At 36.5% G+C, this 62,442-nt stretch overlaps 2 protein-coding genes and 1 long non-coding RNA gene across 6 annotated transcripts; 1 reads left to right on the top strand and 2 right to left on the bottom strand.

Moving 5' to 3' along the window:
* Positions 1-25,462: 25,462 nt before the first annotated feature.
* LOC127794760 (uncharacterized) lies at positions 25,463-27,434 on the bottom strand. The gene is made up of 3 exons (XM_052326005.1): positions 27,225-27,434; positions 25,533-27,017; positions 25,463-25,471 (listed from the first exon to the last, which is right to left on the bottom strand). The coding sequence occupies exons 1-3, from the start codon at positions 27,432-27,434 to the stop codon at positions 25,463-25,465; spliced, it is 1,704 nt and encodes a 567-aa protein (XP_052181965.1).
* Positions 27,435-32,516: 5,082 nt separating this feature from the next.
* LOC127795705 (uncharacterized) lies at positions 32,517-34,802 on the bottom strand. The gene is made up of 3 exons (XR_008021850.1): positions 34,609-34,802; positions 33,092-33,141; positions 32,517-32,579 (listed from the first exon to the last, which is right to left on the bottom strand). It is a non-coding gene; the product is annotated as an uncharacterized LOC127795705 (long non-coding RNA).
* A 12,243-nt stretch (positions 34,803-47,045) lies between these two features.
* On the top strand, positions 47,046-51,777 carry LOC127795967 (heterogeneous nuclear ribonucleoprotein 1-like). 4 transcript variants are annotated; one of them, XM_052327962.1, is made up of 5 exons: positions 47,048-47,362; positions 47,460-47,602; positions 47,930-48,152; positions 49,163-50,336; positions 51,322-51,777. In XM_052327962.1, the coding sequence occupies exons 3-5, from the start codon at positions 47,931-47,933 to the stop codon at positions 51,333-51,335; spliced, it is 1,410 nt and encodes a 469-aa protein (XP_052183922.1). In that variant the 5' UTR covers positions 47,048-47,362; positions 47,460-47,602; position 47,930; the 3' UTR covers positions 51,336-51,777. The 4 variants fall into 4 exon arrangements, with proteins under 4 accessions (XP_052183923.1, XP_052183922.1, XP_052183921.1 ...); XM_052327963.1 differs by having other exon boundaries at positions 47,046-47,602; positions 47,909-48,152; XM_052327961.1 differs by having other exon boundaries at positions 47,048-47,602.
* Positions 51,778-62,442: the final 10,665 nt, after the last annotated feature.

The raw sequence follows: 62,442 nt of genomic DNA, 5'->3' as shown, positions 1-62,442 counted from the left end.
ACAAATATTTAAATATATATATGTGTAGAATTATTTAGACAAGTGTCTAGAAATATCTAAGCAAATTATCTAGACAAGTGTCTAAAAATGTCTAGGAAAAATATCTAGTAAATCCACACTCAAATCTATAAATAGGCATCAATCCACGCATTTTGTATCAAAGCAATCAAAGCAAAAATCCTCCAACTTTCATAGCCTTTCAATTGAGTCGGTCCGTCCCATTCTTCTAGCTTCTCAAAATTAATCCCTACTAAATTCACTAAACCATTCCCAACAAATTAACCATTCCAATCAACCAAATATTATCAGTGGTATCAGAGCATCATTCGATCATATATCAAGCGTAGTAAAAACTCTATAAAATCATGGTTGAAACTAGTCGTTCATTCGTTCTGCTTCCAATATTCAATGGAGAAAACTACGATTTTTGGTCCATCAAAATGAGGACCTATTTTCGTTCACTAAATTTGCAAAAAGTGGTTGAAGAGGGATTTTATAACCCCAAAGACACTTCCACGTTAACAGTTGTTCAAAAGAAGGTGTTTGAAGAGAATCTATAAAAAGATTCCCAAGCACTATTTTTTTTTCAACAAGCTATGATGGATGAGATTTTTTCACGAATCATGGGAGCATCAACAACTAAAGAAATGTGAGATATGTTGGAGGAGGAGTTTCAAGGATCAGAACAGGTACGCATCGTCAAACTATAATCTTTTAGAAAATATTTTGAAAATCTTAAAATGAAAGATAATGAGATTTCTAAAGAGTATTATTTTAGAATAAAATAATTGGTAAATCAAATGAGTGTTTATGGAAAAAAAAAATAGATGATTAAAAAATGATAGAAAAAAATACTCATAGGTTGCACTAAAAAGTATGATTCAGTAATTTTTGCTATTGAAGAATCTAAAGATATCGAACAATTGTCACCTACTGAATTAATGGGCTCTCTTGAAGCACACGAAAAATGATTAAGTAGGTGAAACAAAAATCTTACGAAAAAAGCGTTTTCATGTAAGATAAACACACTGTCTCAAAAATCAAAAAACGGTGATAGTGTTGTTACCAAGATACAATAATTGAAATTTGTTGTGAGGGAGAATGCTGGAGCTGGAGCTGAGGCAGAGCGAGGTGGACAGTTGGCAGGGTCTACTGGTGGAGATGCGCATTGGGTAGCTCCGGTCCTCGATATCTTGACTGGAGTTGTAAATGGGCCTCTGAGGGCATTTCCGATAGCAAGTTACTCCATCAAACAATGGTCTCTTGGGCACTCAAGGCATAACTACGCTCACAAGAACAAGTTAGAAGGCACGCGGGGATTCCTCACTTACGTATGCCCTCCGATGCTTAAGTTAGTACAGGTAGGAAATAAATGCAATGGAGAAGTAAAGCATACTATCATTGAATATAGACAGTTATACCTTTCCTTACCAGAGAGGATCAATCTCGATACTGTTAAAGGGAGCCAAGGATGGACCTGCACATTAGTAGCATTCGGATGGGCTTAAGAGGGATTCTCCCCCGGAGGACTAGATAGCCTAGGGGGTCTTTTGGGGAGAAGGTAGGCCTTACAGAAGGCTATCGAGGCAGGTTCTTGGCCTTTAGGTGGCCTATCGGGCAAAGCCTCGAGTTAGCAATGGATGCCTCTAGACATTGCCAATTGCATGCCCAATGTGTAACTAACCACTTATGTTCATACAATGCAAGTGTGTTTAAGGTGAAGAGCAATTGAAAGATGCATGGGCCAAGCCCAAGATGTGGGCCTACTGGGCACCTAAGATGGCTTGATAGCCATATGCATAGCCCATGGGCACCTAAGAGGAACCATATATATGCATGACATACGCATAAAGGATACTGCCTGGGGAAAATGATGAAGGGACAAGCTAGTGCATGAGGAGCCCATTAAGCACTTGGTGATGAGGGAAGGGCTTGGCTGCCCATTATGGAATACATACATTATGTATTCATTATAAAAGAATTGCAAGGAATGCATATGGCTGGAAATACCCCAAGACAAAGCAACATGGATGGTTGGAAACAGGTCTTCCCAAGATACCTCGGAGAGAACCTCGCCGAAAGGCCTCAGCCGGAGGCCTTGCAGGAGCTCTTAGGAAGAAGCCTTCTTGAGAGATGGCTTACTACGGGGGCACGACCAAGAGGGAGAGAGGGCTGCCAAGAGGCTTATTGCGGTGAGGAGCAGCTTACCGAGATAGAGGTTCCATGCTGAAAGAAAGCACAACCTAAGTAGAGGGCTTGCTAAGAGATCATTGCCAAAAGGGGGAATCGCCTCCAAAAGGGACAATTGGGTTGTCGCTGGGAGGGCTTGCAACCCTTTTCGAGATAGATTACCAAGAGAGGGAACCCTTTCTGACTCTTGGAAAAAGGTTGCCGAGATGAGGCTACCCTTCCCTAAAAGATGCAGGTCCTCTCCGAGATGACTATTTTCTTGTCGAGAGAAAGATAGAGAGAGAGCTTGGGCTTTCTAGCAGTAGCCCCCTATGTGACCCATTGACTTGGCCTTTTATACTCCCTTTGCCCTTAGACCATTTTACCCCTCAAATTTAATATATTAACTCTTTTGCCATTATCTTGGTTCTTTGGTTATTTAACCACGATTTCTTCTTGGGAAATATGTCCCGACTCAAGACCACTTTTGGGATTTGCCCACCTTGGGTCTATTGACCAAAATACCCATAGGCATATAATGACCAAAATACCCCTAGGTGGACGCTTGGGAATTCTATGGCACAATAGATAGAAAATCACAAGAAAATTTTAAGAATAAACTAAATCAAGACAAACAATTTGAAAATAAAAATAATCATCCTTCATGTGAAATTTATAAAAGGAAAAATCACTTAGAGAAAGATAGTTGATATAAAGATAAACAATGAGGAAATTGTAAAAGAATTGGGCATAATGAAAGATATTCTTGTCTAAAATGAAATCATCAAGCTAATTTTACAGAAGGTGTTACGGGTATTTCCTACTCTACTCCTTATGGGTTGGGCTCAACCCAGTAGGCTGACCCAATCACATAAGGCCTAGTAGACCCCGAGCTGAATTCGTCGAAGCAAGTTCGCACATTGCTGGAGCCCGAGCTCAGATCGCAGGACCAAGCGGGCTTTATACTAGCGAGCTCCCAACTACATTTCGAGCGAGCTCCCAGCAACTCTTGTAGTTCTCCAGCCTAACCGATTAGCAAGCATAACAAGAAAGCCATATGCCATAGAATATTAATGGGCTAGGGGCTATCCCAACTAGGCCATTTAGGCCCGAGCTGGCCCCGTTCTCCTGGCCCATGTCGATTCTATCCTGGCCCCTTGCAACAACATCATTACAACCACCTTAGATCTCGTCCTCATTAATGACGGATCCTATCCACATTAATGAGAGTCTCGTTGGCACCTTGCCGTTGTATGGACACTTCCGCTGGTGCCGGATATTCTATCCCATCACCTGCAGACATACAACACATGCGGGAAGACATCTCATTCTCCTATATATCAGTCAGCTCTCCCCAGAGCCATGGTATGTTTTTTCCTGCCAACTTGCTGATACTCTATATTTACTTACTCACTGACTTACTTGAGCATCAGAGTATTTTGCAGGGGGCCGACTGGCCGGCAGATCAATAAACCAAACCAGATAATCCCTTTCTCTCTCTCGATTCATTACACTAGTGCCGGCCAACGAATCACGATCGACCAATTTCGAATGTCGACAGAAGGAAATGAAGAAAATTATCTCTTTCACATCTCTCAAAATATAAATGAAGATAAAACTAATATATGGTTTATTGAAAGTGGATGTAGTAATCATATAACAAAAGATACAACTATTTTTCGTAACATTGATAAAATAAAAACAAAAGTAAAAATTGGACATGGTGAATATGTAGAAGCAATAGGAAAAGGTACTATTGCTATTGATACTAAAAAGGGAAAAAGATATATAAGTGAAGTTCTCTTAGTTCAAAATGTTAAGCTCAAGAGTAAGTAAATACGATTTTGATGATAACAAAAATATTTTTATGATATAAATGTATTTCTTTTTCATACAAAAAATAAATTTATTTTGAATTAAAAGTGGATACAAAGAGTAAATTTATTTTGAATTAAAGAAAGATTATCTTTAGATATGTTTCCTTATTTTGATTATTTATGTCTCAGAAGTTTATGTTTGAATTTTTTATTTTTGATAAATGCATTTTTTATTTATGCAAAAAATATATTTATTTTGAATTAAAGAAAAATTGCTTTTAAATATGTTTTCTCTTTTTCACACAAAAAGTAAATTTATTTTGAATTAAAGAGAATTAGTTTTAGACATGTTTTCTCTTACTCATGCAAAAAGTACATTTATTTTGAATTAAAAAAGAATTATTTTTAAACATATTTTCTTGTTTTAATCATTTATGTCTCAAAAGCTTATATTTGAATTTTTAAATTTTGAATTAAAGGAGAATTATTTTTAGACATGTTTTCTCTTACTCATGCAAAAAGTAAATTTATTTTGAATTAAAAGATAATTGCTTTTAGACATGTTTTCTTATTTTAATCATTTATGTCTAAAAAGCTTATATTTGAATTTTCAAATCTTGATATTTCATGTAAAAGTAAATTTATTTTGAATTAAATGTGAGACATGTTTTCTTATTGTTTGAGAAAGTCTAAACATTTTTTGAATTTCAAATTTCATATTAATCTTTTCTTTAATGGCTAGTGTGTTTGGAAGATATATATATAAGTATGGAGGTTCAAGGTAGAACAAACTCGATAAAGCATTCAAACAAGAGTGAGAATATTTGAAGTACTAAAAGTGTGCTAGTTGGTGGAATTCTCAACCGTTAGTGACTTGTTTGTAATTGTCTCTGATTGTAAGTTTGTTATTTTTTACTCACTTGTTGTGTGAGGGAATTGTATTTGCTAGTAGTGTGTTAGTGGTTCTTACTTAGGTAAGGGATTATATGTTAGTTCTAACTCCAATTAAAAAGTAGTATTGTTTGTCCCTAGTGGAACCTCAAGCTAAGTCTTGAGAGAGATTATTAGACTCTTTAAAGCCTAACCTCTATAAATTTCTCTTGTTCTGTGTGGTTGTGTGATTTTACTGATTTCAATTCTACTGCAATCACCACATATTAAGATCACAAATTTAAGAGTTTTCAAAAGAGTTAAAATTATTAATTTTTGAAAAACCCAATTCACCTCCCTCTTGAGTATTTTTCTGGGCAACGCCAAACATAGCTTAAAATTTATTGAGTGTTGGCCAAATGATAAAGTAAGAGCCTTGCATTTTAAGGGAAATTCTTGCACAATATATGATAATGGGATAAATCCCTCGAAAATGCAAAGGTGAAGGTGAAAGAAAATAGGTGTTTTCCAATCCAATAAAGGCATTTTCCAATCCAACGGAGATATGTAATTGACACTGCAATGAAGGCACAAATAGAAGAATCATGGTTATGGCACAGAAGGTTCGGACACTTCAACTTCCTCGGGTTAATGATACTTCAACAGAAGAACGTGATAAGAAATCTGCCAACAATAAAAAAGATGAATGGCACCTGCGAATGATGTATGCTCGGAAAACAACATCACCAGCTCTTCCCGTCTAGAAATGCTTGGAGAGCCAAGAAACCACTAGAGCTGGTCCACACATATGTCCACAGCCTAATGCATACTCCATCAAATGACCAATGCAGATACTTCATCCTCTTCATCGATGATTACTAGAATGATGTGGGTATATTTCCTACGCAATAGATCATAATTAGTATTTGAAATACGTAGAAAAAGTAGTCACCACAGGAAGCTAAGGAGTAATAGAGGCACATAATACAACTTTAAACAATTCAACAAGCTCTGCAAATATGAAGGTATACAACGCCAACTCATAGTTGGCTGTAATACCTGTATTACATGGTATTGGAAAATAAATAATTTTCAATGATTTTGAAAGGACATCGAGTGGTCCGGGAAGCTCGAAAGTTAGTTTCAAGAAATTAAGTAATAAAATTGTCGAATCAACGGTAGGGAATGCCCTGGGACTTGGATGTCCAGGGAAAAGGCATGAGATTGGTAATATCCCGTAGTGCAATTTGGCTGCAGGCTAAAGTGGCATCGGTTGATGAATGTCCTTGAGAGTTAGAGGACTCAAGACCAAGGCAAAACCTCGAGGTGGGGATAGCCCGAGGAAAGATGAGCAATAGGTAAGCTTTGAGATTCTCGAGTATAGGAGTTCGATGATTTGCTTGAGAATGTGGTTGTCTTGAGCAGATGTGTATGGTAAAGTGAATTTCGAGGACAAAATTCTTTTAAGGGAGGTGAAATGTAATACCTCGTATTACGAGGTATTGGAAAGTAAATAATTTCTAGTGATTTTGAAAGGATCTCGAGTGGTCCGGGAAGTCCGAAAGTCAGTTTTAAGAAATTAAGTAATAAAATTGTCGAATCAACGATAAGGAATGTCCAAGGACTTGGATGTCCAGGGAAGAGGCATGAGATTGGTAAGCATCTCGAGGCGAGTCTAATGACGTTGTAAGCAGTTAGACTAGGAATAAATTTTGGAATATTTTCTATATAAGCCTGAATGAGTGCTGATACCGAATGATAGTAGGGGGCCTTCGGGAAGCCGATGGGACCCTAGGAGTGGTCTGATTTTGCGAATAAAGCAACCCTGAGGCATTTTTGGGTGGAATAAAGGTCCTATGCAGGTGTAGGGACAAAATCAACTTTATCGAGTAAAGTCAGCTATTAATTTTGGAGAAATTAAGATTTTTAGTGGTTTGAAGGTAATTTAATTAAGGCCTTGGAGGCCCCAGAGCAAATAATAAATTTCTTAAGTGGAATTAAGCAAGTCCTCAAGTGGAATTATGAGAAAATAGGGGATCAAATATGTAATTTGTGATATATATATATATAGAGAGAGAGGCATACCCGCGAGCTTGTTGCCCAAGCCTTCTACAGTGCCATTGCTCTCTAAAATTTAAATTTGAGAGAAGTAGAGAACTCGTGAAGGAGAGAAGCAGAGAAAGAGAGTGTGACAACCCGATTTCTAAATAGTCATGACCGACACTAATCCCTAGGCCCAACGACCCTACCGTAGACTAGTAAGCCTCTTTTCTAGCTTGATTTGCTAAAAGCATTAATACTACTGAAAAAATATAGAAACATGGAGTAAAATACCATATCAACTTTCCACAAAAATATTTCAATGAGTTATATACAACAACTGCACAAAAATATGAATATCCATCATCCCACTGTCATAAGTACATATATAGTCCCATATCTCGGGCCTTTGGCATAATTATGTACCACAAAAATAAAAGACAACAGAACAGACTCAACAGTACGTGTACGTCTCCACAGAGCATCCTATATCACATCAGGAATCAAAAGGGGTCTGACATCATATCAGAAGATCTGTTGGACCAATATTCAAAGGAGAATCTCTTGAAAATATTTTTTTTAAAAAAGGGTGAGTCTTGTGGACTCGCGAGTATCAGGTATGTCATGCCCACTAGGAGAGTATGCAATAAAAATGCTAGGATGAACATCATGGATACAATAACATAATAATAATATGAACAATGAGAATATGTACTGTATGTTTAAATAATTGAGGTTTAAAGGAAAATATAGTGTAGAAAAAATAAGTGCCTAGAGACAACCCCCATAAATTGCTCACCTAATCACCTAAGTCTCCTATACTTTTATATGCGATGCGTGCATTGAATCTGAGGACACACTAGTAGAATCTGGCCTAACGCCTATACACACATGCACACAAGTGCATATACTGGCACATACATCATCATCACACTATAATATCATCATAGTCCACGTGATAGCAGTGCTGAAACATACTATCTGTGTCTCTCATGGCCTTGGCATGCCAAGCCTCATAGTACCATGATCTTTTCCTGCTGTGAGTTACTAGGAAATCTACTAGATAGTCCTCTAATAGTAATGCAAATGATACCCCACTTAATGCACAAATCATAACCATTTATCAATTCATGCGGTGCCTAAAATACACCATATCATTCAATATTTCACATTCTCAAGACAAGAAATCATTTAGGGTATCTTTCTGCTTATGTCTCTTCCAATAGGATGAAAATATTTCATGTAATTTAGAAATATTTAAAAGTGTTTTTCTGTGATTCGCATATAAAAATCATATACAAGTTATGCATGGAATGATATATATATATATAGATATGTGTGTGCATAAAATAAGGTAAACATAACATATCATGTCTACTCGCCTGGGAAATGATAACTCAAGTCCAAGTCTAGGGAGAAGATCGAGCAAAATCCTGGGAATCCAAGTCTATAATAAATAGAATGGGGCGATCACATTTGGGTAATAAAAGTAGTGACGTAATAAAAATTACCGAAAATCCTTACCATTGCCTAACACCCTGAATCAATTATTTTATACCTTAGCCTGCACAATATTTGAATTTAGCACCATGGAATTCGTCGAGCTTAGCCATTAACTACATCATCATGCCCCGTCTTGCATGCTACGGGTAAGTGTATAGTGGAACTACACACCCACTTATAGGCTGCAATAAAAATAATATATATATATTTCTATATTCACCCATAAACTAGTTTTCTTTTAATATAGATAATATTTTTAAAGTTTCTCTTTTTCAAAATACATATATATTTATATTTATAACTCAATTGGCATATTTTTAAAACATAATAATTAATTAATTAATTAATGATTTAATAAATGACTTAAAAAAATGATTTGCAATGTACCAGCCTTAGAATAAAATGAATCCATCAAAAATCAGGATTCGGGATAAACCCAAGTTATCATCATAAGCTAGCCTAGAACGCACTTAGGGTTAGTTTTGCTCGGTCTCGAGTCATCTAATGGGGCTTCGTCCTTAGAACTCCGATCAACAAAGTGACTCGCCAGTCACATCTCCAATTCCAAGAGACCTAAGAAAAACCCAAATTAGATTGATGTCCATATCCTGAGTAGAACCAACCTAACCAAGTCATCCTAGGTCCACGGACAAGCGACAAGAAGGGAAAACAAGTCGAGTAGGCCAGCCCAAGGGTGCCACAATTGGGTCAAACCATGCCCAACACATTGGGTCATTCTATAACCCAATCGGGCCCTGCCATCCTAGGCCAAACCTTACTCGACCTACCCAACCCCAAAAGCCCTCTTTTTCTTTTCTTTTATTTACTTTTCTTTTTTTTTTCTTTTCTTTTCCTTTTTTTTTCCTTTCTTTTCTTTCTTCCCAATAATCTGCCACCGCCTGTAACCACCGTCGGCCGGCGAAACATGGTTGACCAGTATACCAAAAATAACAAAGATCGAACGGCTAGATTTTCATAGATCTAAGATTTAGTTTTCAGCCAAAAAGAACAAAACCCACTGCCAATGCCGCCAGTGACCGTGGCCGGCGATTTCTGGCGATTTGAGACCGCCATCCGACATCCTTAAGTAATTCAACCAACATATCCCAAAACCAACGAAATCCAATGGTTAGATCTCTGTAGATCTGACCTTAAACAACAGGCCAAAACCCACATCGCTCCTTAATACACACACCATCGAAACAACAAGAAAAACCATCAACATAAAACCAAAACGCTTACCTTCTTGTAAATTGGGGGCTCTTAAACGGTGAAAATGGAGTCGAATCGAAAATCGAACAGCAGGATCGTTCAAAATCAACAGAAATCCGAGAGTGAGCGAGAGAGAAAACGCACGCGCGCGAGATAGAGAACCAATTTTCTGAGAGGGGGCTGCCCGCATGCCTCCCCCTTTTCTTTTTATATTTTCTTCTTTTTTTAATATATAAATTATTTTATTTATTATTATTATTATTGTTTTTATTTATTTTATTTTATTTTTTAGAATTAAATTATTAATACTATTATTATTATTATTATTATTATTTATTATTATTATTTTTCCAAATCTTTACAGAGAGAAAAGAAGAGATTGCGCGAAAAAGAGGGCCGATCATGGAGTGGCGGTGGTGGTCGACCGTCGAGCAGTAGGTGGAAAAGGCGGTGACAGCTATGGAAGCAGCAGTAGCAGCGATTGCTGTGGCTTAAAGCAACGAGCTTGGCCGGCTATGGAGGCTGATCGAGGTTGCGGCAAGCGGTGGCAAAGGCCGGCGATGGCGGATGCTGCAGCTGAGGTCGGCCATGGCATTGGTTGGTGCACGCTCGGGAGCTGTTAGCCGCTATGGAGGCGACGCAAGTCGGTGATGGCGTGGCCTTTGGGTGCGATCAACAATGATCGTAGGAGAGCGGCGGCTGTCGGGGGGGCCAGGCAGCGGGTGAACGACGACATGCATAAGGGGTCGCTGGTGCGCACAAGAGTGGCCGGACGCGGGAGGAAGAAGGTGAGGAAAAAGAAAAAAAAAGAAAAGAAAAAAAAAGAAATATAAAATAAGGAAAAATAGTAGAAAATGTCAAAAATAATTCTAGAATTAATTTGGGGCTCGAGGAGCGTGTCTAAGGCTCCAAAATGGGATTTTGGGCACAAATGGCTTCTCGAGAGGCAAGGCCGGTGTGGGGGTTTGGCCAATTTTCTCCCTAGATGAGTCGAGGTAAATTAATATTTTCTTCTCAAATTATTTGCATTCAGCGAGTTAATGTAGAATAATTATTCGTTGGATTAAACCCTGGGTTGGGGTAGTTTGGAAAGTTGTTGATGGGTGGTTTTGCGGTGTATGGAGAAGTTGAGGGAATTGGTTTAATGTTTGATGTTAATGGTGTTGGGTTTTATGTGGTTGCATCTAGGGTCAACTAGGGAGATGGTGGTCCTAGAAGAGTTCGAGGCTCAGGCTGGAGTTCGTGCCGATGCAGAGATGAAGCTTCGAGCTAGGTAAGGGATGACCCTAAGGATTGTGGTTTCACATGCTTTTGTAAATGTTTTCTTATGAGTTGTATGTAGTGGTTGGCACTTGCATGATATGAGTTCTAGTGTACATATAGCCATATGAAGGACTAGTGTTGTGGGAAGAGTTGGTTGATGCCTTAACTTATAGAGGTTATGAGGGCATGGAAGACTATCTATTTGCATTGTATTATTGCATTACGTGCTCTCTCATGCCTTAACTTATCTATTTGCATTGTATTATTTGCATTGTATTATTGCACCCTTATTGAGTCTTTATGACTCATGAGGTTTTACCTCATGTTGTAGATGATGCAAGTAGGGATGGTGCCGGGAGGCTGTTGTGGCAACTAGCGGTGTTGCCCGAGTTGTATATTATGCATTTATCATGTATGTATTCATGTGGTTGAATGTAAATGTTGTTGAGTGCTTGATGTATCTAGTTGTTGTAATCATCATAGTGTGATAGATGGGTGTGAGATTGCTTGATGTATATGGCTTTAGTTGGTGGAGCCAAGTTTCGGATCAGGTAAGGATCAAAAAGGTATGTTCCCATAAATTCCCAGTACTCAGTGGATGTTTGTTGTGCTAGTTTTGTGCCTGGGTTACCTTTAGCTTGCTGTGAGGCGAGTTGAAGAAAGGTGAAGGTCACTCGGGTTTCAGGTCTTGGTCCGCTGTGTTTTCTTGTCTTTGTTGGAACCGATTCCTTGAGTGGAGTGAAGGGAAGGACGAAGCCTAGTGCCCACATAGGGCGTTTCCTATTGAAACATAGTCAAACCCTTCAGTTATTGGCCTAATGTGTGAGTAATCTGGTTGATTATTCATTAGTGACACTCGTAGGTGGGAGCGGGGCGTTACATCGGCTATGCTCTAGAACAAAATGGCATATCAAAAAGGAAGAATATAATCGTGATGGAGACAACAAGAGCCATGCTAATGGAAAAGGGACTTCCAAAATATTCTGGGCAGAAGCTGTATACATTGCAATCTACCTACTCAACAAGTGTCCAACTAGAGTTGTCAGAGATAAGATGCTAATAGAAGCTTTGGAGTGGACAGAAACCTTCAGGAAAGCATCTCAAAGTCTTTGGCTATATCTGCTATGCTCACATTCCATAAGAGAAACGGAGCTAACTATAAGAGAAGACAGAAAAAAGAATCTTCCTAGGCTATAGTACTACATCAAAAGGATATCGAATCGACAGCTTAAGAACATGACTGCAACACTCACTCAATAATTAGTACGCTATTTATTGAAAATAAGAGTGAGGTGTTTATACTCGTCAGTGTACGAGTGAACGTGTAGTACAAATTTAATTTCTAGATGAGTTCAAGTCGATTCACTGGGAGATTGTCGTTGGAAGTAAATAATTATACCAGAATTTTTGGATTTAAAAAGTAGTGTGTTTGACTAAGTTAAGGATTACAAAATGCAGTAAACTGTAACTAAGTGTAGAAACCCTTGCGTCAAAGCAAATTCAATACTAATCCCATGACTTCCCAATAGCTAGATAACTGAAACACAAATATGGATAAATTTTAAGGTTCTGCTATTAAAATGTATTCCAAGATGATGATAGCTCTAGATTTAGTAACTTCTATACATGATATGAGAAATTCTATATTAAATAACTACCATAAATTAAGATGCTTTCAATATGCAGAATGAATAGCAAATAATTCATTTGAATCTGGGAATAATGGCATCTCCAGTTCTAATAACCTCCATACATGATATGGAAACTCCAAGCTAGGCTCATGCTTATAATTTAGATCCAAAGATTCAATGCACACACAACACTTAAGTTAACCAGATTTCTACTCATGCATATGGGGTTTGATTATTTTGGGCAGTCTATGGCACTGGACTGTTTAGCCAAAATTCTTTATTATTATATGTAAGAGGTCACAGGGTAGGAAAGAAACATAAAATTTGATAGAGTTGTAACTTGGGAGCCAATCATAAGAGTTGTGAGTTGGTTGCATTTCTAATTAATCTTGGACATATTTTGATTAATATCAGTATTTCTCTTATAATACGTGGCAATACGTTCATCTTTATATTTTACTATTTAGATGAGTCCCAAAGAGTGTAGTAATGTCAATCGAGTTATGATGAGATCATACTATTGAGATCGAATGACTGATACTTCATTCTTTAACTATTCCTGGTCATAGGACTATAGAGTGGGGCCTCTATAGTATCGTCAAGACCAGTACACACTATGCATGCTCGTAAAGAGGGTAGTTGATCTCATTGACTACTTGTGTGGTGACACTAATGCAAGTGTGTAGGTGCTCATTAGAGAATGAGTTCACTGAATGACCTAACTTGAGAACACCCAAATGGTAATTCTTACTAAATGTCAATTGGGAGTTCTATGTGGCGACAGGTGCTAGTAATTTCTTTTCCTGAGGTACCATAGTTATCTTGTATGAGGAGTGTCATGTTTTGATGCCATTATATGGGGTCCAATAAGATGGGTCCCTAATAGGGTGGTTATTGAATATGATCCGAATCATACGAAGGTTGGTGAGTACGCAAGATGGAATCTATCGACCTTAGTAAGATTTAAAAGGTACATGCCCTATGTGAATGATGAAGTCACAACTCGAGGAGTCGTTGGCCAACGCAGATAGTTGAGAATTAATAAGAGTTATTAATTCGACTATATGAGTTGTGGACTTAACATTCGTACACATAGTGTTGGTTATTAGAAGTTTGACATTTTACCATACTTCTAGACTATACCGGGGCATTATGATAGAGGGATCGAATAGTATTGAAACTTGTCACAGAAAGGTTCATTAGAAGTGTCATTTGCATTTCATTATGATATGGGGGCCATGATACGTTGCTAGACGTCAATCTTGGTCTAAGGGCAAGATAATAATTTTACTCATGTGATGAAATAAATTAAAGATCATAATCAAAGAGTTTTATTAGAAGTAGGATTCTATAAATTGCCCTTTGCCATTTTCATAATGAACCTATAAGGTCACACACAAACAAAGAGGAGTTTCATGAAAATTTTAGTGGGACCGAAAAATGTTTTTTTGGGGGCCCATAAGAATTCATGGATTTTTGGGGCAAGCTAGCACTCACGGAAAAGTCCATAAGATGTCGACAAAATGAGCAAAAAGTAAAACAAGGTAAGAAATCCACAATTGGGTTTGGGCCTTGGTCCAACATGTTTATAACATGTTTGGATTTTCTTTAAATCCCTAGTTTGACTAGGTTTTGGGTTGGGCCTTGGCCCAACATGTTTATAATATGTTGGACCAACTATAAATACCTAGTTTGACTAGGGTTTGGCTATGACTCTCCATTTTGTCTCATAACCCCTTTGGTTTCCTAGAGAGAGAAACTTGGTTTTTGAGAAAAACCAACCATATCTCTAAGTGTTGGATTAGATCTTGCATACTTGATGCAAGGAGATCGAAGGGGTGTGCTCGTAGACATCGATTGAAGCATCTCTTTGGTGTGGATCACTTATAGAGGGTGGGTAACACCTCGTGGCACAAAGATTCATCAATTCTTCATCGGACAATCAAAAGGTTTGATTTTCGTTATATGTTTATATTCTTGAAGTGATTATATATTTGCAAACTAGATCCCTTTATTTTGGGTTTCAAGATTAGCCAAAGAGTTTGGTTGATCTAAATAATTTTTAAATTTTCGCTGCGTTTGGATCCAAGAAACCCAACAAAATTACCAAATGTAAACTTTCAGTGTGTAATTTGCAGTGTTTAATAGTGCCAAAAACTTAACTTTGAAAATCAAAGGTGCAAATGAACTTACATAACTGAAAGTGCTTGAGATGGAGTTTCTTGAAGAAAGACAAGATTAAAATGGGAGAAAGGAACATTGCAAGAAAATAAAGAAAATAAAGCAACCAAAAAAATTGATAATAGTTGCATCTCTGCTTCAAAGTAACTGGTAAGAAGACTTTGATGATAGCCACGATCTGGAAAAACCCTCAGAAAAGTATCATAATCCCCCCCTCACAAAGGAGCATTAGTCCCTTTATGAAAATTTTTTGTTATCCTTCCACTAACGGAACTCTCAATTTTCAAATCTCCCAACACTACAAAAAAATTGATTTTTTGCGGCGGTTTTAAAAATCGCCGCAAAACATGGTATTTTGCAGCGGTTTCGAAACCGTCGCAAAATATGATTTTTGCAGCGGTTTTCTTAAAATTTTGCGGTGGTTTCATAAAACCGCTACAAAATTCAGTAAAACATGTTTTTTTGCCGCAGTTTCCAAAAAATCGTCGCTAAATTTAAAAAATAATTAAATAATAAAAAAATTAAATTCTCTTTCGCGGTAGTTTTTAGAAACCACTGCTAAATTCAAAAAAAAAATTAAAATTAAAATTAAATTAACATTTGCGGCGGTTTTCAAAAACCGTCACAAAATTCAAAAAAAAATTAAATAATTCAAAATTAAAATTAAATTAACATTTGCGACGTTTTTTGAAAACTGTCGCAAAATTCAAAAAAAATTAAATTTAGCGGCGATTTTTGAAAAACTGCCGCTAAAATTAAAAAATTAAATAATTCAAAATTAAAATTCAATTAACATTTGCGACGGTTATTTAAAACTGTCGCAAAATTCATTAAAAAATTTAATTTAGTGACGATTTTTGAAAAATCGCTGCTAAATTCAAAAAATTAAATAATTAAAAATTAAAAATAAAATAATATTTGCGACGGTTTTCAAAAATCGCCGTAAAATTGATTAAAAAATTAAATTTAGCGGCGGTTTTTGAAAATTGCCGCTAAATTAAAAATATATATATAATTAAAATTAAATAAAAATCTTAAATATTAAAATTCATTATTTTCATTAAAAAAATTAAATTTTTCTTAAGAAAATAATTGAAAAGTAAATTAATAAAATAAATATAAAATCTTAAAAATAAATTTAAAATTACATTTAAATTTACAGCAAAATTTATTAAAAATCTAATTTAAAAAATATAAAAATAAATTTAGCAAAATTTTAATAATTTTTAAAAAATATATAAAATCTTCTTTTTTTTATTTTTAATCAATTAATTTATTCTATTATTCTTTTAAAAAATAATCAATTAATAATTTTTTTTAATATATATTAAAAAATATAAAATATAATTCTGAAAATTAGTTGTTAGATTAGTATATAATATATATATATATGCATATATGTTAAGGGGTTCTTCGTAGATCAAGCGGTTCGCGTGTGCGCGCACGCACAAGGGGTCCTGGGTTCGAAACTTGGGGAGGGGAAAGTGCGTTGGGATTTAATTTCCAGCATCGCCATGTGGCGAGCAAGGGCTGGGCAAGCAAGTCGACCAGGCACGGGTCGGGCTGGCCTGCGCGAGCAATAAAAAAATTAAATTTTTAATTTTACTAGAGGTTCAATTCGGCAGGGCGCGGGTCAGGCTGGCCTACGCGAGCAATAAAAAAAATTAAATTTTTAATTTTAGCGGCGGTTTTGAAACAGCCGCTAAAATTAAAAATTTAATTTTTTTTATTAATTTTCGCAGTGGTTTTGAAATCGCCGCTAAAATTAATTTTTTTTTTTTAAATTTTTAGCAGCGGTTTTGTAACCGCAGCTAAATATTATAGAAACCGTTGCTAAATCACTTATTTAGAGGTGATTTTTAAAACCGCCGCAAAATTTAAAATTAGCGGCGGTTATTCCAGCGATTGCTGAAAACCGCCGCTAAACGCTCCGTGACGGCTGAGTTAGCAGTGGTTTTCAAAACCGCCGCTAAATTACTTAGCGGCGGTTAAAAACTACCACTAAATGCAAAAAAAAATCGTCGCTAAATGTCGATTTTTTTGTAGTGCGACAATTCCTTATCATTTCTCATCATTCCTCTCCTCATACTCCTGTTAAAAGTATTTCCACTCCTACTTTCTTTTTAGATAAAGAAACAGATGTACACTCAATTTGTCCCAATCGTGCGAAAGCATGATTTGTGCAAAAATTTCTCATGTATCCAATTATGTAATGTAATATCCGGATATGGCTTCACTAATATCTGGATATATGGTGCGACATGCGGATGTTACTTTTTGGTTCTTTTCTCTGATATCTGGATTCATTGTGGGATATCCGGATGTGTTGCGAGAGTCTTGTGTCTTATATCCGGATGCTTCAGTAACGCATCCGGATGAGACTTCATTAATATCCGGATATGTTATATGATTTCCAGATGTATCTTCTTTGGATTTTACTCTTGTATATGGATGTGTTGAGGGATATTCGGATACGTTGTGAGGTATCCGAATATCTCTCTTGGCAACTTCTTCATTTGTATTCGGATGTGCTGAGGGACATCCGAATGCAGCATCTTCATATCCGAATGGCCTTGGATGGTCATCCGTATGTGCTGAGTAACATCCGGATGTTCTTTCTCCACACACTCAGATATGACTTTGATCACTTTCACTATTTTCACAGCTTAGGCACAGTTTCGATAAGTCCTTGCAAATAAATAAATAAATATACCAAATTATCTTATTTATTAGATAGAAAATGGATGAAAATATGATAATATTTGACATATTTAACCACTAATCAAAACAAAGAAACTAATCATCAGTAGGGATGCTCAGTTTGATGAAGATGTAGTATACAACTGGGAGACAGAGAAAATCAAAAGAAAATGTATCGACTTTCTGACATCAGCTCAGCAACAACAAGAAAATGTGACTAATCAATCAGGATCACCAGTTCAAGTTACAACAAAAGAACCAATAGAGAATTATGACTCAACCCTTGAATCATTGCTGAGGAGAACCAAATCTTTAGCAGACTTATACAAAACTTGCAACTTGACTATTATGGAGCCAGAAATCTACAAAGTAGTTACAAAACAAAAAGTAATGAGGAAAGTTATGGAAGAAGAAATTAAGATGATTGAGAAAAATGAGACATGGGAGCTAGTGGACTATCCTCAAGACAAAAAGGTTATCAGAGTTAAGTGGGTCTACAAAACCAAACTTAACTCTAATGGTTCAATTCAAAAACACAAAGCAAGACTTGTTGCAGAAGGATCAGTAGGTCAAAAATCAACTATGACAAGGAATTTGCACCAGTAGCATGACTCGACACAATACAAGCATTGATAGCACTAGGCGCATAGAAAAAGTTAAAGATCTACTAGTTACAGGTGAAGTCAGCATTCCTTAACAGTTATCTTCAAGAAGAGATCTACGTAGAACAACCACATGGGTTTGTGATACAAAGGCAAGAAGACAAAGTCCTCAAGTTAAAGAAGGCCTTATACAGGTTGAAGCAAGCTCCATGAGCATGGTACAACATGATGGACAACTATTTCATCGAGTAAGGATTTAGGAGGAGCATAACTGAACCAACACTATATATCAAGACCCAAGAAATAAGTCAAAAAGAAGATGGGATCTTCATCACACAAAAGAAATGTACAAAAGGTCTCATAAAGAAGTTCAAGATGGATAGATGCAAAATAGTGGCAACTCTGCTAGACAACAAGGCACTCATGAAGGAAGATGGTACACAAAAAGGCATATAGCACAGTTTATCGAAGTCTCATTGGAAGTCTATTTATCTGATGACTCCAAGACCAAATATCATGTATGCAACAAGCTTATTATCAAGGCTCATGCAGAGTCCAAGCCAAGTTCACCATGGAGTAGCTAAGAGAGTGCTTAGATATCTACAAGGAATAAAGAACTATGGCATATGGTACGGATCCATGTCTGACTTGATGCTACATGGATATATTGATAACGACTGGGCACACGAATATTTTCTTGGGCATTGAAAAAGTAAGCAACAGTAGCATAATCATCGGGCAGAAACAGAGTACAGAGAAGCAACACTAACTACAAGCCAAGCTATATGGTTAAAATGCATACTAGAAGACATAGGAGAACCACAAAAGGAAGCCACAAAGATTTACTGTGATAGCGAAAGGAAAGAATACAGTTTACCACAGTAGAACTAAACACATAGGCATCAAGTACCACTTCATTAGAGAAGCTGAAGAAAATAAAGAAATAGAACTCAAGCACTGTAGGCCAAAGAGTAGCTAGTAGATATTTTCACCAAAGCACTGTCAAGAGGAAAGTTTGAGCAGTTACGAGACATGATTGGAGTCACTGAAATATGCACCAAGGAGGAGAATTGAGAATTGTTGCATGTTTCTAGAGAGCTCCATCTCTATAATGAACTAAAAATATCTTATTAAGAATTCTTGCATATTTCTAGAGAGTTTCATCTCTAGAATAGACTAAGAATATCTAGTAGTATAAATAAGTGTCTAGAAATATCTAAGAAAAAATCTAGATATTTTTGTAGAATTATCTAACCTGTACCCAACACACAAAACAAAGAACCTGTAATTTATAACCTGTATACCCAACTCACAAACACAATATCTCAACCTGTTTAATTATCAAACCATAAATATCCAACTCACAAATAACCTAATTAAATCTGTAACCTATATACCAAATTCACAATATAATAACTCAATCTATTTAATCAGCAAACCATAAATATCTAATCCAACTTAAATATCCAAATATGTAACATATCAAAGTCCAATCAAAATGGACTTACATATCTAAATAAAATTTAAAAAGTTTAATATTCAAGTAGTTCAAATATATTTGAACAATACATCAACTTTGTTGGTGTGAATATTGCTATGTCTCTTGAATGTCATGTCTAGATATAGATGAGGGCCTTTTTGCTGGTGACGCTTGTCTACTATGCGCATCTGATGCCTGAAATAATTAAAATTGTATTAAATGTATACAAAAGACGAAAACATACTTTGAAGAGTATTTGTGGAGATAAACATAAATAATCACTTAAAATAAAAAATCAAAATTTATAATTTTAGAATTAACATATTAACATACCATTGAATTGAGCATAACGACAAACTCAGGTGGTGTAATTGATCAATCCACAATCTGTTTTATACTTGTAACAAGGAATCTTTAGAGTATACAATATTCAAATATCATGAACTATGATATTCTTGACATTGCATCTGTTTCTGTTTTGTTCCTTGAGATTACATATTGTTCATTTTATTTGGCGGAGAAGAGTAGAAATTTAAGAGTGTTAATTTGGGCACATAGTTTATGGTTTGAAGGGAACCATTTTTGTTTACCTTCTGTTGGGAGGGAGGGAATGTCCCCTTTTTCTTGTATTCATTATTTGTTGGTCTTTTTTGTTCATCTTTTGGTTAGTTACTAGTTAGGCTTTTGATATTGTGCATTAATTGTAATATCTTAAACTATGATCTTCTTGGTTGGACATGGAGCGTTCCTATACATCTGTGTGCTATATCTTTCTGTTTTATTTATAGAGTTCAATGAATGGTGAGCCCCTTATGTAGCCTCAAGGGAACTGTTTTTATTTACTTTCTATTCCTGAACTATGATCTTGTTGACTGTTTATTGTGAATTAGTGCACATTATATCTTTATGTTTTATGTGTTGTTTTTGTTCTAAAGGAATGGCGGGCTCCATGTGTGTCGTGAAACCCCCCTTTCTTTAGAGCGTGTTTTCACATCATAATTTGAGAATTTTTTATGCAAGGACTCTTATTTCCAAGAGGATTTTTTTTTTCTTTTGGTCGAAGAGATCTTTGCTGTATTCCATATATACTTGTCCTTCTGAGAAATTAATTATGCACAACTGCTAATTAACTGGTATCAATATATTGCAAATTACAGTTAAATGAAATCTGAAATACATGAGCTTTCAAGAGGCATTTTCAGGGGTCATAGTTTACCCATCTTCCAAACTATTATCTTCCACCTAATCAAATATGTAAAAAATCATAATTAAAGCAAGGACATGTCACTGGTACTAAATGAATATCCTCTGCTGCAATTGCACTATCTTACAAGGCATTATCCTTAACATAATCAAACATGTTCAGGAAATAACAAATAAAGCAAGCCCACATGATCAACATGAAGGTTCTTATTAAGATTAGATAGCTACTCGGAAATCCTAAAATGAAAAAAATTTCTAAAAATTAGAAGCCTAAACCAAATAAAGTTAATCCAGGCAGTAAAATGTCATGGACCAAATCCATGGAGGTAATGACTTGCAAAGAAATATAAGAATCGATAATAATTTAAGAAATATTGTACTCAAGGATCTCGTTTACATATTTTTAACAACTTGAAAATGAAATTATTAACAAGATATCTAAGGACTCATTTATGATACACTGAAGAGGTTTGATATTTTTAATTACAATATGCAAGAGTACATTGAAATGCGCTTTTAGATATCATCTATATTTAGTACTAGGATATATATATATATCACTAACAAAAAAATCATCAAAAATTGTACATATTTGATAACCCTAAACCCTACATTTTGGCTTGACAGGCCAATATCTGGCCCATATACAGTGGGCTAGCCGATGAATAAAAGGCCCCAGAAAGTGCAACATGTGCTTGGGAAGCAAATATATTTGTTGTAATAAAGAATGTTTTTGCAGCCAAACTAAAGCAGTACAAATTTGCCATTTTGGGACTAAAGATGTAGGACTCTTAACTCATGGGCCGGTTCAAGTTATGTAAATATTCGTGGAAGTAAGAATTTAAGGCTGACCTTCACTTCACAGGACAAAAAGTCTTGTAAGGTGGGCAGGCTTAAATAGAAAGGATCCAACTCATATAAACATAAAAACAAATAATGTGTTACATGAAGACCTTATAGCTAGCAACATGTTGCCCAAGGTGTACCAGCTAGTTGTGGCTGCTGCTTCTGCTTGCGACCTTTTTAATTATTATAATGATGTATATATATATATATTATATACATATAGACGTGGCATGTGAGAGTACAATTGTCAACTATATATGTGTGTGTGTGTGTGTGTGTTTATTGGAAAATAACAGCAAGGTGATTGGACGGACTTCTTTACCACATTTTTCTTTAATTAACAATTAGCCCCATTATTCAGTTCATACATGCAGCAATTTAAAAGAGTTTGACTTGTAATTAATAAGATGAGAAAAGTCTTCAAAAGCGACGCTCTTGATGTGCATGCTTTTTAATTATATATATGGTCTCCATTCTCCAAAAATCGTGATGACGAGGGTTGCCTAGTCATGCATGGAACTGCATATATCCACTATGAAGTTCTCTCGGACAACCTGATACAAAAGTTCTCTCGAGGAACTTTGATGAGTTCTCTCGAGGAAACACCTATCACATATCATAATTCACCCAATCGAGCCAATCTCCCAAAAAAGTATATGGCAGAACCTTCTCCTGAATAACTTTGCCCCACATTATCTTGGATAACATGGCCTACCTAGACAGAGGCTCTTCTTCCTCCAAGAGGGTTTGTCACCAACCACTCTTAAGAGCTTAACTCAGGAACAACACCGCGTGAGGCTGGGACAATACCACATCTTACGATAGGTAGAACACCACATTTGATGTGCCCAAAATGCCAAAGAAAAAAAAGAAAAAACCCAACACCTTCCTGTTGATAAGAAAACTCGCCACATAAGAGGAACCATATAAATACTAGTCTTGGAACATCCCTCCAAGCATAGGAAACATAAAAAAATAACTCTTGGAACATCCCTCCAAGCATGGGAAATAGAAACATTAAACTAAGTGGGAGACATAATAAACAAAGCCTTTAAATGCTTCAATTCTCCATAAATCTGAAGCTTAGGAAATGGAAGAGATTAAAGCCAAAGTGGGAGACAAAGCCATAAATGCGCTTTGATTCCCCATAAATTTGAATTCCTACTTCTTCATAATGTTCTGCCAAGCAAACTTAAATCGCCCATAAATCATAGCTGGAATTTCGGAATTGCATTAATGAATACAAGAAATTGCTACTAAGATCGTGAGTTTTCCAATGACATATGGCACGCCTCTTAACTCCAAGCCATCAAAGAGATATGAAGGTTCCAAGATTCCTTTCTGATTAATTTCGTGGCTGATCTTCCAAGCAAGTAAGCAAAGTGATTAATTTGGGCTTTAATTCCTCCAAGTGGGCTGAACTCTTTCCAATGAATAACTCAAATTCCTTTTGTAATTGCTTAGCCTTTGAACGTGTAATTGGCCCATCACTTGTAATTTCATGTCCTTGGTCAGCCTTTGCCTTAACTCCCTTATGATTCACATCATCATCCCCTGGTTGAATGGGATTTGCCCTCAAATCCAGATCTTCGATGTCCTCTAAATAAGGTGTTAAATCCCTTACATTGAATGTAGCTGACACTTGGTAATCTCCAGGCAAATCAATCTTGTATGCATTGTCATTCACCCTTTCCAATACCTTGAATGGACCATCTGCTCGTGGCATAAGTTTGGACTTCCTTTTGTTTGGAAATCGTTCCTTTCGAAGATGAATCCATACAAGATCTCCCGGATTAAACTAAACCTGCTTCCTCCCTTTATTTGCCAATCTCCCATAGGCTGCATTTCGCTTCTCTATTTGTTGTTTCACATATTCATGTAACTTTTTAATTAACTCAGCCTTCTTTTCCCCATCCAAACATGCTCTCTCTTTGAATGGAAGTGGTGCTAGATCAAGTGGCGTAATGGGGTTAAATCCATAGACCACTTCAAATGGAGAATGCTTAGTTGCACTGTGCACACTTCTATTATATGCAAATTCAACAAAAGCCAAGCACTCATCCCAAATTTTCAAATTCTTATTAACAATAGTTCTAAGTAAGGAAGAAAGTGTTCGGTTTACCACTTCGGTTTGTCCATCGGTTTGAGGATGGCAAGCAGTACTAAAGAGCAGCCTTGTGCCAAGCTTTTTCCACAATGTCTTCCAAAAATAACTCAAGAATTTTGCATCCCGATCTGAAACTATACTCCTGGGTATTCCATGCAATCTTACAATGTTTTGAAAGAACAAGTCTGCTACATGAGAAGCATCATCAGTTTTGCGGCAAGGCACAAAGTGAGACATTTTTGAGAACCTATCAACAACCACCATAATTGAATCCTTTCCTCTTTGTGTTCTTGGCAGCCCAAGCACAAAATCCATACTTACATCAATCCAAGGCTGATCTGGAACGGGTAATGGCATGTATAATCCATGAGCAGCTTCCTTGCTCTTTGCCTTCTTACAAGCTACGCACCTTTCAAGAACTCGGTGCACATCTCTAATCATTGAAGGCCAATAGAAGTGTGTTTTAATCAGCTCCAAAGTCTTCTTTTCACCAAAGTGACCAGCTAAACCTCCCCCATGTGCTTCCCTTACCAAGAGCTCCCTGATAGATCCATTAGGAATACAAAGCTTCCCGGATTTAAACAAGTACCCTTCATGCCTATAGAAACCATTAACAGCCCCTCCCTTCTCACAAACCAAGTAAGTAGAAGCAAAGGTTGGGTCATCCATATACTGATCTTTAATCAATTCAAATCCCAATAGTTTAGCATTCATCATGGTAATGAGAGCATACCTCTGTGATAATGCATCTGCCACTATATTTGAATTTCCCTTTTTGTACTTGATGATGTATGGAAAGGCTTCTAAGAACTCCATCCATTTGGCATGCCTACGATTCAGCTTGTTTTGCCCCTTTAAGTGCTTCAAAGACTCATGGTCTGTATGAATGACAAATTCCTTGGGTAATAAGTAGTGCTGCCAAGTCTCCAAAGCTCTAATTAATGCATAGAATTCCTTGTCATAGATGGAGTAATTCAAACTTCCTCCACTCATCTTTTCGCTAAAATAGGCTATGGGACGCCTATCTTGCATAAGAACAGCCCCAATTCCCACACCAGAAGCATCACATTCCACTTCAAAAGTCTTTGAGAAATCTGGAAGAGCTAAAATAGGAGCGGAGCACAATTTCTCCTTGATCAGCTCAAAACTTCTTTGGGCGGCTTCATTCCATCTAAATTCTCCTCCTTTCTTGATGCATTCAGTTAGTGGAGCAAGAATAGTGCTGAAATTCTTTACAAACCTCCTATAAAAAGATGCAAGTCCATGGAAACTCCTTACCTCTGAAACATTAGTAGGTATAGGCCATTCCTTGATTGCTTTGACTTTTTCCTCATCAACTTCAACCCCATGTCGTGACACCATGAAACCAAGAAAGATTACTTGGTCTTGGCAGAATTGACACTTCTTGAAGTTGCCAAATAGCCTTTCTTGCCGTAATACTTCAAAGACTTCCCGAAGGTGTTCCGAATGCTCTTCAAGAGTTCTGCTATAGATCAAAATATCATCAAAATAAACCACAACAAATTTACCAATGAACTTACGGAGCACACGATTCATCAATCGCATGAAGGTGCTTGGTGCATTGGACAAGCCAAAGGGCATAACCAGCCACTCATACAATCCATGCTTTGTTTTGAATGCTGTTTTCCATTCGTCTCCTTCCTTCATTCGAATTTGGTGATAGCCACTTTTGAGATCTACCTTTGAAAACAACCTGGAACCATGTAACTCATCAAGCATATCATCTAACCTTGGGATTGGATAGCGATACTTCACTGTTATCTTGTTGATTGCCCGACTATCCACACACATTCTCATAGTCCCATCTTTTTTTGGTACTAATAGAGCTGGTATAGAGCATGGACTCATCGATTCCCTTAGGTATCCCCTTTCTATCAACTCACTTACTTGCCGATGCAACTCCTTGGCTTCTTCTGGGTTGGTTCTATATGCCGGTCTATTTGGTAAGGTGGCTCCTGGAATGAGATCAATCTGGTGTTCAATCCCTCTAAATGGTGGCAGCCCGTTTGGTATCTCTTCTGGAAATACATCAGCAAATTCTTCGAGGATCTTCTTGATTTGTGGTGGTAAAGAAATTACCTTGTCTGATGTTGCTTCCTTTACAATTAGCACTAGAACCAAGTTGTGAATGGACAAGGCTTGTTCTACTTCTTTCTTACCTGCAAGCAAACTTTCTTTCTTTCCCCTCTCCATTAAGAGCTGATCTTGCTGCACTTGTTGAGGACTAAGAGGGACCAAACTTATGCTTTTCCCATCCTTGACAAAAGAGTATGTATTTTTGAATCCATCATGAATAACGCTTCTATCATACTGCCACGGCCTTCCCAAAAGCAAGTGAGTAGCATTCATTGGAATCACATCACATAACAATTCTTCCTTATAGGTCTTCCCAATTGAAAATGGCACAACAACCTGTTTTGTAACCCTTACTTCTCCATTATTATTCAACCATTGCAGCTTGTATGGGTGGGGATGCCTTGTTGTTGCCAAATTTAATTTCTCCACCATAGTAGTAGAAGCGACATTAGCACAGCTTCCTCCATCTATAATTACTCCACACAACTTCCCATTGATGGTGCATCTAGTATGGAAGATGTTCTCACGCTGCTCATCATCTAATTTTGCTTGTAAATTCAAGGATCGCCGAATCATAAGTAATTCCCCATCATCAGCATGTAAACTTTCTTCATCCATACATTCATCTTCTTCTTCTAGTGCTGCCTCATCTTCACTTTCTACCTCTTCTTGTGTTCCCCGAAGAACCATTACTCTTTTGTTTGGACATTCAGAAGCAATATGACCATGGCCAAGGCATTTAAAACATTTGATATCCCTGCTCCTTTGTGGAGGATTAGGGTTACCCACTTTCTCCTTTTCTTTGCCCATTCTTGCTGGTGGTTTGCTAGAGTCCCCCTTCTCCTTTTGATTTGTACCCCAATCTGCAAATGAGCCTCTTGTTGGCGTAGATAGAGAGTTGGTTATTTTGCTACCAGTTTGCCGAGACACCATATGCTTAGTTGGATTGCGCTTTAGCTGCCTTTCCACTTTAATGGCAAGTTTGATGATATCCTCCAAGAACACAAAAGGTTGTAATTCCACAATGTTGGCAATTTCTCTATTTAATCCCCCTATGAACCTAGCAATGGTCTGCTCTTGAGGTTCTTGTAATTCACATCTCATCATTAACATTTCAAATTCTTTAACATAATCCTCAACACTCATGCCACCTTGCCTAAGACTTTGCAAGCGAATATACAACTCTTGCTTATAGTATTCTGGAACAAATCGTTTCTTCATTAGGTGTTTCATAACCCCCCAACTTCTAACATCCTCTTCTCCATCCCTTCTACGTTGTGCTTTTAAATTTTCACACTATAGATTAGCATAATCTATAAACTCAAGAGTTGCAAGTTGGCATTTTCGTACCTCAGAATATTCTTGATATTCGAAGACCTTTTCCACTCGTTGCACCCACTCCAAGTATTTTTCTGGTGAGCTAGTCCCTTTAAATGGTGGAATCCTCATTTTGATGTTGTTTCCCGAATCTCTTTACTGCCTCCTTTGCCATGGTTGTTCAACTTCACTATCATCGTTTCCAGTTGCATTTTCTTCACCTTCATCATTATGAACAACCCTCCTTGATGCTTGAGGTTGCTGCTGAACTCCAATCCTTTCAAATGCTTGAGTTAAACGTGCAAGCTGCTCCATTATCTCTTCTTGCCTTCGTTGGAGATTCATAATTTGAGCTTGCTCCATAGAAATGCCTCTTGGGATGTCTTCTCCAGCCATGATCAGAATCTATGCTCTGATACCAATATGATGTGCCCAAAATGCCAAAGAGAAAAAAGAGAAAACCCAGCACCTTCCTGTTGATAAGAAAACTCGCCACAACAAGAAAACACTAGGGTTGATTCGCCACACTCTTAGAAAGAAGAAGGAAGAGTGATAAGAATCCAAGGAAATTCGCCACTAAGCAAAAGAAAGCTTAGATAAGAATTTATAAAAATGCTTTCTGCATTTAGATGAAAATGTTCATTAACCAAAAAACGTACATAAGAGGAACCATATAAATACTAGTCTTGGAACATCCCTCCAAGCATGGGAAACATAAAAAAATAACTCTTGGAACATCCCTCCAAGCATGGGAAACAGAAACATTAAACTAAGTGGGAGACATAATAAACAAAGCCTTTAAATGCTTCAATTCTCCATAAATCTGAAGCTTAGGAAATGGAAGAGATTAAAGCCAAAGTGGGAGACAAAGCCATAAATGCGCTTTGATTCCCCATAAATTTGAATTCCTGCTTCTTCATAATGTTCTGCCAAGCAAACTTAAATCGCCCATAAATCATAGCTGGAATTTCGGAATTGCATTAATGAATACAAGAAATTGCTACTAAGATCGTGAGTTTTCCAATGACATATGGCACGCCTCTTAACTCCAAGCCATCAAAGAGATATGAAGGTTCCAAGATTCCTTTCTGATTAATTTCGTGGCTGATCTTCCAAGCAAGTAAGCAAAGTGATTAATTTGGGCTTTAATTCCTCCAAGTGGGCTGGACTCTTTCCAATGAATAACTCAAATTCCTTTTGTAATTGCTTAGCCTTTGAACGTGTAATTGGCCCATCACTTGTAATTTCATGTCCTTGGTCAGCCTTTGCCTTAACTCCCTTATGATTCACATCAACATTCCTTGTGTGTGAGTGCTACATGTCCCAGTCACAGGCAAAGGGTATTTATACCTCTCAACCTTTCGACTTCTAGATCTTCTTCCCGACCCTTGGACTTCTAGCACCCGCACAACCACAATTCTCTCGGAGAAATCTACTTCTCCTGGACAACCTTCATCTGAAATTTCACATGCACTTCATCTGCATCTTTGCTTCACCATGACTTCCATTAACTTAAGCATTGAGGGCATGTATGGGGGAAATTTTCGTGTGCCTCTTAATTTGTAATGACTCGCCTCTTGAAGCCCTTGCTAACATAGAGGATCCGTGTGAGAGGGTCATTAGTAGAATGATATAAAAACAACTTAAACCAAACCACCATAACATGCCACATAAATTCTCATATGGAAACACCATAATGAAACCATTAAGCATACACATTCAACCGAAACAAAAGATACATTATCTGAATCATAATAATTAGGTCATAACCACCAAACATACATACATTCTCGTGGAATAAGAGTCTATCTAGCTCTAGTAGTACATCACCAAACACTCTGTAGTATCCAAAATTTTTAGACTCAAAATATTTAAGGAAATAAGATATTTTAAAGGATTATGAAATCCCTGAGACAAAGGTTCAGTTTTTGAACTAGGGGAAAAAATCGTAATTTTGAAGTTTAGGTAGAAGTGCAATTTTTGAAAAAAAAACTAGGAACAAGTGTAATTTACTAAAAGACCTAGGAATTGGTAAGATTCAAGGATAGCTTGGGGACCTAAATGAAATAGATTTCAAACTTCATTCCAATATGACTTTGAATCATTTTGGATTTCAAAAATTATTAAATATGACTTTGGATTCCAAATATTATTCAATTTGGTTTTGGACAAGTGGAAGCATAGGATTGGGCATGAGAATCAAGGCCACAAATGGAGGGACAAGTGGCGGGGTAGGTGGCGGCACATGATTGGTCGGAAAAACCTATAAATTAAGGTCTTGGGATGAAACTTTGGGCATGCCAATGAGTTTGAGACAAAACTATGCCAAATTGAGAGGATGTGAGGTGAGGAATAAGATCTTGAGAGTGAGGGGAAGATTCTAAAAAAATAATGAGAGAAATCGGTGGAGAAACGAGGGAGAACGGGCCTAGTTAGAGTTTTTGGGTCTTTCTCGGAGTTTTTGGGTCTTCCTCGGAGTTTATGCTAAATAGTATAAAAAATGGCTAGATAAGTTTCGTTCTTTGTTATATTCCTGTAGAGGGGGAAGAGAGGGAGTTGTAGGTTCAAATTAGGGGTCAAATCGGAGCTAAAACGAGAGAGATATGACCGAAAAACCAGATAGGGAGTTTGCAGTTGCCAGAGAAAAAAACAGCACGTGCACTACAGGCGCACGTCTAGGCGCATGGACCACCTTCTTGGGGTGCATGAGGGCATGTGGGACATCTTCTATCTTTCAAATTTTCCAGAAATGCTTATTATTTTCTTGGGAACATTCCTATGTAAAAATATTTGAGGTTTGGTCTACCGAAACTCATGTTTTCTGCAGGAAACCCATTTTTGCTCATCGTAAATAATGTTTTCAAAGGTAAACAGTCAAGGTGAGTGGTTCTTGCATGCTTTTTGTTTCATCTTGGACATTCTTGGCTTCATTTGTGAGTTGTTCTTGTGCATGTAAATTGCTCTTGCATGTATTTTGCTTTATTTTAACCATTTGTTGTTTCATTTGTGAGTAGTTCTTGTGCGTGTAAATTGTTCTTGTATTTACTTTACTTCTTCTTAATTACTCTTGGTTTTATTTGTGGGTGGTTTGCTGCCTACATCTCATGTTTCTTTTGTTTCGGACATATCCATTCTACTTTGCTTGTATTGAGTTTGAACATGATGACTTTCGTGCGTGGTTTGTGGTTTGCATATCATATTCCTTCTACTTTTCATACATCATGTTGTTTTGGTGGTTGTGGCTAGTTGGTGGCTTGTTATGTGTGAACTACCACGGGGGCTTGTGTATAGGGGCTAACCACATGAGCCTATGTAACGGGGTTACCTTGTGCCTATATAAGGGGGCTAAGAGGTTCGACCATGGCAAGTAAGGGGACTGTCTCGTGCCTGTGTAAGGGGGTCGAGAGGTTCAAACAAGGCAACCTTTTGGCATGGTTGCCATCGAGAAGATTTCATAGCATAACTGCATATTGCTCTTGTATGCATTGTTTCCTTTCTTGTGCCACTCACTTAGATATAATTATCTAACTTGGGTCTTTCATACCCTTGGAACATTCAACTTTCCAAGTGTGTTAGATGTGACAGGTATCCCAAGTTCCAGTTTGGCTAAAGGCAAGGAGGTGGTGCTTAGCTAGCTTTGAGGTTTTGGATCTTTAGTTTACAAAATCATTGTTTATACTTGTAACCTAAGTGTAGTACTTGTATTCCCAATATTATATTGTAAATAGCAACTAAGATACTTAAGAATGTATGGTGTTTGTGTATAGTTCTATGGCTGTACCACAAATTCATGTATTCGTGAGGCTGCTATAGTTTCTTATATGTTGGTGCGTGATAGATTTTTATTAAACTTGTGGAAATCCTAGTTATTTAGCATACTTAGGTACGATTCTTGCTTCCGTTGATAAAGGATTTCCAATAACGCCTGAGGTTGTTACTAGCGTATAATAAATATCATACAGCTTCATTGTATATTTAGAATACGGGGCGTTACACACCCTAAGACCTTTTCTTTAGGTGAGATCTGTATACATCTATAGACACGAGATTAGCCCCTGCTATACTCGCCCTCAGCCTTTTTTTGCCTTTACTTGGATGATGTAAAGCAAAATAATAAGTCACAATGCTCAGTAAGTATAACAACGAATAGAGAATGTATGATCCCATATGAACAAGCCACAATAACCTAACAAAGGCAACCCAATAGGAAGGAACACTACAAGAATTTTGACTTTTAGTGGAGGCCATGACCGTCACTAAAAGCATAAAAACTTGTCACTAAAAGTTTTAGTGGCCGCCGAATTGGCCGCCACAAGCTGTCACTAAAAAGTTTGTCACAAATAGTATTAGTGGCGATTATTGGTTGGCTGTCACTAAAAATACCCCTTTAGTGGCGACTGAGTGTGACTGTCACAAAAAAAAATTTAGTGACAACCATGATCCTCTGCCACTAATGTTATTTTTTGTGACGGTCATAGCCGTCACAAGCAATCACTCTTCAGTGACTAGTGACTGTCACTTTTAATTTTCTTTTGTGAGGGCCACCGTTGTCACAAATAATGAATTTTTTGTGACGGCTTCACTGGTTGTCACATATGATAAGATTTTAGTGATAGTTTTAACCGCCACAAAATAAACATTTTTAGTGACCACTTTTTGTTGGCCGCCACAAAAAGTGATTTTTAGCTTGTTTTTCTATATTTTAAACCCTATTAATTTAATACATTGCATCCAAAATAAACATCATTTTAATCATCAAGAAACTTTAGAACACTAATTTAACAATAACAATAATTCTCCATAAAGTATGAACACGTTTTAGAGCCATTATGACCAAAATTTTAAGAGAACAGAAAACATAGCATGTATAAAGACTACACCCATCCAAACGGCAGTAGTACACTCTCTTTTATACATTGTACATTGACAGTAATATGGGTTGACAGACGGCCGGACAGTTTAATAGAGAAATCTAACATTGCATTGCTAGCTAGCTTTAATCCAGACCTGGCAAGTCGCGAGAGAGGCGATTGGAACACAACCGCTGGAAAAAGAAATAATAATAACCACCACCACTACTTTATGAATTAGGAGTAGGCAGGCAAATATTTGATATTTGATAAAGAAAAATGTCCAACCAGTTGGTGAATCAATTCTAACGAATTGACAGTAAGTATTGCACTGTATGAAATGAACAATCTCCAACCACTTCATGGCTCATTCTAGCATAGACAAATACAAGTTTCTTATGCATACATCTTGCTCAACAAGAATGTAAAGATCAAAAGTAGCAAATACATCTTGCTCAAGAGCTAGACGACGCTCAAGCAAAGCATTCTTTTTGCTCTCCAGAGTTGCTTGTACAACTGCATTTCCTTTAGCGTACAACGAAAGGAAATGGAAGGGGAAAAAACATTAAGCAATATCCAGTAAATTTAACAGAAGCATAATTTTTACCAATAAGAAAATAAAGCTCCTACCTGTTCCTCAACTTGATTTTGCAAATCAGTTTTGGTTGCCTCAAGCCTCTCAATCTCAGCCCTGTCGGTAAAAAAATTGACAGATTGAACAATTCAAAGTTAGTAAAGGTTGAATGCTTTAACATCAAACAAGTTTTTTGTATTTCATTTGCTAAAGTCATTTTAGAGCAAGCTACAAACAATCAGATTAAGATGTGCGCAATAATTATTGACTCATCACTAAATTCAAGAAAAATAGTTAAAAATAAAAAAGTACGTAGAATATGACTAGTAGTGGCATTTTATAATAATAGATCATTAGATTCAACTCATGAAGTTCATGAAAAGGTTTCTCTCAAGGACAAAATTACAAAATAGTGTATTATAGAAGCACAGCTTCAAATTTCAGCCATATCTGAGGCATACATACCACAATTTGACTAGCCTCTCTAATAATCAATTAAACAAAAATATTGGTGAGACAATTATCCTAATAATAACAACTAGACAAAATTAGTAGCAAAAACAACTTTTAATAAACACTAACTAGTTTTTCTTGCAAAGTTTAAATGGATGGATTGATGAATCACTTACTCATCTTCATAGGAAAATTCAATAGTTTCCATTGAAAGGTTCTTCCTTGCCTGAACATGCATATGAAAGTTGAAATACCAACAAATTAGAAAGTTAAATTGGGAAAAACATAATCTTCATAGTTAATAATGTGGAGAAATTGTTGTTCATTTGATTCATTGGACTCGAAATCCAAGCTAGGTCCATCAGATCTCTGTATTACACATATCTCAGAAAATGAATTCAACATGAACCATATGAATGGCACATTAACCCTAATCACGTAAAGGACTATACAGCAAAGCAATCACATAGGATAAAGAAGAAATATGTCAAAGTCGCTATGAAAATCAAAACAGAGGGCAGCAGAACTAAATTGCTAATACCAAAGCCTTTGGATAAAATATCAAAGTATTAAAATGCATGCAAATGAAGCAGATCAACAACAAACACAAAAATTAAGGGCAGCAGAACTGATACTCCACTATTAGCTTGGAAGCATTTCATATGCCAAGTAAACTACGAAAGATATGAAAACTATTTCCTGAAAATATAATGTGATGGAAAATGGAGACAGGACAAAGAATATAAAAAAAAAAGAAAGTAAAGCAAACCAAACCAAACAGCCCAAACTAATCCAATTCTCACCACAGACAATAATTGCAAACATATGCCAAGACAATGATCTTGTAAATCAACACAAAGAATAAGTTAAATCCAAAAATTAGAAATAACAATTTCCTAATACATACACAAGTACATATATAAATCCTCTAGATCACAACCATCTTCCTCATATACAATTATATACGTGAACAAATGAATTGAATTTCATTTCTCTGAAATACTAATCTTATCAAAATTAAGTACAAAAAGAACAGTAGCCTACAAGAAGATTACCGCAGACCAACCTATCATTTGGCTACTTAGAAATGATGCATGACAAGGATATACGACCATAAATGAAATAAGCAATCCAAAGAGAGATAATTTTTTGTATTAAATGTTATTAATAATAGAACTCATCGTCAGGCTCCTGAGGCAACAACGATAGGCACCAGAGGCAGAGGATGTGGAGGAGGAAAGAAAACAGGAAAAGAGGGAAATGGTGAAAGAGAGAAACTGAAAACTGATTTTTGCAAAGATTACTAAAACCCGTAAAAAGACAGCAATCTAAAAAAACTCGTTATCTCATGTAGATATATAGCAAAAAGAAAATTTAAAACAAAAAAAGAGAGAAAAAAAGAGAAGAGACAGCTACTTGAATTAATTAATATTTCCCCCTTTTTTCCTCCAAATATCCAACTCAATACTTTGAGCTGATTGATCTTGCTTTCCTCGGCAGCCATCTTCTGCTTTATCAACACTAAGCGTAGACCAAACCAAAGGCAATTCAAATCAACCATCAAAAGAAGAAGAAAAACCGAATAAAATCCTCACGACCTTGTACATCCCCAAGCCAAAACCTAAAGCAAAATTTATTCTCTAAGCACCAAAAACAAAATTTGTTCTCTATTGTAACAAAATCAGAGATATACCTGCTGGAGCCGGAGACGGAGAAGAAGATGGAGGCAAGATGTTATCGCAAAGGAGACGGAAGTAAGGTGTTGTGGCGAAGGAGACGAAGCAGGAGCTGAAGCCGGAGAAGGAGCCGAAGCTGGAAAAGGAGATGCTGCGCGCTGCACTCAGGTGATGGGGAATGAATGAGGCGGGAAAGGAGACAGAGAGGGAGATGGAGGGAAATGAAGGAGGTGGGAGAGATGAGGGAGGGAAATGAAGGGGTAATATAAAAATATATTTTGTTTATTTTTAAATTTTATTTTTTAACTTTTGTTTATATTTTGAAAGAAAAAAATAATCAAAATATATTTTTTAGTTTTTGAAAATTTTAGATATTTTTTAAACTTTTGTTTATATTTTAAAGGAAAAGAAAAATAAACAACATATCTTTTTCTTTTTTTTGTAAATTTTTTAGTTGTAAAAAATATACTTTTTAAGAATATTAAAGAAGAATGAAATAAAAGTATATTGAAATAAAAACATACTTTGTTTTTAATTATTAATTATATTTTATATTTTATAATTTAAGAATATAAAAATATACTTTTTCAGAATAAGTATATTATTAATAAACTTTTAGTGGCAGCCTTAACTGACCGTCACAAATAAGCTTGTTAGAGTGTGTTAGCCATCCTCAAACTTTTAGTGGCTGCCACGTTAGGCTGTCACAAATACTCGACCTTTAGTGGCCGTCATCTGTGGTCGTCACTAATAATGTACTTTTGGTGGCCGCCCTTACTAACCCTCACAAAAAATCTTATTTTTTTGTTAGAAATAATATACTTTTAGTGACCGCCAACTCTGGCCGTCACAAATAATAAACCTTTAGTGGCAGTCTTAACCAGCCGTCACAAATAAGGTTGTTAAAGTGTGCTCGACGTCCCCAAACTTTTAGTGCCCGCTATGTTAGGCTGCCACAAATACTTGACCTTTAGTGGCCGCCATCTATGACCGTCACTAATAATGTACTTTTGGTGGCCGCCCGTACTGACTATCACAAATAATTTTTTTTTTTTTGTTAGAAATAATCCACTTTTGGTAGTCGCCACATATGTTTGTCACAAATAATCCACTTTTAGTGGCCGCCATTTGTGGCCGTCACTAATAATATACTTTTGGTGGCTGCCTATACTGACCCTCACAAATAATCTTATTTTTTTGTTAGAAATAATCCACTTTTAGTGGCCGCCACACATGTCCATCACAAATAATCCACTTTTAGTGGCTGCCACACATGGCCGTCACAAATAATGAGCTCTTTAGTGGCCAATTTTTTCGGCCGCCACTAAACATGTTTTTTTAGTGACAAATAGTTTATGATCGCCACTAATAATTGTATTTATGACAAATATCTTTTGGTCGTCACTAAAAGTGGCTACTAAAAACTACTTTTCTTGTAGTGGAAGAAAGTAAGCCAATGAATCATGCCCATGGAATGCATATAAGAACTCATGAGTGGATATAAACATAAACAACATCATGACATTTCGTGTCCTACACCCACCAACACAACTAACACTTGGGGGACATAAAACTTACTTTTATGGCTGGGCTTGCATGCCACACAACCCTTGAGGACAATTATCTCCCACCCATGGTCATAACCACAACACAAACCACAAAGTTATTGGGGCCAGAAAGCTAATTCTTAGGGTTATGCTCATGAGTACATATACCCTTAAGGATATTATGCTCCCACCCAATGCCTAAGTCCACCCATGTAACGTCCATAAGAAAGCACATAAATAAGGACACGCTTACAAAATTTTCTTCCAAACCAAGCCCCACATACATGCAAACTTGCTAAATGCCATGCCAATGAATGCATAATCACTCCCCAAGAACATTTAAACATGTTTTAGAATTGATAAGAATAATCCAAGTTGGGACTTGAATCATCTTTAAAAGAACCAATAGAAACGATCGACAGTTGCCTCACCCGAAACAAACTTGTAACGACCCATTAGAGGGCCTAGTATTTATTCAGAATTAGTTAATTAATTGTTGAAGTAATTAATTAAGAGAATTTTTTATTTAATTTTCAATGTGGCAATTTAGAGATTTTAATTGAGAAAATAGCTTTTAAATAGCATTTAATTATTTATTTATTTTTGAAATTAAATGCAAGGACTTGAAGGTCATTTAAGAAGTTGTTATTTATTTATTTTAGTTAATAAGAGTTATTAAGAGATTAGTGATTCCATCCGTGAGAGGATTGGGATTAGAGTCTCCTGGATATACTAGGAGAAGGAGAGGGCATTAGGGCTTCCTATAGGCATATGTATATATAAACCATTAGCCTTAGTTTCTTCACACTGCTGAAAGAGAGAAAAATTGTGAAGAACAGAGGAGCCAAGAAGCAGTAGCAGATTCAAAGTCTTGCATAGGAGTCTCTTTTGGCGATTGTTAGGGTTCGATCAGAGAGTCTAAGGCAAGTATCCCATCCCTGTAATCCATTCTTACGGGATTATAGTTTAGTGATACCCTCAGTTGATTCAAGATTCTTAGTGTAATTCAGATTAATACAGTCAGTATGTATGTATATATTTTTCATGCATATACAGTGAGTTCAAGCTTTGCATAGAAGGCTCTCGGGAGATTATTGAGTCAATCAAGAAGATCATAAGGCAAGTATCCTTCCCCTATAATCCTTTCTTACAGGTCTTGATTGAGTTTGATATCAGATTTCCAGAATTGAATCAGTTCCCGTGCATGTTATATATATATATATATATTTACATGCGTACAGTGAGTTCACAGCAGGCATGCATAATTTCTTTCAGCGATTCTCATCAATATTGTTGTTGAATCATTCTCAAGTTTGTTTGGAATCAGTTGGGATTTATTTTCTCAAGTTTTCTTTCGGAATGGTGTAGTAATGTTAAGTTTGTAAATCAAGATATCATCTCTGTTCGTGAGTTATGTCTGATAAGATTCCAGTCATTCGAATGAGTCTTGTGTCATTCGAATGAGTTCCAAAGCATCCGAATAAGTTTCAGTGTTATCGTAAGCTTTTCCCTTATAATGTATCAGTCATTCGAATGAGTCTCTTGTCATTCGAATGAGTCCTTGAAGTTGCGAGTAAGCTGTTACTTTGTATAGTCTAGCATTCGAATGAGCCTTCTTGTCATTCGAATGATCCATAAATTGATTCGAATAAAGTTACTGTTGCATTCGAATGAGTCGCTTTTTGCCAGTTCAAAAGTTGGAAATTTTCAAAATTCATTCGAATGAATTTGTAAGTCATTCGAATGAGTCCCTGATCAGATCCGAATAGCCCTCTGAATATCATCTATCATTCGAATGAGCCTTCTGTCATTCGAATGAGTCTCTGTCATTCGAATGAGTTTTCTGCCATTCGAATGAGCTTGCTGAAATCCGTTTTTTTTTCATTCGAATAGGTTGCTTTTTTATTCAAATTGCTTCATTTTGCTTCCTCAATCATCCAAATAGTATCAAATGGCATCCGAATGGCTTCCAATAAATTCTTGATTCAAGTCTTAAATTTAATATAAATATTCAATTATTCAAATATTGAATTTTTATGCCAAGATATGATAAAATCCAATATGCCATGCCTATACTCAGAAATTTCAGAATATTTGAATCTCAATATAGTTGATAAAAATCATATACCATGTTTAGCAGTTAATCATGACATAATCAGCATTATTTTGTGAGATTATGTGCATACATATTTGTATGAGCATTGAGCATGACTTTATGTGGAGCACTACATATCGTGTGCCAGCATTTATATAAGCATTGCATTATGCGCGCCAGGCGGCTTGTCTGCGGGGATCCCACTAGTATCAATTCAATTATATCTCAGTTATGAGTTGCTCGCCTAATGTTGACCAGGGAGCTAGGGGCATATTTCCCAAAGTATGTGCTTACAGTTTTTATGTTTGCAGGACTCAGATCAGTCAGGTATGTATTACAGTTATGTGGGCCTACGTGCCAAAGTTGCATACCTGCATTTAGTTACAGTTATGTGCATTACATCTTATAAATGCCATCCAGTGATTATTATATCTCTCAGTACAAGTTCAGTAAGTATTTTTATCAGTATCGATATTCTTCGATTCAGCTTCAGTTATTCCTTCCAGTTTATTACTTGCTGAGCTTTGTAGCTCATCTTGTACTCTTCACCATTCCAGGTCCTAGTGGGGGAGTACCAGATGTGGGGCCTAGCAGCAGTGTCCAGTAGTGTGTGTACGTGGAGCCGCTCAAGACTAAAGATGTCTGGGAGTTGTTAGTTTATTAGTTAGTGCTTGATCAGTTTAGATTTATTTTATATTCCAGTTTAGGGATTTTCCCTTAGATGTAATTTATGGTTTTCAGTTATTGACTCAGAGTTTTATTTCAGTTGATTGAGATGTTCATTTTGGTATCAGATTTCAGTTTATCAGTCAGTTTATTTTATTATCTCCAGTAGCATCTCTTCTCGAGTAGATCTAGGAAAGGGGGTGTTACAAAACTATCAACAGCCTCGAGCCTCCAATAGATAGGCTTTGCAACTTGTTGACAGGTGGAAGAACAAAATCCCTTTCTAGACATACCAAATGCAAACCAATTGATAGAAAGCTCACACAATCAACCCCCTAACCCAAAAGCTCTATTCCGTTTAGGATTGTAGGGTAAAACTAACTCTACTTTGAAACCTAAGGGAGACCAACAAGGTTAAAGAAGAAACATAAGAGATTTACAAAGGTTTCTACATAACCTTTCACAAAGGCAAACTTTTAGGAAAACATGAGATTTTTATGCTTGAATCCATCAAAAACATTGATTAAAAGTGTTAAAGAGATAGGATAGATTAGAACTTGCCTTAAAAGGCCCTTTTTGATGATTCTAATTGAGATAATAAGCTTCCAAAAACCTTTACTTCCCACTCTCAACAAGTGAAATTGTTGATCCCTTGACATACACAATGACCACTCAAAAGGGGGGGGGGGTGAATTGAGTGATTAAAAACTTATTGAATCGATTCTTCCCTCTTAAAACTCTTGAGATTTTCTTATACACAAAATACACTTATTATAAATATATATATTATTTGGAAATGATAGCAATATAAATACACAAACAACCACAATAATCAACACAAGAAATATAGTGGTTTGGTGTCTCCAACACCTACTCCACTCTCTCAAGGTCAAACCGACACTTGAGGTTCCACTAAAACCATCATTAGGTTTCCACACAAGAACACCTAGCAAACTTGTACACCCCGAGGTTTTCCCCTTAGCTTACCTCGAAAACTAATACAACCATACAACAACAACACCTAGATTACAATAAGCTCTAGGATGCCACACCACAATCCAATATAAATAAATCAATCCTATGTCCAACACACTTACACTAAAATGGATATCAATACAAGAACAATATACAAGGTAAATGAAATAATACAAGTTACCAACAAGAAGAAAACTTTTTCTTTGCCTTGAGATTCTAATGGATAGATATTTGAAGCTTCTTGGGCCTTAGATTGCTTTGATTGAGTGCTTGAGAGCTTGGGTGTGCTTCGGAAAGATAGAAAATGGTAGAGCATTAGTCTTCTCTAAAAATCTCTTCAAGATATATATAGTGGAGTTCCCAAACAACCTGTAACGGCTCCAAAAATCCGACCATTGGAGTCTGATAGTCGACTCCGCGACACCCATAGTCGACTCTTGCTGCCGACAGTCGACTCTCGCTCAACCCACAATCGACTTCTCACAAACAATCGACTCTCATTGGCCAACAGTCGACTGGCCAAAACCCACTCTCAACTATATTGACTCTGCATAAACAAAGCTCAACTATGTCGACTGATGCACATACACAATCGACTACCATTTTGACTTACAGTCGACTGTTCCTCATCGAGAGTCAACTCTCTTTCCAAATTTTCAGAAAAATAAAGATTTGCTTTGATAATACAATACATAACATAAACTCATTACAAGATATTTATATTTCTTGGTTCATTTTGATACACAAAATATTATAATACTTAAAATATACTTTCCAACATAGGACATATCAAAATTCCATTAGGGGATTTAAATATACCAAAAATAGTTTTACTAAAATTATATTTTGTTAAACATAAAAAATACACAATAAGTTGATTGGAGCAACTTGGCTCAATAAAAACTAGCAAGAAGAGAAAAAGAAGAAGAAGATGAGGATATCTCTAGCTCCCACATCACTTTTGGATCACAAGCAAGCAAGAAAGAAAGAAAATGAGGAAACCCTACCTTATTGCTCTCTCTCGATCGGCCACCCCTACCCTTCTCTTCCTTTGTCTTTCAATTCCTTTCCCTCATGCAAGAATAGGCTATCCACACATATATATACACTCACATATCTTCTTTTTTTACTTAAATGCCCTTATTTCATAATAATTCAAATAAAAAATTTATTCACATAATAGCTTAGGCATTAGTTAAACCCCATCAAATAATATTTCATCACATACCTTGATTTGTTTTGGCTCCCACTCCCATTTAAGTCAACCTTTTGACTTTTTCACTTCCTTGCACATCACCTAAAAATATCACATATAATTCATCAAAAACTATTACTATAATAAAATAAATGTCTCATTCTAAAATATATCACTCGTACTCACTAACAGGTCGTTACATAATTGCTTTTTGTTTAGTAAAAGCTTATTGCGAGAACATTTCAACTCTCTTGAACAACGAAGACTCCCTCGAACAATTGTTCTGAGACAAACCCCAACTCTCTTGGACAACGAATCTAGCCACTTTACAATTGCTACTAGTTTCTCTTGGACAAGCCTTGTTCTTCCGTCAGATTCTGCCGACTTCTAGAGAGCTCCTCCCACAATACAAATTTTAATTATTGTATTTTAACAAGGCAACAACAACACCATACAATATGCATATGAGATTGTCTTTATATACATGTGTTGTTTCCTAATGATGGTAAATATATCCCAAGAGGGGGGTGAATTGGGATTTGTATAAATTTTTGATAATTTAAAACTTTGTTGATGGTAGAATACTAGGTTTCGAAATATAGAGGTTGTGTTTCGAAATAAGACTTTCTGTTAAGTAGGTTTCGAAACCTACTATATATGTTTCGAAATATACCTCACTGTTTTGCAAGTTTTGAAATATGAAATGTATGTTTTGAAATCTACTTCACTATTTTACTTGATTCGAAATCCTTTGACTTGTATTTCAAACTAATGATCTTTGGCAAAAATGATTTACATAAGTAAGAGTATACCAAAAATGTTTGTATGTCAAATATATGTTTTATATGTGTATGTATAAACTTATGCTCAAGAAAACTATTTTAGACGTTGATAACAAAACTTATGAAAGCATGTGCAATAGGCAATAATGATAAGAGAAAGTTAAAGAACACTTGCACACAAGATGTACAGTAGTTTGGCACTCCATCTAGTCCACCTTCAAGCTTACCCACTTGAAGGATTTTCAATCCCAATCACTTTCTACTAGTGTTCACCACAACAAGGGTTTTACCACGGTTCACCCTATAACCTTAAAAAGTGAATTTTTACTAGCTTAAGTCAAACCTAGCACCAAATGAGTTTTTACAGGCTTAACTCAAACCTTACACCAAGTGAGTTTTTACAGGCTTTACTCAAACCTTACAATAAGTGAGTTTTAGGCTCAACTCAAACCTTACATCAATTAAGATAAATAGAGTTTTATCTTATTACAACCCAATGAGCAATAAATGCCTTATCGGAGGATGTACAAACCTTTGTACCGGCTTAAGATGAGGAGAGCTAGAGAGGATGTAACTTCTTGCTTTAGCTTGCTTCTCCTTCTCACTTTCAATGCACAAGAATAAGATGTGTGTAGATCTTCTTGAAAGCTCAATCAAACATTTTAATCACCTCTTGTGCTTGAGTGTGTGTCTCTAGTGTGTGCTCACTTGTTCTTACTTGATCAATCTCAATCGATCACTTCTTATCTTCAAATACCTGCTATTTATACTAAAAGATAGAAATCCGATCGTTTATAGCCGTTAGAGACAAGATAGAAAAGTAGGTTTCGAAACATACATAATAGGTTTTGAAACATCACAGAAATACACTAAGGTTTTGAAATATACTCATCATGTTTCGAAACATACAACATTTCCAGCTGTACTTGCACTTAGAGACTACAATGAGTAGGAAACATAATATATTTCCCACTAACATATAATAATGGTCTTCACTTCAAATTTGAATTTGAATTTTTGCAAATCATGGAGAATGCATTAAAAAAATGTTTTGAGAAGATTTTAGATAAAAATTAAAATGCAAAGCAAAAGCATTTCGATTTTGAATAATCTACTAACAAAATGTCAGAGGTTTCGAAACATAGAATGGAGATTTCGAAACATTAAAAACTTGATTCAAAACATATGCATCTCGGATTTTTAAAATACTCTGCTTGACAGATACATAGATTTCGAAACATACTATCATGGGTTTCGAAACATATTGCTTAAACTCAAATAGGTTTCGAAACATGGTATATATATATGTGTGTGTGTTTCAAAACATACCTCTCTGAAAATGAGGTTTCGAAACATGACATATAGGTTTCGAAACATAGTTCAAAACCTGAAACAAATACTAATACGTAGATGTTTCGAAATAATATACACAGAAATCATTGAAAACTTTTTCAAAGGGGTTTCGAAACATGTATAGAAACATGACAGAGTTTCAAAATGATTTGCTTGAAAACACAATTCACAGCATGTATACATTCCACAGTAAATGTCCACATTTTCTTTTATTTATATTTTACTTTTTATTTATTTTAATACATAAATGTAAATAACAAAGTATCCCTTATTTGGATTTAATAAAAATATCTAGAAAATCAAAATCCAAAATAATAAGAAAGTAGATTTTGGGTTTTAGTACAAACTCAAGATTTTGTAATTTTACCACCTCCAAAATATATATTTTTTATTTAATAAAAAATTTATTAAAAATTATTTTAGCATTAATGGATATTAGATATCAAAATAACGGGAGATAGTTTTTCAAAATGAACATATTTTCAAAAATATGTTCTAGTTGGTCTTTTGCCTTAGAATATTTTGACCAACGATTTCAAAATTAGTTTTGAAAATCACTTTAGTAGATTTTTTTAAATCATAACACTTGATTTTGCAAATCTTCATATGAAACTATATTTTGGTTTTCATTTGAACAAAATAATACTTGATATTGAAATTGATATATGTTGAAAATCATAGCCTTAACTCATAACTTAGGGATTAAGCCAATATATATTTTTCATCATTAAAACTAATATACAAAAAGATGCAACAACAACATGAATTATAGCCATTAGTAAATCATGTTTGTACTTGAATTAATTCCTCAATTTGGATTTTGGTGTGTTAGAAAACTAAAATCAAATAATTCACAAAATAAAATCAATTTTACATAGTTTACAAAGCAAAAATTGAATCGGTTAGATTGAGTTATTTGTATAAAAAGGAGATCACAAATGAAAATAGTTTATTTTCACTACTCATGTTTGCATAAAGTGGTTGGGAGAGTAGCCATCTTATCTATATATGAATCCACGTCTCCATCTATCTCTGTCTCTCTCTATATATATATATATCTGTCATTTAATTAATTAATGTTAATGATCCCGTACGTACGTCCCTTTTCATCTGCTTAACATAACATGCCTACCAACTTGCAAAAGGGTTGGCCGGCCAATGAGCTGCCTGCCTGCTCATGAGTTTGAACTGTCATGTTTTTACAGCCGCACCATCTGCTTCATGCCTTGCCTTCCCATGAAGCAACCATACATACATATATATATATATATATTTATATTCGTACATGTTGTGGGTGGGTTTTCTTATAAAAATCAAACCTTAATTAATTAACGATATATGTTGCATTAATTCATTATCACGTTCAAGCATTAATTAAAGAGGATTTGTTTTTTTTTTCTTAAACATTAACATGGAAATTGATAATTTATTTACTTAATTATCATATTGAGTTAGATGGTACTCTTAAGATGATCGTTCTTGTACGATTTTTGGTGTTCGTGTATTTGATTATGTCAGAGGAAATAAATCATGAGTAGAGTTTTGAACCCTTATGTAGATGGATAATTAAACTCGTAATCCACTAAATTGAGATCAACGTATTAATCACCCGATCAAGTGAGCTATATGTTAAGGGGAGTTGGACAGTATTCTTTTAACTATTATATATATGGAAGTGCCAAGCATAATATATATATATATAGTACATTGAAGTGCTTATTATGATGCCACGGAATTGATGATCCCATAAATATAAGCTCTAGTGTTAATCTCAGTTAGATGGTGATGTAACAATATGTTCCACAAGAGAAATTATTGAGAAGATGAATGGGTATGTAATTAGTTGTGGACTGAACCAAAAGGGTTCTTGTCGGCACTAAGTTAAACCACCAAATATATATATATATATATATATATATTAGTAATTAATGTAGTTGGAGATGAATGAGTTTAAGTTATGTCAATAGCACAAAGTTGAGACTTCAAGATGGAAGGAAGTCATTAGTTTATCTTATCTTGATTTGGGATCACCCTCTTTGAATTAGTCTTTAAGGATACCCGAAAGGAGATGGGGCACACTGTGAAGTTGGCCTCACCTAACTATCCATTTCTAGGGCAACGTGATCCGTCACTTATTACGTTACAATGTTCCACATCTTAACTATATAACTTATTGATAATATATCAAAATTTATTGTTTAATTGATAAAACATAGTTTAATAAAATCATATCACCAATCGGTCAAATTGCATATTAACTTCCTCCTATGATGGATCTAGTCTGGGTGTAATTTTACAATGTTCTATATTCTTTTTACCGAGCAAAAAGGGAAAAAAAAGAAAGAATCGATTTGGGTCATTAATTTACTTCTGTTAATTTACTTCATTCGACACACTTGATCTTGTTTTTATATGTTTTTGACATTTTATTTTTAATTTATTTAGAGAGAAAAAAGGAAACAATCAACGACTATTTGTAAATTAATTTATTTAAGTAACGAACGTAAAAAAAGATAATAAAAAGATATTTATGAACTAGCTAGTTTGTTGCTATATATATATATATATTGGTGGAATTAGAATTTTTACAATATCAAGAAAAGAACCTTTAAGTAATTAAACTAAAGGGTAATTTATATATAGTAATGTAAAAGTTTAAAAATATCATCTCATAAGTTTGAAGTTGTCTCATACTATATGTTGCTTAGATAATTTCGTACCGTAAAAAATATGGGTTTAAGTAGAAGACCAATTATGTTACTAATAAATTACGAGATTTTTAAAGTCAATTTTCTATTTTTTTGGTTAAAAAAGAAAAGAAAAAAAGAATAGCTCAATCTAGCAATTGGAATCATGTTCCATTTTATTTGTATTCTTAAATTGTTTTTTTTTGGCTGCATTTATTAAATTGAAAATATCATCTTATTATATATATATATAAGATTTATTTAATTTTTTCCACAAGTTTAATTAGTTGAAAATTAACTAGTTTATCTTAATATAGGAAAATCAATATTTTGGCATATACAATAATTATACTATAAATTAAAAAATTATTATCTTCCTTCTTATCTTATAGCATTGGCTGTCACGAGGAACAAGATAACAAATTTTTTAATAGTATGGTACAATAGTAGAAAGGGACAAAATTGGGGTATTGTTTTGAATATTTTGTTATAAATGAATATAAAAAAAAAGATGTAAATAAATCAAAACCTTTTTCAAAGACCAATGAGAGATTACCCATCATTTCCCTTAAAGAAATAAACATATAGGAACTAAAAGAACACACATTAAGCAAGACATAGTAAACAAAAAGCTATGTACAAAAATTGTAAATTAGAAATTAGATTTTGGTACTGGAAAGTAGAAGTTAGATTTGAGGGCTTGAGACTACATATATATATATATATATATATACACACAAATTTGAGGTCAATGGATTTTGTAGGGTTGCTTGGTTGTAATGGTTAGGTTGGCAGGCTAAAATTACCCACTTTTCATGGGGGGGGGGGGGGGGGGGGTCCCTGTCAAGATATCACTTGGATGTGTTGAAACAAATTATTCAATAATAATAAAAAAAAATAATTTATCAACTTTTTGAGAAACGATTGAAGCCCGTCTCTGCTGAATCTCAATGTCTTAACAGTAACAGAAACAAAAGGATACACAAAACGAAAGGAACCAACCAAAATGATCATTAATTAATTAATATATAGAGGAAGAAAAAGAGATTGGAAAGTTTGGTGATGCCAAAATTAGAAAGGGGTGGGGGGTAAATTTGTTATTTGATTTCAAATCTCAAATTTGGAGACTGGGCAAGTCACCACCTTCCATCTTCTCCGCTTCTCTTTTCTAACACGACAGGAGTGGATAGCCAAATGCTCTCTCTCTCTCTCTCTCTACGTATATACCTTACATATATTATTACCCATTTCACATCCCTCTCTCTCTCTCTCTCTCTCTCTCTCTCCACTTGATGATAAAAACGCATCATTTCCTCCTCCTTTGCTAATTGGAACAAACGGTAAATTGGAAGAACAAACAAGCAGAGAGCAAAAGTGAGGGCCTGTCGCCCTCTGCTCTTTCTTATGTTATGCCTCCCCTCAGATCTTAGATTCTCTTCCTTTCTCTCATCTGGGTCTTCTTCTACTGTTGGTAAAATTATGCTGCTTTGCTCTACGCCACTCAATTCTGCGTTTTGATATTTTCCCCATTTTTCTAGTCAAATTCAATTCTCTTCTGGGTTTTCCAGGAATCCTTTGATCTTTTGTTGATCGCTTATTGATCTGTGAAAGATCTGATGTTTTTCTATTGATTCCAAGACTACCCATTCTCTCGCTAATCATAAAAGTCTCCAATTTTCCACTGAATTCCTTCCTGGGCTGGGTGGGGAAGGTATAGTTTTCCTTGTTTAATCTACATTATTATATCTTTATGTTGGATGCTTTGCGTGGATAATGACTAGATTCTATTTTGTCAGATAAATACAATAACTTGGGAATTGATTGATATATCCATCTGTTTCTATTCAATTGCCCATCATTCCGTAGATCTGGTTTATACTGTTTTCTTGTTGCGCACTTGGTCTTATGAAAATGGTGAATTGCTGTATCTATACATAGTTAACTTTTTCTTCTTATGCCAATTTGCATTTGGATTCTTATAATCGATGGGAATTATAAGTAGTTGGCCTAATGGTAGGTAATACACTCTGCCGTGCAGAATGGAAATGGAGCCTGGAAAACTATTCATTGGTGGGATTGCTTGGGACACAAATGAAGACCGTCTGAGAGAGTACTTCCAAACTTTTGGTGACATAGTTGAAGCTGTGATAATGAAGGATCGGAACACAGGCCGTGCTCGTGGTTTCGGGTTTGTCGTCTTTGCTGACCCTGCTGTTGCAGAGAGAGTGGTCAAGGAGAAGCACATGATAGATGGTAGAACTGTAAGTTACACATTTCAAACAACTTCTTGTGTGGAATTATTGACTTTGCTCAGAATATTGCAATAATTCTTTTGCTTACACTAGTTGAAAATTATGAGTGATGATGCCACACTAATTGAGTTTTGGAGTGCATCAGAATTAAGTCGAAAATTATGAGTGGGTGAAGTTTCCAGAGAACTGATTAACTGTTTGTTTACTTGTCATTAGGTGAAACAAAAAATTATCCATTTTATATAGATGCCAAGTGGTGAAAGCCTGCTAAGCTACTAGTAATAATTAACTGAGAACAACTCATCTGTGATGAAAACATATTGCCAAGAGAAAGCATAAGAATAATTCTGAGGAGATCAAATGAAACTATAGAGTTTTTAGTATCAAACACTATTTCTGGCAACTTCAAGTACAATTGCTGTAATTAAATAATTAATCTGAACATCAAATTTGAAGGGGATATATATGATGATAGAACATACCAAAGAGCAATATTTAGTTGGAAAATAATGGTGGCAAGTGGAATAACTTGGGTCCTCTGGGAATCAACTGGCTTGGGATGAGAATTTCTGAAAGAGCATAAGGCACACAACTAGTAAATGACTATAAATGGTGAACTGCTAATTGCATAAATATCTTTGGGAAGTATTAGCGTGGAAGGGGGAGGAATTTAAAGCAAATTCTCGTTGTAAATTTTGCTAAGGGAAGAACTTGTCTGACTAGTAACTTCATTTATGAAAATCCTGTTAGCATACGATGGGGAAGAATAATAGCAATAGATGACTTAAAACTGGTAATTTTACTTGATTTTTGAAAATCCTGTTAGCATACAATAGGGAAGAATGAAAATGACAGATGACTTAAAAACTGGTCAAAATTTTGAACTCCTGTTTTTGAAAAATTGTCATTTACATTAACTATAAAAGAAGTCTCAATCATAAATGCAATAGACTATTTTTTTTTCTTTAAATTAGCACCCAGTAGATATTCATTATCATTAGCTGGCTTTTTGTTCACAGGTTGAAGCAAAGAAAGCTGTTCCGAGGGATGATCAAAACATGATAAACAGAAACAATGGCAGCCTTCAGGTGTCACCAGGTCTTATTCGTACAAAAAAGATTTTTGTGGGAGGTTTAGCATCAACAGTCACAGAGAATGACTTCAAAAAGTATTTTGATCAGTTTGGTACAATCACGGATGTTGTGGTCATGTATGACCACATGACCCAAAGGCCTAGGGGATTTGGGTTTATCACATTTGATTCAGAAGAATCTGTAGACAAAGTGTTGCTCAAGACCTTTCATGAACTTAATGGTAAAATGGTTGAGGTTAAGCGGGCTGTCCCCAAGGAGTTATCTCCAGGGCCAAGTCGGAACCAGTTGTCCGGATATGGCTATGGCCTGAGTAGGGTTAGTAGTTTCCTGAATGCCTACACTCAGGGATATAATCCAAGCTCAGTTGGAGGATATGGAATGAGGTTGGATGGTAGATTCAATCCTGTTACAGTTGGGCGGAGTGGTTATCTTCCATTTAACTCTCCTGGTTATGGGATGGGATTAAATTTTGAGCCTGGATTAAGTCCAAGCTACAGAGGAAGCGGAAACTTCAGGTCTGCTATTGGCTATGGGCGTGGATTGAACCCTTTCCATACTAGTAGCCCAAACAGGTATAGCAGTCCTGTTGAGTATGGTGGTGGAACTGGTTCTATTTTAAGTTCAGCAACTCAGAACATGTGGGGGAATGGGACTTCTAACTATAATTCAAATTCTGCAAACTACAATGATTTTGGGGGGCCTGAAAGTGGAAATAAAGAATTTGCTGATGCTTATGGCACTATTGGAGCAATTTGGGGTTCCTCCAACATTTCTGGCCTAGTTGGAGGCATGGATCCAATGTACAGCGGTGGCAACTTAAACACGGACAATAGTTTCAGGTCACGAGTGGAGAATTACCGAAAAAACAGTGAAAGTAGTACTGTCCCAACATCATCAAGTGATGGTCTTGATGGACCTTTGGGAAACTTCTATGGAGGTGGTTCATTTTATGACAATCTTACTTGGCAGTCATCATCTCCAGAGTTGGAGAGCGCGGGTGCTTTTGGTAATGGGCATAGCAAAGTGACATCAGACATTATACCCAAAAACTCAACTGGATATATTGATGGGTATACTGTTACTAATAGAGCTAATAGAGGTATGGTGTTCTTCTTCCTTTCTGTTATTCTCTGTTCTTTGATTTTCATTTTGAAGTGTTTCTTCAGTTTCATACTTTTGGAAAAAAAGCTGAGAAAAGGGTATTCTATGTCAGTAAAACTTTGCTTATTACATGCAAATTGATTGTTTAGTCTCCTTTTCATATTGTAGAGCCATGACCATATTTACCTTAAGATCATCCAGTGGAAAACTTTGTGTACTGCGATGCCAAGATTATGTGGAGCAGTATAGTTTATTGATATTGGCACTGAATAGGGATTCCAATGCCAATGCTATATCTACTATAAATTTTATTTGTTTGAGAATGTTCTTAGAACATATGGCTTGTCTAAAAGGCTTCATCTAGTGCAACAATTGAGGATTGGAGCATACATTAGTTAATATTTTTGTTATGTGTGGTTAAAACCTAAAATATGTATAGCTTAGTTCTCTTTCATCCTCAAGAAGCTTATCCTAATTTGTTTATTTTGGGAGGGTATATGGTAAAGAAAAAGAACTGGAAACAGGGTAGATATTGGTAATAAGGTTTGAGTATTTCACTTGTTTTTTTCACGTGAAGTATGCATTCCCTTTTAGCAATTAAGTTCAAGCTACCTGACAAATAGGTCCTTGATGAAGGCAGGATGTTGGGTACTGTATGATTTATAAACTTCCACATGAAGTTTGCTTTGAAGTATTTACCATAAAATGAATGAAGAGAACCATTTTCCATGTCTTTAGTTAAGATTCGTACAAAGAAATGTACATACTAGGAATGGTTGTATTTGAGATGGATCCACTGGTATTGAGTTTGATGCATCACTTGTTACTAGACCTGAAAAAATAGGAAGAATGGAGATGGGTTGCTGTTGCATTACCAGCATTTTGTGACAACAAAAGGACTATACATATAGATACTCTTATTATTATTCTTCTAGAATGTTATACTGTATTTATTATGTGTGGTTTGGTATCATTTGCTCCAGGAATTGCTGCCTAGGATGATAATTGTATGGATTTCAGAAGTGTACCGGTGAAGGACATCAGGTGAACCATACGGACAGTGCATTCTTATACTAGTTCTGGCAAAGATTGTTCAGTTTGATAGCAAACTTAACTACAGCTGATTGGAACACCTGTTCTATAAAACTTACCTTTGAGAAAGAAGTTTAAAAGACGGTTTGGGTTTGGTGGAATCGAGCTTGGGATTTCAGTATAGGGTTTCTTTCTTAAGAATTGAGATGTAAAATCAGATTGCATGAGGTACTAAAAAACTTACTGTATCATGCATCTTTGGCGTCGGATACATAAAACGCAGAGGTTCTTTTTTCTTCTTTGTTTTTCTGTTCTTTCTGCTTTACCATCCAGCAGAGTTTGCTAGTGCCTTTGTCAAGCATGTGTGTTATTTTATTCCTTCCTTTTTCTGGGTTTTACTGTTTGCAGATTGTTTGTACTGTGTTTCTGATTTTACAGTGTGAAAACTCTCATGGGGATGCTCGTCTTTGGCCCCCCAAGAGTGAAAATGATTCATTTTTCAAACAGAGATGTTCTTTCCAAAGTTGTGCATCACTAAAGATTAATCCACAAGCCAGCCTTCAAGCTCCTTCCACACAAAAATGGAGGAGATTACCCCATTTGCATTTTGCAGTGCTTGTGTTTTCAGTATCATTCAAAATCCAGTCTTTTTTTTTTTTGCGCAACAAGAAGAAGCATCTACTTGACCCAGACAGAGCAGCCATATTATATATATTTATGAACAAGTTAATCAAATTCACATCCACAATGTGCCATGAATCAGGCAAAGTTCTCATCACAATAATACTTCAAGCTTGCACCCTATGCAATAACTAAAGCTTACAACTGTAACCACACACACACTCTCATTATTGTAGTGGAAGCCAATAAAAGCAAACTAATTATAAATAGTTAAAAGATACCTTACCTTGCCTAAACTCGCCAGGCTTGAATCCAAAGTCTTCTCATTATTTGGTTTGACAATACTGTAATACCCTCTTTCCTAGAACTGTCCGAGAAGAGGTGCTACGAGAATTAAAATAAAACTAACTGATAAATTGAAATTTGATACCATAAAAGAGTACCTCAATCAACTGAAATAAAAACTCTGAGTCAACATCAACTGAAAATCATAAATTACATCTAAGGGAAAATCTCTAAATTGAAATATAATATAAACCTAAACTGATAAAACACCAACTAATCCTAAACATCTTTTGTCTTGAGCGACTCCACGTACACACATTATAGACCATTGCTATTGGGCCCCACATCTGGTACTCTCCCGCTATGACTTGAAATGGTGAAGAGTACAAGGTAAGCTACAAAGCTCAGCAAGTAATAAGCTGGAAAGAATAACTGAAGCTGAATCGAAGAATATCGATACTGATAAGATACTAGCTGAACTTGTACTGAGTATAATCATTGACTGTTTGCATTCACAAAAATATAATGCACATAAATTGTAAACTAAATGCAAGTATGCAACTTTGGTATATGGGCCCACATAATTGTAAAAACATACCTGTCTGACCTGAATCCTCCATACATAAAAATTGTAAGCACATACTGTGGGCAATATGTCCCTAGCCCCCTGGTGGCCACCAGTTTTAGTTTTAGCTCAGTTTATGACGTGTAAGCACCTTAGGCGAATCCCACATCGTCCATGCAAAGGGGGGGAACTACGCATATAAGTGCGGAGGGTGTTCTACATAGTGAGGCGCGTTTTGGGATTAAATCTCAAAGCGACAAAATCGGGGATTGGTTGCGACCTGAACCGAACAATACGTTGTTATGTGGACTCCGACTGTTACAGAATGGTATCAGAGCCAACCCCCGAGCCTCTGAGCGCGATGGTGGGGCAAATCTCAGCGAGGACATTGAGTCTCTAAGGGGGGTGAGTGTAAGCACCTTAGGCGAATCCCACATTGGCCATGTAAAGAGGGGGAACTGGGCATATAAGTACGGAGGGTGTTCTACATAGTGACGAGCATTTTGGGATTAAATCCCAGAGCGACAAAATCGGGGATTAGTTGCGATCTGAACTAAACAATACTTGTTATGTGGACCCCAGCCGTTACACATCCGAATGAGTCAAAGGATATCTGGATGCCTCATTTCACATCTGGATTAGTCTTATAAAGCTTGTGAGTAATATCCGGATACCTCAAGTCGTATCCAAATGCGTCTAGTGCTTGTTGAGAGTAATATCCGGATGTATTGATTCATATCCGGATGAGTTCCAGTTCCTCACGATGATATTCGGATGGTTTTTCGTACATCCGGATAGCTCATATCCGGATGCCCTTTCTTCCATTCGGATAGGTCTAGTATATCCGGATGCTTCCTTTCATATCCGGATGCCTCTCTCCAAAGTTCAATTTTTCATTCGAATAATCTCTAGCTATATCCGAATGCATCAGTGAGATATCCGGATGACCATAATCATATCCGGATGTCCTAGTTTCTATCTGAATATATTCCAACATATCCGAACAACTTCTTATTTGAGCGTCAGTGTATCCAGATAAGCCTTCTTCATATCCGGATGTCTTTCATCATATCAGGATATCCTTTCTGATATTCGGATAGCTTTTCCAGAAATCTAATTGAACTTCTAGAATAGTTTAATTCAAGCTTTAATCAATATCTTCCAGTAATGAGTTTATATGCCATAATATAACAAGTTAATCAGGCCCATACCATAATTCATAATTCATAGAATCTTTGTATTCCAATATACTGAATGTCAGATTACATGGTTAGTATTTGTTATGACATGTTTAGCATTATTCAGTGAGATTACGTGCATACATTGTGGTATGACCATTTAGCATGACTTTATATGAAGCACTACATATCGTGTGCTAGCATGTATATGAGCATAGCATTGCATTATGCACGCCAGGCGGCTTGTCCACGGGAATCCCACTAGTTTCAGTTTCAATTTCAGCTCAATTTATGAGTTGCTCGCCTAGTGGCCACTAGGGGGCTAAGGGCATATTGCCCACAATATGTGCTTACAGTTTTTATCTATGCAGGATTCAGATCAGACAGGTATGTATTATCAGATTACGTAGGCCTATGAGCCAAAGTTGCATACCTGCATTTAGTTTACAGTTTATGTGCATTATATTTTTATGAATGCAAACAGACAGTGATTATACTCAGTACAAGCTCAATAAGTATTTGTCAGTATCGATATTTTTCGATTCAACTTCAATATTCTTTATAGCTTATTACTTGTTGAGCTTTGTAGCTCACCTTATACTCTTCACCATTCCAGGTCCTAATGGGGGAGTACCAGATGTGGGGCCTAGCAACAGTGGTCAGTAGTGTGTGTACGTGGAGCCGCTCAAGACTAAAGATGTCTGAGAGTTTGTTAATTTATAGTGTTTGTCAGTTTAGTATTAGTTTATATTTCAGTTGAGGGATTTTCCCTTAGACAGAGTTTTTGGTTTTCAGTTTATGTTGACTCAGAATTTTTATCTCAGTTGATTGAGATGTTTAGTTATGGTATCAGATATCAGTTTATCAGTTAGTTTTATTTTATTTCCCTGTAGCACTTCTTCTCGAGCAGTTTTAGGAGAGGGGGTGTTACTAACCATTCGAGGTACACACTGATGCTTCTGACAGGGCCATTGGTGGCGTCTTGATGTAGGATAGGCATCCAGTTGCATTTGAGAGTCGGAAGTTGAATGATGTTGAGCAGCGATACTCAGCACATGAGAAAGAGATGCTTGCTGTGGTGCACTGCTTGCAGTTGTGGCGTGTATATTTGCTGGGGATAGCATTTACAATGTGTACTGATAATGTGGCCAACACGTACTTCTCAAAATAGAAAAAGTTAACTGCCAAGCAGGCTCGTTGGTAGCAACTTTTGTCGGAATATGATTTTGTGTGGTAGCACAAGGCAGGTACTAGCAATCGGGTAGCTTCAATACTCTGTTCTTGGATCAGGTTCAAGAGTAGGCGAAGGCTGACAATCAGTATCAAAAGCTAGTTCAGCAAGTGGCGGAGGGCACAGTGCATCGCTATTGGCTTAACAACAACTTGTTGCATACAAAAGGGGACCAACTGTATGTGCCTTATGGCGCAGGTTTGCCGCAGTTGCTGATGCGTGAGACCCATGACACGGCATGGGCGGGTCATTCGGGAACAACAAGGATGAAGGCATTGCTTGCACGCAGCTATTACTGACCCAAGATGTATGGTGACATAGAGGCCTATCTCAAGACCTGCATGGTGTGCCAGCAGACAAGACTGAGAGAAGAAGTGAAGCAGGCTTGCTGCAGCTTTTTTCAGTCCCTAAACGATCGTGGGTGTCGATTTCTATGGACTTCATAATAGGCTTTCCCAAGGTGGATGGGAAGGATATGATTATGGTGGTGGTTGATCGGTTCTCAAAGTATGCAGTGTTTGTGGCTACACAGAAAGCATCCAAGATCGAGATCATTGTTGAGCTTTTCTTCAAGCATGTGGTCAAGTATTTTGGGTTGCCAGAATATGTGGTCAGTAACCGAGATGCAAGATTTACAGGCAGATTCTGGACTTCGTTATTCAACATGATGGGATCAGAGTTGAAATTCTCAATAGCAAACCATCCTCAAACTGATGGTCAGACTGAAAGAGTGAATGCATTGTTGGAAGAATATCTTAGACATTATGCAACAAGTCAGAGAAATTGGGTGAGTCTTCTAGATGTTGCTCAATTCTGCTATAATTTGCATAAATCTTCTTCTACGGGATAAAGTCTATTTGAGTTGGAAATGGGCTAGCAGCCCTTGACACCGCATGAAATGGCCAGAACAGATGCAGCGAGTCGGTGTCCAGCTGCATATCGGTTTGCCAAGGAGAGGCAGGACATGCTTGAGGAAGCATAAGACAGCTTAAACAATGCTGCTAGACGCATGAAGAAGTATACGGATCAAGGGAGACGACCCTTAAAGTTTGTTGTAAAGGATAAGGTGTGGCTGAAACTTACTCCCTAGATTTGGAAGCAAATCACTAAGGGTGCGTTTGATTGCAAGAGTGAAATTTGAGTGAAAAAAAAATGAATTCTAGGGAATTGAATTGCAAGGAAAATGAATTCCTGGAGATTGGAAGTTTAAGCTGTTTGATTAGTATAATTTTCTACCTGAAAAATGATGTTATTTTCTATCTTTTGGTGTTTGATTGATAATATTTTCCATAGAATTTGGTCATTTTCCTGGTATTTCGTGTTTGATAGGCATTATTTTTCATTAAAAATGACACATTTTCCATGGAATTCAATGGTGAAAATGTATTGAAAAATATTAAATCTTATACAAAAAAATTAAAATAATAACATATTTTACATTAATTAAATTATTTTCTCAAAGAAATAAAACTACAAAATTAAAATTGTTTTTCTTAAACCAAGCAGTCAAGAAAAGCAAGAAAATCGCCAAACAGTCAAGGTAAGTTGCTGCGTGCTTTCAATTGCCAAGAAAATTCCATCTCCTCCCCCCCAAGGAATTTGATTTCCATGATTTGAAGGAAAATCCCCTCACGTGACCATTAGTGGGAAAATGAATTCCCTGGAAAAAAATAGTTGTCAAACAATGCACAAGATGGAAATTGGGTGGAAAATTTGTCTTTTCCTTGGAAAAAGTTGGTTATCAAATGCGGCCTAATAAGAAGGTGCATTGTGGGTTGATTCCAAGGTATGATGATCCTTTTGAGATGGCACAGCGAGTTGGTGTTGTGGCGTATAAATTACTACTACCCGAAAGACTCAAAATACATCCAACTTTTCATGTGAGTTTTCTGAAACCTTACTGTAAGGACAACACTCCTGGTCGGGTACAAGCCAAGAAGGCCCCTCCAACTATCCGGGTGCAACATGATCGAGAGATTGAGGCAATCCTAGACCATCGCACATTGGAGGCAAGCAAAAAGAATAAGCGTGTACAATACTTAGTAAGATGGAAGGGAACTCCAGTGGGGGAAGAAAGTTAGGAGAGAGATACAACCTTATGGCAGTTTGAAGACGTCATATAGTAGTACTTGTCTTCACTTCCGACGAGGGCGTTGGAACCTTCTGGTGGGGGTGGTCTGTAATGTCTTTGACAAGCTCACCGGAATTTACCCGACTCCGGTGAAGTATTATGGCACGAGGGTGGCGTGTCATGGCGGGTGATGGGCGAGTGGCAGGCTCAAGTGTTGGATAACACAGGGCTGCCGTGCCATGGTGGCAACAAGTAGGCATGTTGATGCAGCAGTGTGCTGCAGAATAGGCCTTGTGGCTGGGACCCCTGCACACAAGGTAACAGTTGGCATAGCTAGCGCGCACAGATGGGGTTAGACCTGATGGTGTGGTGCGGATGCCACGGGGTAGCCATGTAGGCCGAAGGATGGGGGTACGCTGGCAAGCTTTGTGGGCTAAGTTGTGCGAGACACGGGGACGATCCATGCGCCTTGGCAAGAGGCAAGGCCAACAATCGGGAGCGGTTGCAGTAACGTGGGGACGTGACCCGAGCAATCTCGTAATGTGCGGAGCATGTCCTCACAAGTCGCGCCCACGAGGGCCATGCGTGGCCACGCGGGGCCATGCATGGGCAGAGTGGCCGAGGCAGTTGCGATAGGTGTCAGCCAGACAGGCCATGCAGCCCACAGACGGTTGCTGGACGTGGTGCATGTAGCCCTATAGTTCAGTAGTAACAGTTATGGGGCATAACCGCTTGTATTTTCTATAGCCTATATATATGTGGCTTTGTGGGCGTTTTTGGTAGCTTGTTAGAGAGAGCATAGCCCAAGCCATTTTCCTTTGTATTCTTTGATTGAATAAAAGGTTGAGATTTTTCCCGTATTCTTTGTGTGTGCTTTCCTTTGTTTGGTGAGTTAACCCTGGAGGGTTGTTGGCTGATCTAAGTGGGTGAACTTGGAGCCATCACAAGGTTCTTAATTGGAATCTAGGGCTAGTCTTGTGACAAGTACCTTGCCTGAACTGGCCAAGCTTGAATCCAGAGCCTTCTCATTATTTGGTTTAACTTTTGTCTTTAGTATTGAGTGCAAGTTTGTTGTAAATTATATTATTGAGTTTCAGAAAGACTTTAAGGGGCATTAGCTTGAATCTTGATCATTCCCATGCCTTTTTATCTTTAATTAGGTTGAGATTGAGGCAATCATTATTACATTAGATGCTGATGATACTTGTTTATTGGTATAAAACAATTAAGGAATGCTTAAAGAAACTCAGGAAATGGGAAGGCGTAGATAATATTAATATGAGCTAATTGGAATGGTCAAAGGAAGGTTGAATGACATATGATGGAATAATTTGATTGTAATAGTTTAATTGTTGATTTTTCATCTAAAAATGTTAGAAGAGTAAATTTAAAGTGAAATATTGTGAATTTTAAACTATTATTATAAAATTTTTGAATATTTTTATATAGTAAAATAAATTTATTCCTATTTATTACATGTAATTTTATTTTTAAATATAAGGCCCCTAACATCACAGGCCAGCCTTGCTTAGACGACCAATGCAAGAGAGTCTCTCGAAGACTCTCCCTTGCCGAGAAGACTCTAACAAGTCTCTTAGCCTAGTCTTTTGTCTCTTTTTGTTTATTTTAATTTTTTTATTTATTATTATTATTTTTTTATTTTTTTTTTTGTTATTATGCAAATCACCATCCCTCATTGACAACCAAACACCATTATGCCCATTAACCCCGAAGCCACTCGAACATTGAGCTACGTTTGTCAACATATCCGAGTGATGGAATCTGGAGTGCACAGAGAGAATAGGGTACGAGTAATTAAGCTTGCTTTATTAAGTGGATTCTTAATAATTATCATGCGATATGATTGCAGCAAACAGTACGTAGTATAGTGGGGTGGGAGGTAGGGAACAAGATGATATTTCAGTATTATCTATATTGGGCACCAAATAAGTCGATGAAAAGGACTTATTCATAAGAAAGAAATAGGGGAACTCGTAGCACCCAAAGATAGATCGAAAGAACCAACATTGCCATCATTTTTGTTGGATATATTCCTCGAGAACTCTTGCATTCTAAAACGTACAAGTCCTATCAATTAATCAGTTAACCCGGGCCAAGCTGAGATTAGCCTAAAACCTTCAAGTGTCCTTAAATTTCTTCTTCCACTTATAAAAACCTTAAAACCCTAAACAAAATATTACAAACCTAGTGTAATTGTAATACTCGAGAATTATTTGAAGTTATAAATGGTATTTGTTGAAGGGTATAAAAGGAATTTTTGAAATACTGAAGCTGTAGGGTACACTATTGCTGTTTTAAGAGACTGAATCAGTCGGAGGGAGTACCTCGGACCCTAGAAGATTAAGGAAAATGGTATAATAAGGACAAGTAATACAAGTTATGATTTTAGGAATCAAAAGAAGTGGATTTGGGAACAATTTTTGGTACAGCTGTCGACCGGGTTGAGAAAATCGAATCGACGCAGGGATCATCCGAAAAGTCAACGAAGCGTGTTAAGGACCAATATTTTGTGTATAGAACAACCCTTAAGTGATTTCGGATTGAAACAAATGGATTTAAGGTCAAAACGATCAACCAGGCCTAAGTGCAATTTTCTAATTTTGCCCGAGAGAGGTCAAAACGATAGTTTTTCGAAAAGTCAAAGGATGAAATGAAGAGTACTAATCATGTGGGCCTTAGTGGTGTTGTTAGAAAGATCAAGGGCTCAATGGAAAGGGCAGAAATGCCATTGAAAGAAACTAGGGGGTTGAAAATGCAATTTAGCAAAAATGGGCAGTGTGAATGTGAAGGAAGATGGCCGCCTCAAATCCACGCACATGGAGGCCAAATCAGGCGATGGGACGGCCGAGGGAGGTTCGAGGGAGGTCGTATACGGCGGTAGGATGCTTCGGCACCAAGTTGTGACCGTTGATTGGCCGTGAGATGGCCGATTTTTGGGTATAAAAGAGGCCGATGGTTTCGATGATTTTGGCAATAAATCAGTCATCTTTTTGGATGATTTTGGGAGCTTTGATACAAGGCTATTGGTGCTTGCATCAAGGGGAAGATTTTGGGAGGTTTTGGGAGCATTTTCATCAAGTGTAGAGGCTGATTGGAGCTCGGCCGGAGACGGGTGGCGAACCGCCTAGGGCCAACCTGCAACTCGCTATTCGAGGCATTTTTCAGTGGCCTTTTGGCCTGAAAGATATGCCAAAGTGATCAATTCATCAAGGGCTTCAAGGGGGTGTCTTCATTTTAGCTATCGGAGCATCCGTCGGAGGCCGAAAAAACGAGGAAGATAGTGGCACGTGGATAATGGATTTTTTAGTATTTTTCTTCCAGAATTTTTATTGAATTATTTTAGGATTTATTGTTTGGAAGATTTGGAAAAATGTTTGAGGAGATAATTATTTTGGAATTATCGAGGTAAAAATTGGGAGAAAAATAGAGGAAATTAAGGAAAAATTTGGGAAAAATGGATTTTAACGATTTCTTAATTAAATATGGTGTTTAGGGAATATTGTGGCTCGAGGTTGAGTATAAGTGCAAGAGTTTGTGATTTGGCACGCAAATCGAGGCAGTGCACAAGGATCGAGGCAATCCAAATATGTTCGAGGTGAGTGGTCTGATTCCAGTTTTACCCTTATTTGGAAGTGTCTTGGTGTACGTGTAGTGAGTTCAGGTGAGCAGTTTTACCCTCCCAAGCTTAGGTTATATGTGATTGAACCAGTTCAAGTAAGTGGTTATACCTTCTAAAACTCAGGATGTTATGCTTATGTGTTTTAGTTATGTACTTTATGCATTGTATGTATATTGAACATGTGGTATATTGCATTAATTGGTTTTACTTACAAAAGAATCGGTGCATGGCGTGTGATTTTTATATCATCGGGTCATTGGTTTTCTTGTCGGTGTTATGTCCTTGGGGAATGGGATGGGGTCTTCTTGAGAATGGGACAAGGTTAATCCAGGTGAACGAGTGACACAGTAGGGCACTCAAGGATTAAGTATGTCACAGCAAGGTCAACCCCAACGGTGTGTGGAATGGATTTTCCACAGAAGGTTGAGTATGTTAGAGAGATTTCTCAAGTTAGACGTGTTACATGTTGTCGTTTTGTTTGTATATGCCATGCTCGTATGTCTTTCATGCATTATGTAAACTGTTCATGCCATCACTTAGATGTTTTATCATCTAATCTGGATTATGCCCCTGGAACATTCAACGTTCTAGCCAGGGACTGTTGCGAGGGCGAGGACGAGGCCAGTTGAGAGCCAATGGCATTTAGTTTGATAGTCATTGTATCTTTCTGGAGGCTTTAGTATGTAATTCGATTTATGTATGAACAGTAGTATGATAATGTTGTTATCATTTGGTAGATTTGTAATAAGTGTTTCGGTGTAGAAACACCTTGTATGAACTTGTGGTAGGCTATGATATTTTTGTGTTAATGTATCCGCTGCGTTATAATATGTCTCGTTTAGTTGTTAAGATTATTGATCTTGTTAGTTAAACGGGCAAGACTAGGGTTCTCGGAATTCGTTATCTGCATGTGAAGATTGTTCTTGAAATCACAGCGCGTGATGAATTTGAAAAAAAAAAAAAGATTCCCGAGAATACCCTTATAGTGATACGTTTGGCGAGGCGGGGTGTTACAATAACTAAGGCCAAGTGGGACATTATTGTTTTGTTTTGATTTGGGCCAAAATGGATTTTGTTGGCAGAAGGTTTTTAATGGTTTTTAGTTTTGTCTTATATATGTTTGTTTGGTACAAGGGTTTGGCTGTCTTGGTGTTTTTTTCTTTCTTTCTTTTTTAGTCTAAGGTTTTATATTTCAGTGTATTTGTTCTCAATGAGTTGTTAATGTAGGCTAGCAATATATGCATATATTATCACTCAAATATAATAATAAATTTATTTATTGAGAATAATGTTGTTTTCAAGCTTCGTAGAAATATCTGTAAGAAAGAAAATGCTCAGAGGGTGCATGGCAGTCTTTGTGCGAATACTCTAATACATAAATCAGTAAATAGAATTTGCTGAAGATTTGAATACAATATTAAAATCAATATAAGAGACGTATCTTTTTTGAAATGAGAGATTATCTATTTATAGAGAAGCAT

This window comes from Diospyros lotus, chromosome 2 (assembly GCF_014633365.1).
Source record: "Diospyros lotus cultivar Yz01 chromosome 2, ASM1463336v1, whole genome shotgun sequence".
Taxonomy (NCBI): domain Eukaryota; kingdom Viridiplantae; phylum Streptophyta; class Magnoliopsida; order Ericales; family Ebenaceae; genus Diospyros; species Diospyros lotus.
Note: the sequence above shows the minus strand (reverse complement) of the source record. Positions and strands in the feature narration are given on the sequence as shown.

Bases quoted from the DNA above. Each gene is read 5' to 3' on its own strand.
- LOC127794760 (XM_052326005.1), bottom strand. From the start codon at position 27,434: ATGGCTGGAGAAGACATCCCAAGAGGCATTTCTATGGAGCAAGCTCAA. The intron at 27,018-27,224 runs GTTGAACAACCA...GCTAATCTATAG, and splicing joins CTGGAAACGATGATAGTGAA to TGTGAAAATTTAAAAGCACA.
- LOC127795967 (XM_052327963.1), top strand. From the start codon at position 47,931: ATGGAAATGGAGCCTGGAAAACTATTCATTGGTGGGATTGCTTGGGAC. The intron at 48,153-49,162 runs GTAAGTTACACA...TTTTGTTCACAG, and splicing joins ACATGATAGATGGTAGAACT to GTTGAAGCAAAGAAAGCTGT.